The sequence below is a fragment of the Ctenopharyngodon idella genome, chromosome 9, assembly GCF_019924925.1.
Source record: "Ctenopharyngodon idella isolate HZGC_01 chromosome 9, HZGC01, whole genome shotgun sequence".
Lineage (NCBI taxonomy): Eukaryota > Metazoa > Chordata > Actinopteri > Cypriniformes > Xenocyprididae > Ctenopharyngodon > Ctenopharyngodon idella.
This window is the reverse complement of record NC_067228.1, coordinates 9246923-9319011: the sequence shown is the minus strand read 5'-3', so window position 1 is coordinate 9319011 and position 72089 is coordinate 9246923. Positions and strand designations below refer to the sequence as shown.

The 72089-nt window shown below is 37.0% G+C and overlaps 1 protein-coding gene across 1 annotated transcript; it reads right to left on the bottom strand.

Moving 5' to 3' along the window:
- Nucleotides 1-28706: 28706 nt before the first annotated feature.
- Nucleotides 28707-64137, bottom strand: LOC127519137 (telomerase protein component 1-like). Its single transcript, XM_051906632.1, is given in 58 exon segments — nt 28707-29931; nt 30064-30168; nt 31490-31572; nt 32160-32469; nt 32558-32657; nt 32792-32923; nt 33352-33473; nt 33559-33689; nt 34018-34153; nt 36064-36149; nt 36274-36403; nt 37263-37367; nt 37463-37570; nt 37657-37814; nt 38117-38347; nt 39777-39918; nt 40458-40514; nt 40633-40845; nt 40927-41082; nt 41163-41262; nt 41365-41489; nt 41601-41721; nt 42177-42384; nt 42543-42572; nt 42668-42782; nt 42882-42970; nt 44215-44348; nt 44430-44589; nt 44950-45082; nt 46129-46221; nt 46327-46506; nt 47350-47491; nt 47577-47761; nt 47886-48071; nt 49435-49552; nt 49635-49748; nt 49915-49985; nt 49987-50037; nt 50820-51111; nt 51299-51445; nt 52453-52530; nt 52658-52779; nt 52880-52960; nt 53356-53508; nt 53631-53850; nt 54623-54725; nt 54728-54814; nt 55965-56043; nt 56127-56236; nt 56330-56487; nt 56611-56732; nt 56837-56908; nt 57244-57381; nt 57570-57734; nt 57820-57969; nt 58346-58528; nt 59927-60463; nt 63999-64137. Coding segments are annotated over 57 exon segments (7968 nt in total). The 5' UTR covers nt 60455-60463; nt 63999-64137; the 3' UTR covers nt 28707-29811.
- Nucleotides 64138-72089: the final 7952 nt, after the last annotated feature.

Sequence of the window (72089 nt, the reverse complement as noted above, 5' to 3'; positions counted from 1 at the left end):
TACACATTGTCACACAATGCTGATGTTGTTAACATTAACAATTTGAGAACAAAGTATAACAATAATAATAATTTGCACAGTTTGACGTGATCCAAGCTAAGCGATCGTTAGATTTGCTCACCATTGGCAGTGCAATTTATGCTTTTTTTCTCAGTTGGTGAGAACACCAACTGAGAACAAAAGTAGCAGATTTGTTACCGGTGAAAATTCTTATTTTGGTCATACTTCCAAGATGTAGAATCTGTGATTCTGAAGTACAGTATCCACACCGATGTGGTGAATGACAGCAAACATTAGATTCATCCGCGCTGAGGAGTCGTGCCAAAGCACAACCCACGTAAAGATTATAATTCCGCAAATAACTGCAATTGCAGGTTTCAAACAGAGATGGCGACAAAGAGGCAAAACTTACAGACGGGCACCTTTAAAACATTTTGCAGATGCTGCAAGGAGTTCACAGACTTTCAAGCAGCACTGTATATGTATATATTATATAATATATATGTATATATATATATATATATATATATATATATATAGGAGTAGGTAACTTATATGTAAGTTATGTGAAATATTGAAGCTGGAATCAAAATGTTTATGTTCAACATACAAATTAAGTTTATTGCATTTTAAGCCTGCACATGACTAATGTCAGCTGTATGCCCATATATTAACTCTGTGATGAAGTTTAGACTCATGGTTAATGGATCTGTCTCCTCATTATTTACTTCCTGCAGACACCTCTGCAGTGCCAAAAGCAGCCAATGGGAGCACAGAGACTCATTCGTATTTGTAAGAACCTAAAACAGTAAAACAAAATTTGCCACATTTGTCCTTCAACAAAAGCTAATGGGACTCGTAGAAGCAACCATGAGGAAACCAGTGAGTGATGCCTTTTTAAGAAGTGAACATTGGGCTGGCCAAAGAATAAGACGGATGGAGTTTACACATTTCCTGGCATTGCAAGAAAAGAGCTTATTCATATTTCACTGTCAGAGTGGGAGAGATTAGTTTGGAGAGAGAATATTTTTCTACAGCTTCCATTTGAGAGCATATATGGGGTAACAATCACAAACATCTGGGCAGATCCAAGTACCTAGTAATTAAATGCAGTTGAATAGCACACTTGCATTGTAGATGGTCAATTGTGGAAAATGGTATTTTTGGAAACATTATGATTAATGTTGCGACATTGAAGGCATATTAATGTCTGAAATCTATCGTTCTACAGACGACAGGCTTACCTTTTCATCCATAACATTCTGTCAAGAGAAAAGGCAATGTTTTGTTCATTTATTTTTAAAATGGTAATAATGCTGCCATTTTGGTTTCGTAGTTCTATTTGCTCTTAAAGGGGATCTTTTTTCTTTACAAGACATGTCTAGGCCTTTATGTGCACTTCAGTTAGATTTGTATGTTAAGACAATAGTTTAAATATACATACATACATACACACACATATATATATATATATATATATATATATATATATATGTATATATATATATATATATATATATATATATATATATATATATATATATATATATATATATTTCACAGACTAGAATTACAGGCAATAAAGCTAATTCTGTTATATAATTATAAATAATTATATTATATAATATTTTATTAGACATTACACTGCTGAAAAATGCCATATTTTCTGGAATATAAGTTGTATTTTTTTATCATCCAAAACATGCCGAAACGTACATTCCAAAGCAACTTATATAATGCAATTAACATCAAGCACGCACACATTTTTATTTGTGCCAAATGAAAGATGTATGCAGGTCCAAGTTTATCTATAGTTTGTTTTATACTTTTTTCATTTCCATTTTGTTCTGAATACCTGAAACCTAAAATACATGTCTATAGTGTTTATAATGTTTGTAAACTTTTTAGATGCGACTTATCTGTGCAATTTTGACCTGTTGCAAATGTTTTTCCTTAGCATTGCACATCCAGTTGTGTCAAAACAAGTTTAACACACATACAAAAAAAAAAAAAAAAAAAGCACCCAAATTGAGATATTTTGCCCTTTTGCACTAAATGATCAAGACCACTCAATGTTTTATCTGCTACAGTACTGCCGATCAAGACAGCGGCTCCCTAACTGTGGCATTGTGCACTCCATTGAAACAAGCACACTCCTGGGAGTACACAAGAAAAGTGGAGCAACATGTACTGTAGATGACAACATACAACGCTGGTCAAGTTAGGCCTCAAACATCTAGAAGCAGCTCACAGCAACACTATGATCATCTCATACAGATCCAAGCAAGGTCCCTAAATACAAGTCAGAGTAAATAAGCACAGGGCATTAGTAGTGCAGTTTTTTCTCCAGCGATTACCCAAGAAAACAGTCTGTGAGTGAGGCTGGTCTGCAATAATTCCTCATTCCAGGGTACAAACAAACTATCAACAGTAATGTTTATTTACAAGCTTCACTGAATCACTAAAGCTTTGTAAAATCCTTTGTGGTTAATTATAACTGAGCTATGTTTTTCAGAGTGAAGCCATGTTATCTTCTCCTTTAAAATCAGTTTATTGTTTATATGAGGACATGCAGTAATATACAGGATCCATGACATTTAATGCATCCGTAATGAATGCAATTTCAATAACACCAAGGAAAGAAAAATCCCAGCAGATACACTATATTGCCAAAAGTATTGGGACACCCCTCCAAATGATTGAATTCAGGTGTTCTAATCACTTCCATGGCCACATGGCATGCAGACTGCTTCTACAAACATTTGTGAAAGAATGGGTCGCTCTCAGGAGCTCAGTGAATTTAAGCATGGTACCGTGATAGGTTGCCACCTGTGCAATAAATCCATTTGTGAAATTTCCTCACTACTAAATATTCCACGGTCAACTGTTAGTGGTATCATAACAAAGTGGAAGCAATTGGGAACAACAGCAACTCAGCTAGAAGTGGTAGGCCACGTAAAATCACAGAGCGGGATCAGCGCAGTGCGCAGAAGTCGCCAACTTTCTGCAGAGTCAATAGCTACAGACCTCCAAACTTTGTGTGGCCTTCAGATTAGCTCAAGAACAGTGCGTAGAGAGCTTCATGGAATGGGTTTCCATGGCCGAGCAGCTGCATCCAAGCCTTACATCACCAAGTGCGATGCAAAGCGTCGGATGCAGTGCTGTAAAGTGTTGGGTGTTATGGTGTGGGGTTGTTTTTCAGGGTTTAGTTCCAGTGAAAGGAACTCTTAATGCTTCAGCATACCAAGACATTTTGGACAATTTCAAGCTCCCAACTTTGTGGGAACAGTTTGGGGATGGCCCCTTCCTGCTCCAAAATGACTGCGCACCAGTGCACAAAGCAAGGTCCATAAAGACAAGAATGAGCGAGTTTGGTGTGGAGGAACTTGACTGGCCTGCACAACCCGATAGAACACCTTTGGGATGAATCAGAGAGGAGACTGCGAGCCAGGCCTTCTCGCCAACGTCACTGCCTGACCTCACAAATGCGCTTCTAGAAGAATGGTCAAAAATTCCCATAAACACACTCCTAAACCTTGTGGAAAGCCTTCCCAGAAGAGTTGAGGCTGTTATAGCTGCAAAGGGTGGGCCAACTCCATATTAAACCCTACGGATTAAGAATGGGATGTCATTAAAGTTCATGTGCACGTAAAAGCAGGCGTCCCAAAACTTTTGGCAATATAGTGTATTTCTTAGCCGTTTCTCCTAGACAGCAATGAAATAAAATGGATTACATCAAATAGAGATTTTTTCTTAAATCTCCCGCTTCTTATATTTTCTAACTAAAGCAACCACTGAGAGTTTCATAAGAGATCTCAACGTCTCAAACTGTGTTCAGATTGTTCAAGACACCGACATCTCTAATCACAAGTCAGAGATCTCAAATACTTGATGAACAAATTATCTGATCTATGCTATCCACATTCATTTTCTATCTTCTTACTCTACATAACATACACACTAGCTCTATCTTTTTAAACATTTCCTTTCATTTTCCCTTTTGGAAAAAGAGCGAAATGTTTGTCACAGATCTTCTAGGTGAAACATCTGAGATGAAGTTGATACTCAAATTAAACCTAAATGAGAACTGCATAAAACCTCATAAGCCATAAAAGAGCAACCTCTGAGCAGAAAAACATTACTTTAGGGGACTCAATAGGCTATTGATAAAGATTCTATCATCAAGCATTGTCCTTCATGGTGGACTGTATTAGTTGAAAATGACTCCCTGTCCCAACTAAAGGCCGCTATCCCACGCAGGTGCGTCTGCATAAAGAACATGCCCATCAAGCATTCTTCACAGGGTGCTACCAAGGGATGTTAAATATTCATTGATTGCTATAAAGGCTTTGAACAAAGATATGCCTCACTTTGAAAGGTAATATAGGCAAAAATGAAAACAAATAATAAAGCTAAAAATTCAGGCTCTTCTCTTCTATTTCAGATTGCATTTTCATTCTCCCCAGCGTTACGGAGATGAAACAGGGGTCCCTGAGCTATTCGTTAGTGCAGTCGCACAGAACATGCTCCCTAATAATGAGCAGGCAGCGGCAGCATCAGTGTACTGGCAAAGGTTAATTAAAATGCAAGAGAATAAAATCAGAGCTGGCTGTCTCCCACGAGGCAGAGCGATAGAGGACAAAGATGGATCCTGTTGCACCCAACAAAACTTTGTCACACATTATCTAGAGACAGTTTTGATGACCAAAACAATGACCATGGTTTAGGGAAGGGGTTTTCAAACTGGGGTCCGGGGGGCACAAGGGAGAGGGTCAGTGGAAAAGTTTAGAGAAAAGCAGTGTAATAATAAATAAATAAATAAAAAAAAGTAAACTAATTAACTAAATAAATCTATCTGATTAAAATAATAAGTTGATAAAAATATTAGGCTACATTAATAATATAATACATAAATAATACAAAAATAATAATTTTTGATTTAAGTAAATAACTTAAATAAATACATTTGACTAAAATAAATACTAAAACATAAACATAAAAATAAATACATTTTGATTTTAAATAATACATAACAGTACAGTATTGTAATGTAATGTAATCGACACATTCATAATATACTTTTCCCCACAGTATTAATTTGGTCTTTGTACTTGAAAATATATAACCGGCTTTTAAATTTAGGGGGGGGGGGGGGGGTGGAATACTCATATTTGGAGGACCATGGTATCTAAAAGATTGAAAACCCCTGGTTTAGGGAGTACCGTCTTCCTCACTGCTCAGGGATGGTCTGAGGGCAGCACATTTGCAATTAATATATTGCTTTTATTCGACAGTTCAAAAAATAAGAAGTTAATATGGAGTAACTTACATATTAGTCGCAACATTTCCTGTTACTTCGTCTGTTTTTTGCTCCGCCAACGACAATAGTTCCAACAAAGCTGAAGCAGTCCAGTCCGAGCAACTGAATGAATCAGTGTTTTGAACAAATCGGTTGAATGAATGATTAAATGACTCACTTATAAAAAAGGCAGTTACTCATTTCATTCCTAAATGAATCAGTGTTTGGAGGAATCGACTGAATGAATGAATCCATAATTCACTCATAGAGATGTTTACTTGTTGCCACCTACTGGTGTAACTATGTAGCGTGCAGACTGACTAATGTATCATCTGACAATCAGACAATTAAGTAACAACAAAACAACAAACGGTGCTAATATACACACATGATGTGGTGTAATACTACCAAAAATTATAATTATAACCTTTATCTCCATACCAAAATCCCAGATGGCCAGACAGTGATTCATCTTTTATAAATCGTTAAAATATTAATGTCTGTGGCGTTGTGAGCACGGAGACTGTTATGTAGACTTTAAGTATTTTAAATGTTTTTTAAAATGGTAAATGTTTAATATGAATAAATAGCACTCATAAACGGCCATCGAGATGGCATTCTCAAGTGAAACGAGCCGAGGCTTGGACCCAGAAATGGTGTTCATTATGTCACAACTTAACAAGCAGATATCACACCAATGACAGACTGGAGGAGACAGGAAGCTTACGTAGTCCTCCATATCCTGAGATAGAAAAGAAAAGAGATGCTTTTGATAATAATGGATATAGATATATTATAGTTATGCCTAGGCACAAAGAATCTTAAAGGAACACTCCACTTTTTTTGAAAATAATCTCATTTTTCAACTCCCCTAGAGTTAAACAGTTGAGTTTTACCGTTTTCGAATCCATTCAGCCGATCTCTGGGTCTGGCGGTACCACTTTTAGCATAGCTTAGCATAGATCATTGAATCTGATTAGACCGTTAGCATCTCGCTCAAAAATGACCAATGAGTTTCGATATTTCTCCTATTTAAAACTTGACTCTTCTGTAGTTACGAAAACGGTAAAACTCAACTGTTTAACTCTAGGGGAGTTGGAAAATGAGCTTATTTTCAAAAAAAGTGGAGTGTTCCTTTAATTCTCAGAAAGCTCATGGAGGTTACCACAGATTCTAATTTAATTTCATTTTATTTGGGGCAGTTAGTTTTCAGTTAACAATAAGAATACAGTATTTTTTTTTTATATTTAACATTTCATCCATGTTTCCATTCATTCTCCAGAATTCTGCATGTTTTTTTACCTAAAAATCAGCACAGAAAATGTGAGAAAACAATTCTGTCTGGGCCTGTGTTGCATCACCTTTACCTTCATCATCAACATTGGAGGTTGGCAACATCTGAAATGAAGACGCTCTATTATTGTCTAAAACAATACAGTAGATACTCACTGGCATGAACAAGACTAATATCAGACATGTTTCCTGCCAGACACACAGCGGTGTCAGTGAAAGGCCCATCAGTTGATATAAGCAGATATGTGTGATAACCCTTGGGTCTGTACGGTGACTGATGACAGGACACAGCAGAGCATAAATATGCAACTAAATGTCAGGGTGGTGAAGCAGCCATAAATCTGTGAGGGGGAAAGTCTGGTATAACCTCACAGAAGAGCTGAATAATATTTCCACAGTGTTATAGCAGAGGCTGTCCAATACATTATGCAGTCAACGCAAGCGGTCCCTGAACCATTTAATCACTAGGAATAAGCAGACTATTGTTAAGTGCACACAATGATAGGTCTCGGTCTATATATAGTCTGGGAATACATCTTTGATCATGCTTGGAGTGTCTCGCTGTCATAGTCCATACATACATAGACACGACATGACCAAATGTATGTGGATGCCAGACCAGAGTATGTAAGCAGTCTAAAGTGGAAGCGGAGTTGCTTAGGCTTCTGTTGGACCTATTTTTCGGCAGAAAACAACAACAAAAACAGCTGGGTAATTTTTGCCTGAAATGTAATTATTATTCTGTCATGACTACTCTCTGAGTGTTTGGCATGGTGTAACGATTAGTCCAGACTGAAGGCGAGCTTGATGAACCCAATTGCAGTTTATTGAAGTAAAGTGAGCAAACAAACAAAGCAACCATTAGTCTTGAACATAAACAGACTTGACTTGAACAGACTTGACTTGAACAGACTTGACTTGAACAGACTTGACTTGAACAGACTCACCGACAGCAGGGTTACAATAACAATACACGACAAAGTAACATGGGGAAGACAATGGCTTTAAATACAAGAACGAAGAGAACACATGACTATGGCAACCAATGAGCAAGTGACACAAGGAACATGAGAACCAATGACAGAACAGAACTGAAAACCACATGACCATAAACACCCAATCAGAACATGACACATAGACTAAGGGAGAACATGAGGAGCAAGGGAAGCATGACACAAACAAGCAACATGAATCAAACTACAAAATAAAAGACATGAAATCATAAACATGAACACAAAACTAAAACATACGTGACACATGGTAATGGATATGACAATGTTGATATGTTTGGTCTTGGCGTAATCTGCTACGCTGCTGCTGCTGTTATTGCTGCTGCTGCAGAGCAAGTACAGGACTTGCTACCGCCAATATATACTAGACACACTGCTGTGAGGCAAGTAAGACATGCTGCTGCTGTACAAAATAGCATACATGAATTACCTGTAGCTGATCTATATAGGTGGAGCTGGGGGAGGTGGAGGGTTTCTGAAAGTAGGCTGCAACTGCTACAGCAAATGCTGACCAAGCGTTTGAAGGTTGAGCATGTGAGCTCATTGGCTACCAATGAATCAGTGTTTTGAACAAATCGGTTGAATGAATGATTCAATGACTCGCTTATAAAAAAGGCGGTCACTCATTTCATTCCTAAATGAATCAGTGTTTGGAGCAATCGACTGAATGAATGAGTCCATAATTCACTCATAGAGATGGTTACTTATTGCCACCTACTGGTGTAACTACTGTATGTAACGTGCAGAGTCACTGAAACTACGAATGCATCAACTGACAATCGGACAATTTAAGTAACACAAACAGTGAAAAAATTAAATAACTAAATAATTAAATAATTTAAAAAAAACAAACAAAAAAAAAAACCAATAACAACACGGGCTATATAATCAAGACCAAATCCTTTCTTGGTTGGAGGTTGTTTTTTAGATCTCTTGATGCATAGATTCGTTCTTAAAACTTTCACTAATAAGACTATATAAAGTAACATGTACAATAGTAGACTTGCTACCGCCAATATTTACTTAACACGCTGCTGTGAGCAAGTAAGACATGCTGCTGCTGTACAAAATAGCATACATAAATTACCAGTAGCAAATCTATACAGGTGGAGCTGGGGAAGGTGGAGGGTTTCTGAAAGAGGGCTACAACTGCTACAAGAAATGCTGACCAAGCATTTGAAGGTTGAGCATGTGAACTTATTGGCTACTGAAACAGCAGGAACCAATCAGCTGCACCCTAAAGAGAATGATGGGATTGCAAGCAGATTTAGTTAAGGACCTAACAGCCTTGTGCCATCTAGAGTTTCATGACAGAACTTTGTATATAAGTTACTTGATATTACCTTCCTGCTTATTACTTGACATTACCGCAGAGCAGCGCTTCCATGTTCTACGTCAGAACGCCGACTCATTATTGGCTGGCTTCTGAGTCAGCGTCACATGCATGTGTTGTGCTTCTCATGTGTATAGCGTCAGCCAATACTGAGCCGGCGTTTGGACGTAAACACCTAAGCCTGCACTGCGTTCAATACATCAACTGCGTAGGAGACTGACATGGGAGAGAAGAAATTGTTAAATAAAGTCGTTATTTTTGTTTTGTTTTTGCGCACAAAAATAATTCTCGTCCCTTCATAAAATTAAGGTTGATCCACTGTAGTCACGTGAACTGTTTTAATGTTGACAGTGGTGGTTAAATTGCTGTCTATGGAGAAGTCAGAGAGCTCTCGGATTTCATCAAAAATATCTTAATTTTTGTTCCGAAGATGAATGAAAGTCTTATGGGTTTGAAACGACATGAGGGTGAGTAATTAATGACAGAATTTTCATTTTTTGGGAAACTAACCCTTTAACTATGACAGATCTAAAAATACATTTTATATTTTTTTATGGACCCCACTTTGAAAACTCCTGGTTTATACAATAATTACATAAAATCAATATCACACTTGCAAACGTACTGTTAAACTACCTGAATTAAAGCTGATATTCAGTTCAACACATTAAAATGAAATATTCAGTCACATAAGTGTGGTGTTTAGGTGTCCACATACTTTTGGCAATGTGTTGTACTCACACTACCCATATTAGGGGTCTCCAGAATTTGAAATCTAAGTTTAGATGTTGCGGTCTAATGCTCCTGTGCCCCCTGTGAAAATAGGGTTTCTTGTCACATAGCTCATATAAATTCAATATCATTTATATGAGCTTGTGTTTATGGTTCCTCAGAGACTTTCTCATTTCAAAGGCCTGCCTGAACAGTTTGATAGCTGTTTATATGGAGCTGGGTGAGAGGAGGGGCGGGAAGAAGAACCGAGAGAGAGAGGTGAATCCGTCCAACAGTGGCAGTGGTCACAGAGTGACACGGTGACAGACAGCAGAGAAAAGAGAGGAAGATTGCAATCCTTTAAAGGGCTGAGGAAATGAGAGCGTAACTTTGCTCTGTCAATCACCCAGGTTGGCCTGTAATAAGCAGTGCACAGGTTTCTCCTCCAAACCAGCAACACGCCATCTCTTTGCTCTGGCCAGGCAGCTACTATGACCTGAATTTCAATTTACTCCCAGTCTCCTGAGGCACAGCAGCACAGAGTCTACTCACATCTGAATTTATAGTGGGTGCTTTCAATAATATAGACATTAATGGAGGGAATCTTTTGCAATTTCGAAAGAAAATTATGAAGAAAATGTAAGCCAAATTAGAAATGTTCTGTTGGTGCTTCTGAAAAGCTGTCTAGTCATGGCAGAAGTTGGGTGAGATTTATGATCAGGTGGAATTGGTCTGGTTGGCACCTCCTCAGGGAATTTGGCTGCTACCTATATGGTGGAGATCTACCAAGCTGTCACAATTCACAACCCCTGCACAATATTTTCCAAGAACTTAGCCACTAAATTTATGGATGACAGCATCCAAAGGGCCAGTGCTACAGTATTCAGGCCCAAAATGCAAATTAATAGAGTTTACGTTTTATTTTATGTGAGGTTCTTTTAGCAGTGAAGGATAATGGAAAAATCCAAAAATAAACCCCATTTAGCATTTTCCTTCAGGTCAGTCTTATGTTCATAATAAAAAATCTGTTTGAATGCCCGCTGCGATCTGACAGTGCTACCCCGCTAAAAATTTTACGTTCCCAGAACATTCTCAGAACGTCCCCTCTGGTGTTAAGGACGTTGCCTAGTAATGTTCCCAGTACGTTCAGAGACGGTCACGATGTGGAGTTCTTTTAAGGGTTGGGGGACGTTATTTGGTGGACCTTCAGGGAACATTCAGGACGTTCTGGGAATGTTTAGGGGACTATTACTATAGGACGTTCTGTTAACTTCCCAAATGTCCTCTTTGTAATGTTCTCGCGCGACCATAAAATAACCAAAATAGAACGTCCCCCTAAACTCATATCAGGAACGTTATTAAATGACCATAAAATAACCAAAATGGAACTAAAGTCATATAAAGAACCTTGAACTGCAGCACTTTCATTACCAAAAGAGGACGTTTTAGGAACGTCTCAAATGTTCTGTAAAGGTTCGGAATTTTCGTCACCTTTAGAGAACTTTCAGGGAACGTTGCGTAAGGTCCCGAGAACGTCGCCTTCTACATGGGTAGTCAAAGCATTTGTCATTTGCGTCTTGTTCCGTGTTCACAACAAGTTTCAACATAAAAGTCTTTGCGACTGAGTGACTCGCTCATAAAGACAATCTTTGCCGCCATCTAATGGCGTAATAAATGTAACTTCTGTTGCTGTTTACAGTCAGGGACTATTTTTTCCAGCGGAAGGAAGGCTTTTAATGAATTTACTTCATTCATTCAGTTGCATTGATACATATTTTTTGGCTTTAATATTTGTATTGTGTGGTAATTGCTAAGGGGGTCAACCACGGCTTCTTGGGTCTTATCGCTTCATTAAGTGTGTGTAAAGACAATAAAATATATATTACATTACAGATACTGAAGTCCCCTGAGGACATTTTCTCTACAATCGATAAATGATACATTTGTATGAAACTAGAACGCGAGTTCGCGGTGTGATACGAGAGACATGAAAGTAGGCCTAGTGCCGGTAGAAAACATCAGACCATTGGATGGAGTAATTGATCATTCAGAATCAAATATTTTAGACAGCCGTGTTCGATAAACGCCGCATGGAGGCTAAAGTTCACAGTAATGCATGTTCAATATAGACAAACATCAGTAGTCTACATTAATAGACATACACATTTGTGTTTGCAGTGCAAGCAGAGTGCAAATTAGAATCAACTATGTGTAGGAAGATTGCGGACAGAATCAATAATATCATTCTAATAAATTATAGAATTAGGGCAAGCTTATTGATTCTCTGTGTTTAATGCTCATTGCTTCGTTATGGTTTATTTGTAGGCTAGGTGATTTCTACTTCTCCAAGAGCACCCAAAAGCATCGTAATTATTTCAGGATGATATCTGCGACGTATCTTTTGAATCTGATATGATTCTGTCTGCCTGGGTTGCTTAATCTCTCCAGATCGGGCCGGTAATTACACGACATCATGCAAATAACTAATAATGACGGCTGACATGATGAGAAGGCTTACAACGACATTCAGAGTGGGGAGATGAAATAGGTGATCTTGAAATATACATTTGCGTTTGATTTAAACAGTTTGTTTTAAACGTCTGAATGCTATGATCTCACAGAAAGATTAAAAAATAGAGCTGTCAGCTCGTGATGGTGCAGGTGGAAACCTGATCTCTGGGGCCCGCTGCCTGTTCAATGAATAAACCTGTCATTTAGGGCAGTATATCTCTTTCTGGAAAGATAAATGTGGAGGTGCAACATCTTTTAGCAGGGTAATCTCATTAGCATTTGTAGCCTATGTATTTATGCAGTATGTGAACCGTACAAACGTTCAAACAGCATGTAAAACATGAAACATTTTACATACATGTACAGCTAGAGGAAAATCTTTAAATCTTTTCTTTTCCTCTGACAACTATAGTTGGAAACAGAAATTCTAAATCAAATTCAATACAGACTGCAAAAATAGGGGAGGTTGGGGTGGGGGGCGGGGGGTGGGGTGTTATTTGTATTTTAAATTTGTTTTTCCGAAAAATATCTAAAAATCTTTAAAACACTATTCACTATAAAAGCAACACTGTAAGATGAGACTTGTTTTCATAAATTGTATCTAACTTACTGCGCTCATAAAATCTGCCAAATCATATTAAAGATACATTTTATGAAGTCTTAGTCATGTTTTTTTTTTTAACTTGTTAAAACTATTTTAGATGTTCTAGCTGGAAAATTAAAAGCTTTTTTTTTGGCTGTGCAAACAATCCTATATCGGCATTCTTATTTTTCAGTAAGTTGTCAAAATGTATTTAAACCTAAATACATATAGTGAAATGTGGCCGAACATACAAGGGAAACACACTGGCTATGTTATGTATCTCATATTAAAATGTAGACATGCTATAGACACCAACAGATAGCCCAGATAGCAACTTTGTGCTGGCCTAAATCCGGCCCACATCTGCCACGTGTGGTATGATGATCTAGACCACAGGTGGCGTGGAATGATGGCATTTGGGCGGACCCCTCCTGTTTGCCAGATCTGAGCCACAAGCAGGCCATACACTGTAAAAGAAAAATCAGGAAGTTTCTTTAACTTAACTTTTTTGAGTTATCTTTTTACATTGACTCAGTTAAGTTGTATTTACTTTTAAGTGTTTTCAACTTGACAAATTTAGTCATTTTAACTTATAAAGTTTAGTTGGAATAACTTTAACCTGTATTTAACCTGTATATATATATATATATATATATATATACTTTTTTTTTTTAAATTGTAAAAAAATGTCAATTGTAAATAATTATTTTATTTCAAATGTATCAGCCATGTTTCGTTGATATATTTTTCATTCAAATTCATTTCTATTGCAAATAATAATAGAAAAAAAAAAAAAAAGGGCCAGAAGTCAGATGCTTGCTGCTTATTGAAAGTATATGCATCATAAAGTGGTTTGTTTCATTGATCATATCTGAAACCTCATCACTGATTGTTAGGCCGATTTCAAAACACTGCGTCAGGAAGCTTCGGAGTGTTATGAATCAGCGTATCAAATCATGATTTGGATTGTGTGTCAAACCGCCAAACTGCTGAAATCACGTGACTTTGGTGCTCCAAACCGCTGATTCGACACGCTGATTCATAATGCTCCGGATCTTCAGGAAGCAGTGTTTTGAAATCAGCCATCACTATATAAGCTGTTATTTATTTATTTTTTTTGGTGCACCTTTCTTGTCGCTTTATAATATTAATATTGAACCACTGTACTCACATGAACTGATTTAAATATGTTTTTAGTACATTAATGGATCTTGAGAGAGGAAACGTCATTGCTGGTTATGGAGGCCTCACTGAGCCATCGGATTTAATCAAAAATATCTTAATTTGTGTTCCGAAGATTAACGAAGGTCTTACGGGTGTGGAACGACATGAGGGTGAGTAATAAATGACGTTATTTTCATTTTTGGGTGAACTAACCCTTTAATAATAGCCTGCATAGAATGTCACCATTGTTGAGATTTATATTTCTACATAAGATGGTCTATGGTTAGACAGCTGTTTAAGAAGCACTGCAGTGATCAACCTGAAGTTCTCACCTGCACACTCACTGAAGCTAAGCAGGGTTGAGCCTGATCTGTACCTGGTTGGGAAACCTTTTGGGAGATTGGGTAGCTGTGAGAAGAGGTGTTAGAGAGGCCAGCGGGTCTGATCAATCTGTGGTCTGTGTGGGTCCTAATGCCCCAATACAGTCGCAATAAGCTGTACTGAATAAAGGGTTAAACCCCAGAAAATAAGGGGTGTAACCCTGGGGCAAAAATAATCCCTACATTACACCACATACCATGCAGGTAGTTAGTTAGTTTCACATCACAAATGATTTAGTACTTTATTTAGTTCTTACAATTTACATGGAAGCACTCTATTTTTTTTTCATTACTATTTTTAATGTTTTTGAAAGAAGTCTCATATGTTCATCAAGCCTGCATTTATTTGATCAAAAATACAGAAAAACAGTAATATTGTGAAATATTATTACAATTTAAAATAATGGTTTTTTATTTTAATATACATTAAAATATGATTTATTTCTGTGATGCAAAGCTGAATTTTAATCAGCCATTACTCCAGTCTTCGGTGTCACATGATCCTTCAGAAATCATTCTAATATGCTGATTTATTATCAGTGTTGGAAACCGTTGTGCTGCTTAATATTTTTTGGAACCTCTGTTACTTTTTTCAGGATTCATAAGAAGGTTAAAAAGAATAGAATTTATTCAAAATAGAAATCTTTTCTAAGATAAGCCTTTACTATCACTTGTAATCAGTTTAACATATCCTTACTGAAAGAAATTATTAATTTCGCTTTTAAAAAAGAAAACCGACCGTCATTGAAATCTTGTAAAGGAATAAGACTGACCACCATTGAGATCTCGCAAAGGAACAAAACCAACCGTCGTTGAAATCTCGTAATGAAACAAAACAGTCATTGAGATCTCATAAAGGAAACGAAAATGACAGCTATTGAGATCTCCTAAAGGAAGAAAACCGACCATCATTGAAATCTTGTTATGAAACAAAACCAAATGTCTTTGAAATCTTGTAAAAGAACAAAGAAACAAAACCAACCTTCACTGAAATCTCGTAACTGAACAAAACAGACCGTCATTGAAATCTCGTCACAAAACAAAACCAACTGTTATTTAAATCTCATACAGGAAAAAAAACTGACCGTCATTGAGATCTCATAACCGAACAAAACAGACGTCATTGAAATCTCGTAACCGAATAGAACCAACCGTCATTGAAATCTTGTAACAAAACAAAACCGACTGTCTTTGAAATCTCATAAAAGAACAAAAGGAACAAAACCGACCGTCTTTGAAATCTAATAACAGAGCAAAACCGACCATTACTGAAATCTCGTACCGAAACAAAACTGAAAATCGTTGATATCTTGTAACTGAACAAAACTGACCATAATTGAAGTCTCGTAATTAAACAAAACTGTCAACCATTGAGATCTTGTAAAGGAACAAAACTGATTGTCATTAAGATGTAGTAAGGACCAAAATCAACCATCATTAAAATTTGTTAAAGAAACTAAACTGACCACCTTTGAAATCTCGTAAAGGAACAAAAGAACAAAACCTGCCATCACTGAGATCTCATAAAGAAATAAAACCAACCATGAATTCTTGTAACGAAACAAAACCGACCATCATTGAAATCTCATAAAGGAACAAAACTGACTGTCACTGAGATCTCGTAACAGAACAAAACTGACTGTCTTTGAAATCACGTAATCGAACAAATCTGACCGTCACTAAAATCTCATAAAGGAACATAACCGACTGTCATTGTAAATTAACAAAACCGACCGTCATTGAAATCTCGTAATAAATACGACCGTCACAAAAATCTCGTAAAGGAACAAAACCGACCGTCATTGAGATGTTGTAAAGGAACAAAACCGACTGTCATTGATATCTCGCAAAAAAACAAAACCGACCGTCATTGAAATCTCATAATAAAACAAAACTGACAGTCACTGGGATCTTGTAAAGGTACGTAGCTGACTGCTATTGAAATCTCATAACAAAATGAAACAGATTGAGATCTCACAACCGAACAAAACAGACCATCACTGAAATGATATAATTGAGCAAAACTAATCAGAAGAAAACAAACATAATCATTCTAAGATGATACACAAAGAGAACAAGAATCAGCACATAAATCTCAACAAAGGTAACAATCAAAAATGTCATGCCGCAATGCATGCTGGGAACAATAGTACAAAACTCCCAGCATGCATCACAGCATAAATAAATTATGCAGCTGAATTGTCCTATTATTTTCTTTAATTCTAACTATTTGCTTTTAGTTTTTGTTCTGTCTTTTAGTAGCTTTTCGTGATGTGCAGTTGATCTGATTGTCTGAATATTTTGTTGTCACCATTGTTGAGATTCATACGTTGATTGCTTATATCTGTGATTGTCATTGTAGCTTATTGTTTTTATCCTCATGGAATACATTGTGATCTCGTGCACAACACAACTTTTATATTCAAATGACATTAGTAATTCATGTTATTCTGCAGTGATTATAAAATCATCTGATCTCATTTCAGCTTTATTTCCTACTGCAAACATGCTTGACAAACACACTGTCACAGCAGCCAAACAAGACAAACATATTATAAGAGTTAAGAGCCCAACTAATGGAAATACCAATCACCATTACGGTGACTTCAAATGAAACAAACATAAGCGTTAAACTTCTGTTAATTCTCAATAAGAACTTCTTTAGATGAATGACATTCTGTTCAATCTGGTTAATAATATGTGAAGCTGGTTTATTTCTTTGCTCTTGGCTGACATGTGGCATTGTTATGACCTGCTTGTGGCTCAGATCTGGCAAACAGGAGCAGTCCGTCATCATTCCACGCCACATGTGGCAGATGTAGGCCGGATCTGGGCCGGCACAAAGTTGCTATCTGGGCGGCCTTCTAATGACATCACAATCACACTGGTTTGGTTGAGACAAACAGGTTTGTTGGTTTCATCTCTTAACAAGGCCACATATTAAGGTCTAGATCAGGCCTGGGCAAACTCGGTTCTGGAGGGCCACTGCTCTGCAGAGTTTAGCTCCAACCCCAGGCAGGTGAGTTTTATCAGGGTTGGAGCTAAACTCTGCAGAGCAGTCACCCTCCAGGACCGAGTTTGCCCATCCCTGGTCTAGGTAGATTAGATGGTAAGCAAACAATCAATTCTCGTAATCCAGGGGTGCCCAACCCTGTTCCTGGAGATTTACCTACCTGCAAAGTTTAGCTCCAAACCTGATAAAACACAACTGAACCAGCTAATTAAGATCTTCAGGAGCACTTGATAATTACAGACAGGTGTGTTAAGCAGGGCTGGAGCTGAACTCTGCAGGAAGGTAGATCTCTAGGAACAGGGTTGGGCACCCCTGTCGTAATAAATGTGTTTAATGCAGGAGAAACGGGCAGGAATAAAGATCTAAGCAACTTTGGCAAGTGCCAAATTGTAATGGTAAGGTGACTGGGTCAGAGTATCTCTGAAATGGCAAGGTTTGTGGGTTTCCAGACCAGGTACACCCCTGACAATGGTGTTCGCTGGTGGAAGTGGACTCTTTCAGCAGGATAATGTACCTAGCCACACTGCACACATTGTTCATAAATGGTTTGAGGAACATGATGAAGAAATCAAGGTGTTGCTCTAGCCTCCATAGTCCCCAGATCTCAATCCAATTGATCATCTGTGGGATGTGATGGACCAACAAGTTCAATCCACAGCGGCTCCACCTCGCAATCTACAGGACTTGAAGGATCTGCTGTTAATGTCTTGGTGCCAGATACTGAACCACAGGACACCTTCAGGGGTCTTATAGAGTCTATGCCTCAGTGGGTCTGTGCTGTTTTGGCAGCATGTGAAGGACCAAAAGCACATTAGGCAGGTGGTCATAATGTTTTGGCTCATCTGTGTATGTGCTCTTTGAAGAAGCACTGAAGGAAATGGCTGTCATTGCAGATTTTTATTAGTGGAAATGGGACTTCATTGACTATTTATTTACTTTGATGAGTCTGGAGAGAATTTAAAAAGGTTTTAAATGAGAAAAATCTTTAATTATTTAAATAAAGTCTTCCCTCTGAAGCCCTGTGAGCCTGGAGGTGTTTTACTTACTGTGCTCATTTGATATGACCTGCCTGTTTACACAAGCATATGGTCTACCTGTATTTTTGCTGTTGTGTCTCTTCAGTCCCTGTTTGCTTACAGGTTTATTAACCCTACAGGCCTTTTTGACTATTTTTATTGTGTTATATAATCCATCAATTGGACATCATTTCACTCGCTTCTGAATGACAGAAGTTCAGTTCAAACACATAAATATAGCTATAATCTATACACAGCACTGTGGTAGATGGATTCTTATTTTGATGTTTCTATTTATTGATTTTATTTGTCGTCACATGTATTTTGCATTAGTGGTTAACACATACTCTTTACATGGAGTAGGTACAAAAAAATTACTTCTCAAAAGAAAAACTCAGATCTCACAGGAGTTTTGTGAAGTTCCTGTATGCAAAAGATTCAAGAAAGTATAACCACAATACCAGTGCCATCCATATTACTGTTTGAATCGAATCAAGGCCATTGAACATGCTGAAGTTATGGCTCAAGTTTTACATGACATGCTCAAAAACTTTTAAAAGAGGATGTGAGATGAAAGAGCTGAGATGAGATGGAAAGGCAAGGAAAAGATAGTGGATGTACATTATAATAGTACTATTTGTGCTCTGGTAAAATATATTGTGTTCAATAGTGTGGGTCCTGGTCTGAGCTCATATAATATACAGTATCTGATATAATACATTTCTTGTGTCATTCTAAAGACTGAAGCATAGCTGTTACACAGCTGTAACACAATCAATTATCATTATTATGAGGATTGGCATAATTGGGTGTTTCTTTAAATATAGGCATTTTGTAAACTTTGGATTTTAGAAGAAAAAAAACCCTCTTAAAACACACTTTTTGCTCTCACTATAGTTTATTTTGTCCACTAACAATACAACAGTGTATAAAAATGAGTCACAAGATTTCTGTAGTTTTTGTAATTTATCATATCTTATGATCATATCTTATGTTTTGTAATTTCATCATATCTTAAATTATGTATTGTTCAAGACAGTCTCATGGGAATTCGTAACTACTTTATGTTTTGGCGAACTGGTAGCAATGTATTTGTACGTTTTTGTACAATCTACTCACTCGTCATTGATGGTTAGTTCAGGTGCCTACTTTTCTTTTTGTACAAATCAAATTGTACGAATTCATACCATTTTGCCAAAATGTAAAATAGTGGTTTTCTAACGAGAACTAGTTGTATTTGTTTTATAACATTATGTGGTGGAAATGACATTTTAAACATTTTTGCAATAAAACAGTCTTGCTAGGGCTAATTTTAAAGCTAGCATGTTATGTATCATAAATACAAATTATTACATAATATACATTTTTTAAATAATTTGACAAAATTGAACCTTCACCGGAATTGGGCAGTCGTGGCCTAATGGGTCAGACTGGTAACCCGAAGGTTGTGGGTTTGAAATGGCTGGGGTGCCCTTGATCAAGGCACCTAACCCCCAGTCGCTCCCCGGGCGCCACAGCAAAAATGGCTGCCACACACACTGTGTGTCCACAGTGTGTGTTTGCAGTGTGTGTATGTTCACTACCCAGTACTCCTAATGTGTGTGCAATAACTTGGATCGGTCAAATGCAGAGGACAAATCAACCTGGGACACGAATCTACCTGTAGTTGAACTCACTTATTATGAAGGCACGTATGAAATATTTAGAGCCGCTGGGTGGATTCACTATTTTTATTTATTCTGAGATTTAATGGTATTGAAGGCTTTCATGTTTTGTTCTTTATATCAAACTTAAAAAGAGACAAGCTAGACAGCACAGCACAATCTGAAATTTCCCTTTGTTAGTTAGAAATTTGCGTTGACTACGGTAGTTTCGTTTGTGATGCTATGAGAGTTCTTCACCATGCAACTTTGATGGATTGTTTTGAGAAAGTTGCCCAGAATGGCCTGAGGCTCAATTTAATTCTCCTTTCTCAAAAGCATGGCAGTAACTTTTCACATTTCAAGTTTGTGAATTATTGATACGTCCTTTCAGACCTCTCCATCAATCCTCCTGTTAGCTGTAAGTGATTACCCCGAACCAACCAGTAACCAACTTCAAAAGCTGCCTCAGAAAGTTGCACGACTGGGAATTCAGTCGAGAGCTTTAATGTGAGACTAATATGTCAAATAAGAAATGTAACCCCATAGCTCAGAGGTACTGAAAGTATCACTGTTATGAGATTAGTTTCTTGCTGGTTTTGTATTAAAGAACACTGATAACTCATGCACTGAGCATAATATATAATCAGATGTCTGTCATAATTTAAAAACTAATTAGCGACAAAAGCAGAAACTGTAATTTAAAATCACTGATGTAAAAATGATTGAATTGCAGTTCTGATAAGTGCACATCAGGGCAAATAAAAGTGATATTGTGCTCTTGGGGATTCAACTTAGATTCTGGCCACATCCTGATTTCATTTTTCTCCTGCCCTCCTCTTTTTTCTTATAACTGTCCTGTCCATGGAAGGCAAAAACTCATGAATAAAAAAATAATAAAAAGTTGCTGTCCTGTAGTTGATAAGCACTTTGCTTTATTAAGTAATCCATATAAGTTAATTTCCATTATACCCTCCTGCTACTCTTCTAAAGATATTTGGTGAGTTGGATTTTTTTCTGCAGAAAATAAACCACTAATTAAAGTTTAAAACAAGAGATCTGTGTTCAAATATGCATTTTATTTCATTCTTTAAAGCAGAGGTGTCCGCAGGGGTCCTTTCTTTCATCTCTAATGAATTCTGTCTAGTACCTTAAGCACTATAAAAAACAGTTTTAATAACTCTCTCACTATTAGTAGTAGGTTTATAATCTTGTGCAAAATTAGACCCGTAGGCTAATGCCAAGGTAAAGATTTGACACAAGACAGTGGCTCTCAACTGCTTTTGCTTCACTTTACATTATACATCGAGTGACAACCCAGCACAGTACCAAAATGGTACGTATATTGTACAAAATATTAATAATATTAACCAACCCAGGCTCATTGGAAATGTGTGCCTCTGGCTTCATCTCTGGAAAAAAAACAAAAACAAAAAAAAACATACATATACATACAATTTTGTGAAAGAGTGAAAGTGACATGTGAAGGTAACCCAACTTAGTGCACACACATTAGGAGTGAACACACACACCCAGAGCAGTGGGCAGCCATTTTTGCTGTGGCGTGGGGGATATTTACTGCAGTTTCCAGCTGAAATGACCACTAGAAGCAGTAAAACACCAACAACTTTTATTCCTTTCACAGAGGCAGATTATCGATTAATAAAGACTTATTTCATGCAGTTCCTTGCACAATACTCTATTATGATCTCAAAACACTTATCATAGTACATGATTTGTAAACTTATACATTTTGATGTTTATATCACATTACCAGCTTCATAGCTCCATAGCTCCATATGTATGGCTTTTCTGACATAAACTTGCTCAGTAGCTCACCTGGTACACTTGTTATGTGAAGCGCAAGGGTACGAGTCCCATGAAACAAGTCAGGATTCAAGAGCTCAAAAAAGAAGCAAGCTAAAATGACATGGTCACTTCAGCAAATGTAATTTTATCAAAGAGCATTGAAGGTGCAATAGGACATTTTCATCATAACATCCCACCCTCCCTTCAGAGCGCTCTCCAAAGCCACACCTCCTCCAAAACACATGAAGGCACACACACACACACACACACACACACACACACACACAGCTGCTCTCGGCAAAGCATCAGAAGAGACGGAGTTAAACTACCTCATGTTTCAAAGCACATATTACAATAATAATGAACGTAAACAACTTAGAGAGCTTGTACCTAACTGCTGCAGATTCATTTCAGTGTTGACACTGTTGAAACGGAAACGCACAATTCTAAGTCTGAGGACGTGAACAGCTCTGGTTAGAACGTCATGGGTTGCCATCTCTTAATTGTGGTACTTATGGCGTGAACACAGCATAAGCTCGTTTTTTTGATTCGGTAGGAACTGTAAAAGGTGGCTGCTGTTTGTTTGCGGTGCTCCGTGACTGACATCTGTCTACATATATTAATATAAAACCAAAAATAATAAAACACATAATAGGGTCAGTGACATGACGGGTCATTTTTTTATCCAAAGGCCTTAATAATAATAAAAAACAAAGATATGACATCCAAAGTATGTAAGGTAGTATAACTTGATCTCTTTTATTGAATCGAAAAGGTTTTAATTATATTTCGCCACAAATAAAGATATTTTAAAGATTTTGAAGTATCAAAAGGTCATTTGGTTTAACCATCCAAAGGCCAATACAGCTATTTCATTTGTGATTAAAAGATCTTTAAATGTAATAAATGTATATATTTTTTATTCTGGCATGATTTTCTAACATCATATATCAACACAGTGCAAAATGGTATTAAAATTATGTGTAGAAGTCGTTGCTTTGTTATGAGAAAGAATGTCCGGAAAAATTAATTTCACTGATGTCATTCGGAGTAACCAATGTAAAGGGATCATTTTGGATCAAGTCATGCGGTCAATATCATGTGACAGGATGTGACATCATTCATACACTTGCAAAGGACCACATGGTCATAAAGCAAAGTAACTAACTCTCTCTTAACTATTTGAAAAATTAATGTTTTCACTTGCTCATATGCATGTCCCGAAACATCAGGTCATTCGGTACAACCGCTATAAAACATGGAAAATGTTGTAATATTTTACAAACTTGTACTAAATATAAAATGTTTGATTGTCCTTTTGCTAGCTAGCTAGATATCAGCCTGTTAGCATTGTTTGAAAATATTGTCATTTGGTATAACCAAAAGTGTCATTTGGTAAAACTGAAATTTTGGTTAAACCGAATAACTTTTTTGGTGACACATTTTTTCCATCTTGTAAAAAAATGACAAAAGCAGTGTTAATTGATTATAAAAAACACATAATCTCATTGTTAATACTTAATAAAACTTCAAAATTAATTATATATCCATCTCTTCAATGACACTTTTAAAAACCTTATTTGTCAATGACCCAATATTAATAATTACTAATACTACCACAAATTACACAGGCCCAAAAAACTGCAAAAATATTATCATGACTGAAGAGGAAAACTGACAACTGTGTTTAACAGTAATTTAACCGTTTAAAAATTTGTTTTTAAAATACATTTCAATTGTTTCTATGCAGCCAATAACCCACCACATAAAACACATTGTGCTTGGCACAAACAATGTTTACTCTCATTGCAAATTCATATTTAATGTAGTCTAAGTCATATTTTATTTTACCTTGCATAGTTCTGTTCATAGTTTTGAGAATGAGAGGATGTCACGCAACCTGCTCACGTTGGCATCTGTGTAATTTGCCTAGCTTCTATGCAAGAAGAATTTCCAAATACCGTAAAGTTTGATGAGATGCATGGCCTTGGGCATTAAAAACAAAAGATTTGGAAGGCATTTATTCTCCCTTTTAAAAATAAACCTCGTAATTAAATGGATAAGCCTATTTATTTTGCTAGCCTAACTATGTGCATGTAAATAGTTTTATAGATTTATTAAGCAGATCATTTGAAACCCTAAAGAAAGAAATGCCTCAATCCTTTAAGCTAAAACCACTTATACCATTAGTTCTGAACTAACCATGTAAAAGCACTTCAGAAACGCTGCTGTAAGGTTAGTCTCAGAAAAATATTATCACACATGGCCGTGTTTTTCCTTGTAGAAACCCATTCCCTGAGGTACCAGCATTCTGTACACACCTCTCAAAACATGAAAAATATGAACAAATCAATAGATTAATTATCTATCAATCATCCAGCTGTCAAATTCATGTTAGGCGCTGTCAGTATTTTTCACCCTGATCAGCCGGTAGTCTTCACACATGAGAACACACACGTGTGTTCAGTGAAAATGCGGATGCAGGGCTTGTGGGATCATAACAGCGTAAATCTCCAGAAACCTTTCAGCCATTCGTTTCCATCAGGCCTGGCGGAGTGTGTCTACACTCCAGTCATGAGCGTGAGCAATGGTTTGCCTTTCCCTGAAGCAAATGCCATTATAACTTCACAGCATGTTTTGAACAGACTTAACTCTATGGAGTGGTGGAATAGAGTTACATTAAGGGCAGTTTTTCAATCAAATGAAAATCTCAGGAAAATAATAAATAAAGACACTCTTATATAAAAATAAAAAAAAAAAATAATAAAAAAGACCAAGATTGTGAAACTTTTCCAATATGCATCCTTTAATAAAAGTCATATATTGAGGTCAGCTTAATAATTTATCCAACAGCTATTTGTTCTCTGCCTTTATAGGAAGAAATAAAAGTGTTTTCTGATCTTAACATAAAAGCACATAAGATCTATAGAATTAAAACTGAAATTAGCATGCAGTGAATTTATTTCAAAGTCATTATCTAGACAAAGTATGCTGCTTGTTTCTTAATTTAAATTACTGTTTTCAGATTACCAAAAGGTATTATTTTTTTCTGCATTTTACTGAAAAATCTTTATATTCCGCATCTCGCCCAGTGTTATGAAAATGTATGACAATAATGAAAGTATGTTATACATTTTACGATTATAATATACAATAGATTCCATCATAAACAACTGTTTGTCCACTTTGCCTAATAGTTTACAATGGCTTTATTTTAGTAATTTATTTTTCCTTTACAGGTAAGGGACAATTACATTTCCTGTGCTTATAAATATTTATAATTATTTATACTAAGGGGGGGCTGTTGAATGCTCGAATCTGATTGGTTCGCCAACGTTCTAATGTGTGCAATTATTTTCAGGGAAACGCACGGCTAAAGTAGTTCTAGGCAGGTCTTGACCGCATTGCAGTTACATATCACTTCGCCAAATGTTTTCAGTTATTTCAAAAGGAACTTACAGCCTACAACCGCAAAAGAAACAAAACCCACACCAACACCGACCAAGCAAATAAATATAGTAAACATTTGGATCAAAACGACAAATTATTGTCATGTTTTTTTTTTTTTTTTTTACTGTGGCCTGAGGGCGCACTCTTTTGTGCTCTCTCTCTCTTTCAAACGTACATACCTAGTACTGACACACTCGCACAGAAACGTTTCGTTAGCGCTGCTAAGACGAATTAATCAGTAAAATAGTTTAGCAATTTAAACGATTGATGACATTTCTCACCAGCGAGGTAATAATTGTGCGGTTCTTGTGGTAGATAAACTTGTAGTTTCGATATTGGTAGAGACACTGCTGCCGCGAGAGATGCACACTTGCACAGACTCAGGTAGGCTAATTCACATATGCTTATTCTCTCTCTCTCTCTCTCTCTGCGTTAATAACTGAATCAACTGTATTATTCTGCTATCAAGGCTCAATCCTCCGTTACTAGCTCTGAAATGACGTTTTGGAATTAGCAATGGAGGCTTGGGATGAAATGCGTAAGAAATTATTCCCACACACAAGAGTGTTTTAAGGACAAAAACCTGACAAACGTCTTGAAATACAACATCGGAACAGTGTCTTGAGGTGTGGTAACCGTAGTATAAGCGGAATAATTGACTCCGGGCCATTAAATTCTTAGAAAAGAATGCACACTTTGCGTCGTGGCCGCATTACCACCTCGGGTGTGCATTATTTTCTAAGAATTTAACGGCCCGTTGTCAATTATTCCTTCCATATTTTTTATATCTTAGCAACTGATTACTTGATTACTTTTTGCAATGCTACTTTAAATTGTTGCTGTACTCTTCTAATGACGCTGCAATTGCTGTCAATGAGTGAAACATATATATCCTCTAAAGACATTATTACCCCTGAAATGTAGGGCATTTAAGCACACTACTCAATTCCCTACGCGTCAACAAGGGTTTTGCAGCGTCGAGGTCCACAGTATGTCTCTGCATCAGAGTAAACTCCAGGGAGATTCATATCCTTTCTTCTCAGAAGGCAGCGTCAGAATCAATCAGGGAGAAGGTGGCGCTGCACACTGGGAATGCAGATTGCCAGAGGGTACTCACATAAAACTACTCTTAGAAAACTTTGGGCTAGGGAAAGGATACACCCTGAGGATGTTTAAAAGTTATCAGCTACTGAGTTGCATAATAATGCTGCAAGTATGGGGAAAACTAGAATTGATAATCTCAACACGACCATCTTTGGCCTTACTGTTGACACGTCTCTCCCAGCACATTGACCTGTGTGTTCTTCGACCTTCGATGTACCTGTACTAACAACTGTGAAAACAATTTACTGGGGTGTTTTTAAACGACTATCATTTAAATTTTCCCGATTCACAGTTTTTCACCACTTTTTATTCAAAATGTCAAACTTGAGGTCTTGTTGCTTTATGGGGTAGCAAAGTGTGCTTGAAACATTAAGTTCTCCTGCAGAATCCTATTACCACTGAACGCCAAAGTGATTCTATTGACTGAAAGAACTTTTAATTGTTACTCTATGCGGTGCCTGATTTTTAAATCTTACAAAATTGCTTCATGTTTCATTTATATTTTAAGTCTATTAAATTGCATGTCACTTACAATATTATGTTACCAAAGTAAATGGTCAAACAACTATTTCTTAAAATGGTCAAACATTTCTCATTCGGTATACATTTCTCATTCTGACTTTTGCTTTAAGGCTAGTCAGTTAGCCTACAAGGTTGCTGATAAAATGTTTTACTTTCATTATATGTGCTTTACTGGCATGACAAATAATGGTACATTTGAACTGATAAAGTATCTGCAGCTTTAGCTACATTGAAATAAATTACATAATAAATACAAATATATTTATATTTTAATCATAAAATACAATATAAAAACTACTTAAGTTGAGGAAAATATCAAAAGACAAAACATAATGAGTAATTTTTTTTTTTAAAAAGGTAGTATTTAATATGATTTTTATTATATTTTTTCCTTTTTGGAGCTTCACAGACACTATGAATTAATTAAAAACGTATTTTGTGTCACACTGAAAAACAACAACCAACATACGGTTTTGTAAACTCATGAGGGTGAGTAAATGATGACAATTTTCATCTTTGGGTGAACTGTCCCTTAAAAAGATAAAAAAAAAAAGTTAGTGGAGTTAAATTTACCATTAATAAATATGCTCATCCAGCATACCTGCCATTTCATCTTCTCACTCAAGTGCACATTATTACTCTGACTGGACACTAACAAACATGTCACACAAGAGAGATAGTGTAGCTGAATTATTCAGAGACAACACATACTTGTTCTTCTACATAACAACATGTGAGAGGAAAAAGAAAGATTGAGTGCTTGGATAAGAGCCAGCTCCGGTACCTACATTCCTCTGCTCGAGTTATCAGTGAACAATAGAGTGGTTTCCAGAAAATGGAGATTTTCTGGGGGAATATATATATATATATACAATATATATCCCCACACAGACACATATATACGTAAATACACACACTTACAAAACCCAGGCATGGCAACAAGATAGTTTAGCACAACTAATAAGACAAAAGAAATATGATGTGATGTTGGTTCAAGAAACCCATAGTGATGTTAAAGGGTTAGTTCACTCAAAAATGAAAATAATGTAATTTATTATTCACCCTCATGTCGTTCCACATCCAAGACCTTCGTTCTTCTTTGGAACACAAATTAAGATATTTTTGATAAAATCCGATGGCTCAGTGAGGCCTCTATTGCCAGAAAATTAATTTACCCTTTCAGATGCCCAGAAAGCTACTGTTCATGTGACTACAGTGGTTCAACCTTAATATTATAAAGTGACGAGAATACTTTTTGTGCAACAAAAAAACAAAATAATGACTTTTCAACAATAGTGATGGGCGATTTCAAAACACTGCTTCGAAGCTTTACGAATCTTTTGTTTCGAATCAGTGGTTCGGGGCACCAAAGTCACGTTATTTCCGAACCACTGATTCGAAACAAAAGATTCGTAAAACTTCGACGCAGTGTTTTGAAATCGCCCATCACTAGATATACTTCACAATATTACTGTTTTTGATAAATATTACATTACAGCATCTTTGATCAAATTAATGCGGCTTTAGTGAGCTTAAGAGACTTCTTTCAAAAACATTTTTAAAGAATCTGAACCCCAACCTGTTGAACGATAGTGTAAATATACATGAGATTATTAATAATCTAATGTATAAGTCTATGTTTTAGCTCCTAAAGTGGCTTTCTCTCAGCCTCTCTGTTGACCTCTTTTGGAGCACAAAACTTTGGACCCTTTCATAATGTTTTGCACACCCTGATTTACAAACACGTCTTCCTCGGCACTAGAAACGCCTATGATGCAAATACAGGTGAATTAATTCATATAGTGTTAATATCTCTCTGTATGGATCTAATTAACCTTTGTTTGATACAGGAATCTTCACAGCACCTGTGAGGGGAGTGTATGTATTCAGGGGTTTCTCAAAGGAAATCCACAGAAAGCTGTTACCGCAGGCCTGTTTAAAAATGACCGGCATATGATTTCCACACATGGGCACCAACACAGTGGTTTTATCAGTTCTTCAAATGGAGTCTCTCCGCTGCTAGAAGAATGGGATAAAGTAAAGGTAAATCTCCATCCTGGCCAATGGATTTTTGACAATGGAGAACACCATCACAGCACATTCAGTGTACATCTGCTTTTCCCCATGTGATCTTACAGACAGTTTATTCACCCCAAAAAAGCTTTTCATACAAGTACAATCCTTTTACTGAAAATCAATTTACTGAAAACAACTAAATATAAAATGAAGTGGTTGTCATTTTCATATAATAAAAACAAAGCAAATATTCTTCATATCATGGCTTAGTTTAAAGGTGCAGTGTGTAAATTTTAGCAGCATCTAGTGGTGAGGTTGCGAAATGCAACAAGCGGCTCAGTTCACCGCTTAACCCTCCCTTTCAAAGCACATAGAGAAGCTACGGTGGCCGACACAGGACAAAGATGTCGTCATCTGAGGCAGCAGAGAGTACGTGAGCCAGTCAAGCAATGAGGTTTCTTCTTACTTCTAACAAAGAACGGTCTCTGCTTCTAATTAACCAGATGACTACTACTACTATTGCTTCTTTGTGCGTATTCAACGTAGTGACGATGCAAGCTGCCTCTAAAAACACCAATGAAGAAGAACAACAACAACAACATAGTGACAAAACACGCTCTGCAGAGCAGTTTGTCCTTTTAGGGCTACTATAGAAACATGTTGCGCAAAATGGCGATGAAAGGGGACCCGCGGTGTATGTAGATAGAAATGGCTCATTCTAAGCTAATAAAAACATAACGGTTCATTATTAAGGTCTTTATACACCACTGAAAGCATAGTTATGTATATTATATTGCATTTCTGTCAATAGATCCTCCTAAGTATTACACACTGCACCTTTAAGGCAATAGTAGCATTAGTGCAAAACGTAAAGGGTTAGGATGCAAGTAAATAAAAATGTGCAGAATGCAACATTACAACTGATTAAAGATTACGAATGTATGGACTATGAGGAAATCAACCTCTCCAGGACAGGAAGTACAGCTGACCCTGCATATCTCCGCAAATGAGTTCCTTGGGGTTATGAGGGTTCACCTCCAGCACCTTGACAGGGCCTCCACACACAAACATGCCAACCTGTGAAATACAGAAAATGAGTTGGAAACGGAAAGCAAATGGAACACTTGTATATATGGCGGAAGAGTGGAGGTGATTGCAAATCCACCCCTTCAATATACTGTGCTTAAAAGAAAGAAATAATAAAAATACCTGTTTCTTAGTGTGTCTGTCCCACAGTTTGATGGTTCTGTCGTAAGATGCTGAGATGATGAGGCTCTCGGTTAGCCGCAGTACACTCACTTTGTCTGTGTGTGCCTAGAGACCAGTCAACAGCCCCCCAATTTATCAGCAACCCATGACTTCATGACATATGATCATTATATCTACCATAGGGGTGCAACATTACAGGGTACACGTCTTTCGGTTCGGTACACGTGTACCGACGAATACAGAGTTGTAGCCCATTAACCACTTTTAACCACCATTAACTACCAATAATCGCAATAAGCTCTGTGTTTTGTTACTTGATCCCTCAAATTCTGTCCATTTTATCACAAAATCCAAACAATAAATGCTGTTTTGTCGCTCTTTGATGTGGCGTGACAGATCGCCTTATAGGCGCCTCATTTCAAGCGTCTGCATGGAGCACGAGTGAACACGATCATCTCTTCCTCTTTAATACTAGTTACAGAATAAACAAGAACAAACATCTGAAGGTATGTTGAAAGATACAGTACAACTTACTGAAAGGTATCTCGTGTAATCGCTCAGTGTTTCAACCGCGGAAAGACATCAGTGAAACAGCTTGTAAACAATATGTCCCGTATTTACCTCAGAAATGCTATTCAGTGTCCACAGCTTGTTAGTTCGCTAGAGAAATTAACTCTTTCGCTACATATATGCACTATATTAGCCTATAAATTAATTATATTTTACTTAACCTGTCTTGACTATTTAATGTATATGCTTAATGTATGTTTAAATAAATCTATCATGAAAACAAGTTATGACGGCCACTGTGTAAATGAATATATTTTAACATCGAATTGGAGTAGAAACAGATTTAGAAGGCAATGTTTGCATACAATTTTTATGTGAGTGTTGATTATTATCTAAAAATAAATAGCAAAGTAATTTAATAATTTGGGCTCTGTTGTTAATTGTAACCTTTAATATTATAGTAGGCCTAATGAGCAAGAAAGGGCTCCCTGTATATAGTTTACATCAGTGTTTCCCAAACCTGTCCTGGAGGACCCCCAGCCCTGCATATTTTGTATGTCTCCCTCATCTATCACACCTGATTCAACACGAGTGCTCATTAGTAGACACAGCAAGACCTGAAATAGGTGTGTCAGAAATAGGGAGACATACAAAATGTGCAGGGCTGGGGGTCCTCCAGGACAGGTTTGGGAACCACTGGTTTACATCATTAGCAGAGACAGAAGAAAATTTTAATTATAATTGAATTTATTTAAAAGACAGAGACACAATTTGTTCAGTAAACCACTGTTTAATAAAAAAAAGATTGTACCAAATCTGTACCAAACCGTGACTTCAATACCAAGGTACGTACCAAACCGTCATTTTTGTGTACCGTTACACCCCTAATCTACCAGGAAAGCTAAAGGATACTTGCCGTTTTTTTTTCAGTCCAGGTGGACAGATTAGGAGGCTGGTTGAACCATATGTTCCCATTATAATCACCACACACAAAAAAGTCTGCAGAGAAAAAAAACAAACAAAAAAACATGATTTGAAAACAACCAAATCAAGTCATGAACAGTTCACATAATGACCACTAAAAATCAATGGGTTGTTGTTTAGTTTTTTCTTTATTTGTTAAAATACATTCTCTGAACCCAGTTTATTGTTCATTAACTACTATCTGTATGCCATTGTATGCCATTCATGGGTTTATGTTCCCCAAAATTGTCAACATTGAGCCTCCCAGGCACTATCAAAACTATGAGAGCAGTCCGCTCAGATCTGTCAGTCTCTGTCTAGCTCAACCTATAGCGAGAGTTTGGGGCATGGCTACTGTAGCAGGCAGAGGCGGAGCACCATGGACGCTTCAATACAACATCATGCACCCGTTTGCAAAGACGAATGTACCAGTTTATAATGTTTACTTTGACGTGTCCAGTGTAAACAGCCTCAAACAGTTGAAAATATATTTAAAAGTAATTCATTCTCACAATAAAAGTGAGAAATGGACTTGAACAGATAGCTCTCTTCACGTTTTACTGACCTTCTGACAAATTGATTCATTTATGCTATATATTAAAGTGTAAGAAGAAAAGGTGTACCGTTTTGCATTGCTGCAGCTGTGATCCAGGACCTAATTGGCGCCGCCTTCCGGCTTGAAATTCGCAGCTTTTCACTTTGTTCCTTTCTGGATTTCTCTAGCTGATGTTGTGGCTCCTCCTCCTGCTTCTGCTCCTCCCCCTGCTGCTGTGGCTCCTCCTCCCCCTGTTGTTGTGGCTCCTCCCCCTGCTGCTGCAGCTCCTCCTCCTGCATATTCTCCCACATCTCCTCTGCTGTCAAATCCTCAGGCCTGTCACCCACCACATCGTCACAAAAGGTTAAGAGGTAAGGCTGATTTGGATTCACAGTCAACTGAAAGACAGACCGTTTCAGATCATTTAGTTTTCAGACAGTTTTTACAATGTCAGTATCACATGATGATGATAGATGATGAACTTACAAGGAAGCAAATGTACAGTGTACTCTTTTTCCGCCCCAACACCCAAAAGCTCTTGATATCATTTGCCATCACGCCAATAGGACGTACCTTGTCTATCCAGCTACAACAAAACACACATACTATACATTCACTTTTTATTACCCAATGAAGTAATGTTAACATTATCACAGAAAAAGGCTTAGAAGAGTGCAGGACATCTTTTATATGGGTAAAAATTATGTGGAATACGAATACATTTGTTCGCTTAACGGGGTAGTAGAGAACACATGGATGACTTCTCCATTCGGACATGCTCCATACAGACTGCCACAGTGAATCAAAAAGCTCACGGGAGTCTCCACTTTGTATGAAGACATCTTATTGAGCCTGGAACAAAATAAATATTAATGTTTTGTGAAATGTAAACGGATTATAACAGTATTAAAAATGGATATTCATTCTGAGATTTAACAATATAAATTGTAATAAATATATTAGCTTTTAAAGACTACCTTTTAGTGATCTAATCCAAAGTCACATACACAATATTATTATGAAATAAATATTATTGTGTCTGTAATCACGCTGCTGAATTCAAGAGCAAAATGCATTTTCAAGACTGACATGAAGATTAATTTATAATAAATATATATCATACAATGCAAAACATCTTCAGTGGTTTTATGTTGACAAAACTTTTGTCAAATGTTTAATTCTCCCCTCACCACCCCCTTGTAAAATGGCACATTTCTCTAAAAAGGCAACACGTTTGCAAAACTGAAATATGAAAAGTGAAGAGGATTAAAAGTCAATACCCCACAATGCACTTCTTGGTGTCCCTCTCGAGTTTCCAGACAATTACAGAGCAGTCGCTGTAACCCACCGCTAGCTGATCATCTGGCATACCAGTGACTGCACATAAGCCACCATCACTGACCTTAGTGCAACACACACAGAGCCGTTCATTCAGACATTTCCAACTGATTAACAAATAATAAACTCAGTTCCCAACCCATGATTACCTTCTTCCAGTAAACCACTGAATTCTGATGCCATATCTCCAATCTGCCTGTGTCATAACCACACACCATGAGCTCATCAGTATCAAGGAAGCACACAGCTCGGACACCGCCTTTCTGGCAAGGAGGAGCTTCTGTGGATGATTGTATATAATTATTAATTCCAATCAAATATATATTTGGATGTGCAGCTGTAGTTTCATAAGAAATTGCAATGTCGTCATCTCATTTTACGTCAGTTTAGATTCTGCTTTTGTTCTCTAACAAAATGTTCTGAGGATTTACAGCGGATTTTCTGTGGGTCTCCCTCGGTAGAAATCGTGTTCCGGTTGTTGAGGTTTAGAGAAATGGAAACGCGGGGGCACCGCGATGCGACCGCAAAGGGTCGCCCCCCCCCCATGCACGCCACTGATTTGTGTGACAGTTTAGTTCAGTGAAATGGGAATGACCATTTTGCCATACCCACTGCCGTTGTGACATTCCATGACCTGAGGGAACGATCCACAGAGACAGTGAGAAACTCCGGCAGTTCGGCTTCTTTGCACACTAAAGCCTGGATTTCTGCACTGTGACCATGCAGAGTATTATGATGATGTACCTATGAGAACATAATTTGTGAGAATAAATTAGCAATGCACTGATATTAAAAATCGGGCTGATGCAAATAATATGAGAGTTATTTTCATTTTATGGCCAACAACAACAATATTAAAATTTTCCTGGGTCAAAAATGGTCTTCAGGGGTGACAGACATGGTCATCCACACAAACAGTAAAAAGTGCCCTACCCACGTGATCTGCGAGCCCAATATTGACAAAGTACCCGTCACTTACACTAATTCTTTCTTGTAAATCTGTGATTTCATAGATTTGTAAGAGAAGATGCTTCTTTGCTAGACCTGAAAATTATTTTGGTATGTATAATAATAATAATAATAATTAATAATCAGTATTAAAAAGTAGCATTAAAAAGTTACATTAACTAATAATATAATTTTCTACCATATACAATTGAAGGCAACTAGCTAACAACAACTTGCTTTGTTCTGGTTTCACCTCAATCCAATCTGAACTAACTGATTTTATAGGTAGGCCTAATTTACTACACATTGTCATTTAAATAACCTGAAAATACTGTGGATTATTAAGGCTAATTTTACTAACCACTCTTGCTAAATGGGGTAAGCACACTTATTTTCTCATTTCAGAGTTGTTCGAGTAAATGATTCGTTATAGACCGTGTGGGCAGATCAGTTGTTTTCATGATACATTAAAATAAATCTGTTCAAATGAGTCATTAGGTCGCGAATCGGACATTAGCGGACGTTGACGTGTTGCGTGCGAATCGCGACTGTTACTAGGACATCGCAAAAGATTTGTCAACACAGAAAACACCATCACTGGAAAGGATTTTCTTTTTGTTTACTGAAAGTGTGGTTTATGTCAGCTGCATGTGCGGGACGCCTGTCGAGAGAAGATGAGGTGACGTTCTTTTAAACACTATTCACACCCAGCGTTTATTCAGGAAAAACATTCTTCGAATGCGCCTCGTGAAACATGGATTCGGTCTTCCGAACTTTTAGCATCGTGTGAGTTGATTTAGATTATTATGTGCACGAGGTACAGAGAGAACAAAGACAGTGCTTTCTTTGAAGACAGAGAGAGTTCGCGTGCACGAGGGAGGAGCTCTCTGCTCGTTCTCTCGAGTATGAGGTCTCTGTGGAACAAAAGTGGGCGTTTCTGTATTTGTGGGTGTTTTCAAACTGGTGGGTGTTTATATATCATGCAATGAAAATGATTCTCTTCACCCAACCCCACCCCTAAACCCTACCCACACTCTGATGTGGGCAAATCAGGTAACGCTCTCAAAAATGCCCCTCTGTTTATGGCCTCGCCCATCAATCATTAATGTCCTGCAGAGACCTGTACTTGGCTTCTCTCCGTCAGTTAACATGCACCTTTATCACAAGTGCAGCAATCATCTGCGTCACTCATAAACAACTCACAATAACTGATCAAGGCTTTGGCGGAACAAAAATTCATTTTGGCAGTCGCCAAAAAATTTTCAATGTAGGAAAAACCCTGCATTTTATCAAAATAAAGTTAAAAAAATAAAACACTAAACTAAAACCAGTTGTTTTAAATACAAGAAGTGAATTTAGGCAAAACAACATTATGAAGGTACATTATGAAAATGGCTATTTATTTTAAGATTTGCTAAAGAATACATTTAGCAGGTATTCAAACTGCTAGCGTTTTTTAAAGATTCAATTTGAGCATTTTTAATGGCTGCAACGATAATCTAAATGTACGTAAAAATAGGGGAAATTATTTTATAATTAAATATCCAGTATCAACTGATCAACAATATGGTATCTATCAATGTATTATGCATCTCTAGAATTAATCTCTGGGAATTATTTAAATAATGTGTTTTGCAATTCATTTTATTTAAATAAAATATAATTAAATTATTATTGAAAAAGATACAAAAGTGAGAGTTGGTTACCTGCAGTGGATGCCAGAGTTTAACAGTTCCATCTTCTGATGCTGAAGCTACCAATAAGTCTTCTGGTTTTAAATTGTCTCCCAGATCTGTATGTAAAAAAATGGTTTTGCTAAGAAACGTTTTTTTTTTCTGTGTAAGCAAGATACACTATTTAGAAATCAAGCTGCTGTTTGTGTATATATTTGTGTAGTAGTCACTGGTACCTAGTACCTGGCTGAGAGACAACAGTGCAGTGATGGAGACGGGACTTGTGGGCCTGGATCCTGGTGACTTGTACACCTGATTCCCACTTCCAAACCATCAGCAGTCCATCTGTAGAGCCTAACATAACAAGATCCTCCTACAGACATTAAAAAGTGCATAAATATCAACAGGTTCCCATTTTTGTACATCTTTCTAACATGTGGTTCACTTTGACTTTGCTTTAAAGGGTTAATTCACCCAAAAATGAAAATTCTGTCAATTTATTACTCACCCTCGTGTCGTTCCACATCCGTAAGACCTTCGTTCATCTTTGGAACACAAATTAAGATCTTTTTGATGAAGTCTGAGAGGTTTCTGTCCCTCCATAGAGATCCAACGCAACTACCACTCCAAGGTCCAGAAAGGTAGGAAAAAGTCATCATTGAAGTACTCCATGTGACTCCAGTGGTTTAACCTCAGTTTTATGAAGTGACACGAGTGCTTTGTTTGCACAAAGAAACATAATTTACCACTTTACTTACAAAAATATTGATCTACAACGCATGTTCAAGGGGGCATTTAGACGCACATGCGCAAGTGTTCACAAGAGCATCACGACGCATACATGTTTGTGTTCATGAATGAGCTGACATTATTGTGTGAACACGCTTTGGATAATATTATTTTGTAAATAAAGTGGTAAATTATGTTTTTTTTTTTTTTTTTTTTGCACAAACAAAGCACTCATGTCACTTCATAAAATTGAGTTTAAGCCACTGGAGTCACATGGAGTACTTTAATGAGGTTTTTTCCTACCTTTCTGAACCTTGGAGTGGTAGTTGCGTTGGATCTCTATGGAGGGATAGAAAACCTCTCGGACTTCATCAAAAATATCTTCATTTGTGTTCTGAAGATGAACGAAGGTCTTATGGATGTGGAATGACATGAGGGTGAGTAATAAATAACAGAATTTTCATTTTTGGGTGAACTAACCTTTTAAGGTGCAACTACCTTACCCAACAGCACAATGTGCTCAAAGATGAACTAGACAGGATCTCTCTGAGCAAACTTCCTGTCTGGATATCCCACATCCGCAGCTTACAGTCACTGGAGCAGCTAAGCTGAGGTGTGAGAAAGGTTTTTCTTTTGGTTACAGACACATAGAGTCAGATGTTATTGAAATGAACTAACTGCACTATACAAATGGATTTCTTACCACAGCAGATGATGTCCAGGCACATCCCGTGATCCAGTCTCCATGGCAATGGGAAAAAGACTGGGAAAGAACTGGAGGGGAGGAGTTTACGTTCCATACCATCAAAGCCTATTGGAAGAGATTATGATAAAAATTGAGTAAGAAAGATATTGTGCGTTTTCTTTCCAGTGATAGACGTGGAGTGGACCAAATACCTGATCTTTCCCTCCTGACAGAAGCTCTTTCCCAGTAGGACTGAAGGCAAGGCATGTGACCCCTCCATTGTGACCTCTCAGAATACACATCACCTTTGGGACGATCCAGGGCTTAGAAGTCAATTCACTCTTCAACCACAGAGCAATAGTGAAGTCATCTGAAACAAACAATATTAATTCATCAATAAAATAAAATGAAATAAAAAATAAAATAAAAAATTAAACCAGTTGTTTAAAAAAATAGTCTGATTAATCCATTACAACATATAATGTACAGTATGAAAATGGATATTCATTGAGATCAGCTAAAGATTACATTTTACAGTGTTATTAAATTATTAGTGCTTTTAGATGATGACAAAGATAAATGCAAGTGCAAAAATAGGTTGAAAGAGTATGCAAATATTAAATATCCAATATGGACCAAAATCAATCGATAAAATGTTTTGTGTACACTGACCAGATGCAGATGCCACACAAGTGGAGTTTTGAGCCAGAGCAAGAATAGCTCCCTTCTGCATGCCAAAAGATCCTACTGACACAAGGCTTTCCAGATTTTCTCCTTGCTTTTCCCAGACTCTGAGCCAGTGGTCCATGCCCCCAGACAGCAGCAGCTCTGTCCCTCCTTCCTCCATCCACACGAGGCAGAGCATGGATACCTGCAGCTCCTCACTGGCCCAGACCTTCTCTCCTACAGCACAAAGCATTTTGGGATGGGTTCTACATCTGGTTACTCTCAGTACTCTCCATTATTATTAAAGGGGCAGTAGGCGATTTCTGCGAAACGCTGTTGATATTTGAAATCGCCACATCAAACACACTCCCCTATCACAAATACGCTATGCAACACAGGAACCGCCCCCCTCCCCATGAGTGGATACGCCCCTTGCTGCTGATTGGCTACAAGTGTGTTTTGGTGCTCGGTCCGATTCACTTTCAACAGTGTTTCTCAGAAATCACTTACTGCACCTTTAAGTGGATTGTTTTTCGCACTTTATTCCGTTCATGTTTTTCTCAAGATTGAGAAGCAGTTGTGAATGTGAGCTCAGAGTAGACATGTGCCGATATTCGGTAATACGATATATCACGATAATGAATATGCACGATATTGTTATCATAGGCACTTAAAAATACAGTGAATAATTATTTATTATGAATTATTCACATTTTTATAATAGGCTACATTTTAAGAATACTTTCCCAGCGTGCACGAAAAGCACATGGCGGAACGAGTGAAGGAGACGCACTGAATGAAAGTGCACGTTCACTCTCTGACAGCAGAGGGCGCTGATAGAACAGCAGAAATGCAGCGGTTACCCCGGAAACAAATCAACTGAGCTACTGAACTGTATCTGAAATGCTTCAAACAGCCATTTAGTTTTTTTGTATTCACAATGTTGTTCATCACAGCACCAAATACTTAATACTTAAAGACTTAAAAGGCTATTTATTTTCAAACTTAAAAATGTTTATATTTTAATCTGGACTACAACATGCCCTAATGATTGAAAATGTTGTGATTATTTGTTATTGTTCAGTAACACTTAGTGACATAAGGCTTCATTAGTTAACATGTTAATTCATTATTACCAAACTGACAATGAAAAATACTCAAAGCATTTATTAATCCTAGTTAATGTTAATTTCTTAGTTTAAGTTTAATAACATTACTAGAAAGTTGTAATTATTATTTGACCTGAGCTAAAACTAACAATGATCAGCTATATTTTTAAACTAACATTGACAACAACAAAAAATACCTTCTGTAACAAAACATTCTTAATCTTGGTAATGCATTAACTAATGTTAAATAATGAGACCTTATTGTAAAGTGTTACCTGTTGTTCTTTCTGATTATTTTGCACTTTAATCTGTTTGAAACATTTTACTTTATTTTTTTTGTGTATTGCATTATTGTATTTAAATGTTCTTTTTGTTTTTAAACCTGTTATATGACAACACTATTTTTGCATCTTATTTCAATATTGTGATAATACCGTATACCGTGATAAAAGCTTAAGCAATTATTGCAGTATGAAAATTTGATACCGTCACATGCCTAGCTCAGAGTATTTCTGGATGAGCACATTTGTAAATGCTGGATGGAAATGTTTATTTACCTGACTTCATATTGAACATTTTGATACCATCTCCATGGTAACCCACAGCAACGTACCTACTGGCCACAGCCACACACAGAGCATTAGCTTCATCGTCATTTCTACATCTGGTGCGCTTTAGTTGCTGCTGCAATACTGGTACCTGCAAATAATAATTCATTAATATCATGTCTGGTTCAGCATACAAAAATCAGAGCTGCTTTGGCTGTGCATGAGAATCAATTTAATGTGACAGTTTTTGCAGTGTAAAGATTGCTATAGTTGGTTTATTAGATGTGAGATACATTATTGAGATATTATAAGTAGAAAATATAATATTATCCAATTACATGACATGATTAATTTGATCACATTTATCGCTATTTGCCAAAAAAAAAAAAAAAAAAAAAAAGAAAGAGAGGAAAAAGCGTGATTTAACATTTGAATTATCTTCATTTAGGCCCCTAAATTAAAATATTAAATTCACACTAAACTAAAAAGTTAAATTAACAGGCCTAAATATCATTTAAACATATTCAGGTACACAAGTTTACAAAAAACAGCAGATAGCACACCTTGGGGCAGGTTTGGAGTCTGTACATCAAGCAGTTCAGGCTGAATTCATTGTTGAATTTAATACTTATTATACTGCTTATACTACTTATTATAAGTAGCAATTCTAATTTAAGAACATGAAAGTACCTTTTCCTCTCCCAGTACAGCAACACATCGCCCAAGACCACCAGACCACACATTAACCTAAAGAGAGAAAAAAAAAAAAAAAAAAAAGACTCAATACCGAGTGTTTTAGGATGCCTGTTAGAGTGCAACAAAATCTAACAAATGAAAATTAAGATTGTAAGAGCATATTCCTCACCACACTGTCATGTCCAGCACTCAGCAAAAGGTTTCCTCCCTGCAGGAAGTTTAGTGACTGCGTGGAGCCACGGTGAGCATGATAACTGCCCACACAAGCAGCTGCTGCCACTGACCAGAGCCGTACTTCTCCTGAAAGACAGCCTGAGCACAATATGGAGGAGCAGGGAGAGAAAGACAGACTCCGCACTGAACTCTGATGACCTAACAGAGTCTGAAAAAGTGAAAGAGTCGAGGAGGAAATTAAGTTTTAGAGTAACAGGCATGGTAACATATCTTTGGAGTCGTTCCTCACCGTAACATTTTTCTGTTCAAGCCAGTTCCACAAGCGAACAGCTCCATCCCAGCAGCCCACTGCTAACAGTTGGCCCGCAAGGTCAAAGTTCACACAGTTCAGAGGGGAGGGATTAATAAGAGAGGCCACCTCTGTGCTCTTCTGCACTGACCACACCTGAGCATGGCCACATAGATATCAGAATAGTACATCACCATAGTAGTTCAGATTTAAGATAATTTCTTTCTTGGTTTTACCTTCAAGTTTAAATCTAATGAGACAGTAGCAAAGAGTTTTCTGTCTGGACTGACATCACATCCTGTGATCTTGTTGGAGTGGGCATTCATGTGGGCAGTTCTTAAAGTGACAGAAAATTTTGCACAGGTTAGTACCTTCGGTTCATTTTTTTTTTTTTTTGCCAAGTAAATTGTACATTTGAGCCAGAAAAACATAAAATACCTGCAACCACTCGCAACATCCCACACCTCCACCTGCCCATCAAACGAGGTTGTTGCCAGAAGCTCCTCCCCAAGGAAGATACATCCAGAGATGCCATCAGCACTGCTCATTAATGACTTCACTTCCTGTTTGAAAAAAGTAATGGAAAAAAAAGCCAATTGTGATGTCCACTGAATTATCCTAAAAATGCCAATAATCATAGTAGATGAATGTTTGTTTACGTTTAGAACTGTTACCTGTCCAGTCTCTATATGCAGAAAGTGAAGTGTTCCCTCATCGGTTCCCAATGCTACAAGTTTTCCATCAGGACTCAACACCACACAACTTGGCTCAGAGCGGAAGGTGGAAATCAGTTCACTGAGCAGAAAAAAACAATATTAAAATGCATAGAAAAAATCTAGATAAACAACCTTTGCATATAGTGGTGTCCAGGAAGTCTGTATGGTTTCTGCACGTTTTATGAAGGTAAATTTAAGACTTTTTAAAGACCTTTTTAAGACCAAGTAAAGAAAAATTAAGGAATAAACTGAAGGGAACAAAATATGTCAATATGTTCTTTAAATGTAAATGTCTGAAAAGCACAATGAGTTATATTAGCAACACTTTAGAGTTTAAAAACTCCAACAGATATGCAGTCATTTTTAAGGCCTTAATTTGTGTAAAGGCAAATTAAGACTTTAAGACCTTTTTAAGACACGCAGAAACCCAACTGTGTTTTTATAGGTCAGCCAGCATTAATCTGGACTTATAACTGAATGGTTAAACTCAGAATATGAGAATAATATGCTATTAATCAGACACAACATTAGTACCTGACTTCTTTTTTTGCTGCATCTATGAAGTTTAGCCATTTTACAGCATGCACCCCTCCATTTCTTGTCATGCTTTCAGCCCACAAATGTGCAGAGCTGTCACATGGTTCATTAAGAGCTGTTTGTACAAAGAGAGCAGGCCACTGGGAGAGGAGAAAGCTGTGTCGCTTCAGAAAACTGAGACAGTCTTCAAAATCCTTCAGGTTATCTGGAAAAAAAAAAACACATGAATTTGGTATAGATTTACTGCAAAAACTATAATTTGAAGTTTCAGTACACATTAAGACTATGAATCTATTCTGAGTCCTTTTTAATGTCAGTCTAGTTGAGTTTTCATATACATACCATAATATAAAAGTAAAATACCTGTTGATTTTTTGGTTCCATATTTTTTGGCTAAATGGATAAAATGAAAAACAATCAATATGAGAACCTGTGAACTAAGCAGGAAAAAAGAAAAATGTAGTACTACAAAACATCAGACGCTTTACCAAATAAAATGTAGGTCTCCAGAAGTTGGTGAAGAAGTCCATGCCTCACATTAGCATAGAGGAAGTAGTAATTCGATAGCAGGAAACACAAAGTCTCCAACTGATTACTGCCCATCTGATCGGAGTGAGAGAATAGACATCTCTTATGAGTTTAGTAACCTCACATTGGCCACTGAAGCTGAAAGGTCAAAGAAGAGAGTAGGGGGACACTGACCAGGTGAGCAGGGAGATGAGACAGAATATCAGCGTCAGAGTGAAGAAATGTGTCCTTCCCCTGAGGATTTGACCGCACCCAAAGGTGAGCTGGGAAAAAAGTTATAAAGAAAAACATATATAATATAGCTGCGAGCAGCAATTATCGGGGTTCAAGCGCTTTAATGCCTTTAAGCACATTAATAATAAAAAAATGTTTTTAAAAAAAGTAAAATGTTTTAATTAGCAAGCCTGTAACCATCTCAATCATAGATGGAAATGACCATTTACAGCCAATACAGGCAATTTACTATAGGAAATATATGGTTTATAAAGCTTTTTAACAGTTACCGAGGTCGAGCCAAAAACCTAGGACTAGTTCACCAAAGCTGGTTTTTGAAATAATCTCCAATATTTAACGAGCGATTCGATGGATAACGACGGTCCTAGAAGCAAAGTTGCTCAGAATGAGGAGTTCTACCATGTGGTATGAATGTTGTGGGCGTGTACGAAAAATCACGGCATACACATTTCTTTACACACGTAAAAAATGCTAAGGCGTCCCCCGGTGGCCAATTTCTCACAGGGTCATGAGTCAAACTGGCCTAGTGAGTTTCATTCCGATCGACCTCCATTAACCTTGTCTGATAGCTGCTCAAAATTCATTGGCCGATGGCGGACATGTTTTTTGAGATACATCAATAATCACCTGGATATCCTGGGACAAAGACAAGGCATGCCAATTTTTAAGTCAATCGGACTAAGGGTGAAGTAGTTAAAGCCATTTTCCTGTTTTTATCTTGTTATAGCACCACCAAGCAGTCAGTCACCACATCATTTTTCATGCAACCACAGAATGAGGTCTTACATGGGTGTGCTGAGTTTGGTGAAAATATCTCATTCTGTTCACGAGTTATAGGCATTTTAGTAAAAGTAGCTCCACCCACTTTGAACATTTTGGCAGCCCTTAAGGACCATGAATCAAAATTTCAACTTTTTTTTTTATTATTATTGACAATAAGACTCCAGAGAATCTTGCTGCACTGGTTTGGTTCCGATCAGGTCAAAAGCCTAGGACTAGTTCGCAAAAGTAGGTTTTTCAAAAAATCAAAATACCCGAAAATTTCGCAATCAAATCTGAGGCATGCATTTTGTCCGTCTTGAGCCAAGGAATCCAACGATATAAGATATTTGAGCCTATGCCTAACGGTTTAGGAGTTCTGAGTGATTTCATACTTTTCACAACTGTAGCGCCCCCCGTCAGGCTGATTGGGGAATGAAAAAAATCGTACTGCTCCCAAACTGTAGTGTATAAAACATAAAATGCACCACAATTTGCATACATCTTGTTTTACCTGCAATTATCATATGACTTCTGGTTCTACTCTCCTCAGTAGACAGGTACAGATGTTCAAAAGCTGACCTCACCTCCGGATGGGTCAAAGTCAGGAGGTCATCTGACCCCTGACCGTGAGACTGTCCAATTAGACTGGCGGTCCAATAAGAATAAATAATTAATTGTCAAAAATAGAAGTTATTTCTTAGGTCCATATATTTCACTGTGCTGTACCTGTGCAAAGTTCGTGCCAGCTGAGAGAATATTGCCATAGGAACACGGCTCTGTGGATGCTTCGCGATATGGAGAATCTCCTGCCATGACAACAGCCCACCTCTGGAGTTTAAATCATTGCACATGTTCAATATAGTGTAAAGATCACTCTCATGCAGCCCTGTCAAAGAAACAGATTAGAGATGAAAAATACTTATTTTAAATATATATAAAATAAAAATAAAAAATGTTATTTAACTCATTCAGTTATTTAAATTGTTAAATAAAAAAGAAACATCATACAATTGAACTTCTAACAACATTACAATAAAAACTCTATGGCCTGGTTTCACAGACAGGGCTTAGATTAAGCCAGGATTAGGCCTTAGTTCAATTAGGGCACATATTTTAAGATATGTCAGTGCAAGTTGCTTTCAGTTAAAACAGCTCAAACATGCATTTTAGTCTGAGACTAAAGGATTATATTAAAAAGTCTACTGACTTATCAAACTAAGTCAGCGATAAATACAAGGTCTTGTACCGGTGGAGCTGACAGCAAGGGTAGCTAATGCCCATCCCAGTCCTGCTCTGCAATATTCAGTCTCCAGCCTCCGCAAACTGTGCTGCACCAGTTCACCAAGGGACTGAGGAAGAAACTGGAGGCTGTCCTTCATCTAAATGACAAATTTCATCATCAGCATCATGTTCAACTTTACATTTCTTAAAGGGATAGTTCACCCAAAACTGAAATTTATCCCATCATTTACTCACCTTCTTTCAGATAAACACAATCGGAGTTATATTAAAAAATATCCTGGCTCTTCCAAGCATTATTAATAGTAGTGAATGGCGCTCGAGATTTTGAAGTCCAAAAAAAAGTGCATCAATTCATCATAAAAGTAATCCATTCAGCTCCAGGGGGTTAATAAAGACCTTCTGAAGCGAAGCAATGGGTTTTTATAAGAAAAATATCCTTATTTAAAAAACTATAATAATCAGCTTCCAGCAAACATCTGTATGCAAGTCGACTTACGGGGGAAGTGTAACCTCTGACCCAATACATGACTTATTGACGAATGCCGAAGCGCAGAGGATAGAGCAAAACAAAACTCTGGTCACGAATTAGAAGTCTAAAACAAACATTTTTTAAATAGAAATGTCTGAGGATTGCGATATAGGAGTAGAGGAGCTTTAGTTTGTTGCCCAGCCCTGTTTGTTTTAACCGCGAGAGGTGTCTACTTTCACCCAAGCTTACGCTACTCCTACATCCTGAGTCTTACGTTGGGTCAGAGGTCACACTTCTGCCGTATGTCAACTTGTGTATGGATGTTTGCTGGAAGCTGGTTATTATAGATTATAAAGCTTTATATACGGATATTATTTTTACAAAAACCCATCGCGTCACTTCAGAAGGCCTTTATTAACCCCCTGGAGCCATATGAATCACTTTTTATGATGGATGGACGCACTTTTTTGGGCTTCAAAATCTGGAGCCCCATTCATTACCATTATAAAGCTTTGAAGAGCCAGGATATTTTTTAATATAACTCCAATTGTGTTAATCTAAAAGAAGATACAGAATACACCTCGTCATGTACACCTCGGATGTCTTGAGGGTGAGTAAATCATGGGATAATTTAAATTTTTTGGTGGACTATCCCTTTAAGGTAAGTAACATTATGTGGATCACTATAAAAGAAATGATTTAACAATTATTTACCTTCTCAAATGAGGCATAATTCCTGAGCTCCTCACAGGCCAAATGGAGGTAGAGTGGACTCACAGAGCCTTTCTTCATCAGCAGTGTCTGAAGCTACAGGGGAACACAACAATGAATTCACTAGCTATGCAAAAACAGGTCTCAATTTTCCCTTATAGTACTCCAACAGTACTATAAGAAAGCAAAAGGGAAGTTCACCTGGTTATTGAAAGCGGAATCACTCAGTTTCTTTCCAAACCCAAGAAGCTGCTTCTGCACAATCTCCTTCTTGTCAGGTAAAGATAATTGCCCCAGTGGAAATGACACGACACCTTTCCTTTTGCTAATAGTGTTTTGTAGGGATGAATCTGAAGTAACGCTCAAGACCAAACAGACACCCTGAGAGAACAGCGAACACAGTAACAGGTTAATGAGAAGGCTCCATAATTTTTAACAACACTCACTTAAAGGGTTAGTTCGCCCAAAAATGAAAATTATGTCATCATTTACTCATGTCGTTCCAAACCCGTAAGACTTTCCTTTATCTTTGAAACACAAATTAAGATATTTTTCATGAAATCTGACAGATTTCTCTCCCTCCACTGAAAGTCTATTCATTCTATTTGAAGGTTTATTGGCACAGGTTTCCATTACAGATTTGCACTGACTTTTACGTATGCCACGTGAGCTGTAAATGCGAAAAAAACTGTTTCCATAGCAGTTTTGCGAAATATTCCTTTTTCGAAAAACCACCTCATGCGAGCGTAAAAACTTTTTTGCGATATATGAGAGTTTTTGCAAAATTGATGTGTTTCCATTGGCAATTTCAATTTGCGCAATTTCAAGGGTAATGAAACGCAGCTATTGACTGCACATCAAGCAACCATGCTTGAATTTCCATATACCATATTTGAGTGCTCAATGTATATTCGCTGATCAATGTTTATATGTCAATAAAAGCCTAAATTAGATGTGTTCATCATATAAAGCAATCGTGTTTCTTTTGAAGACTTGGATTAAACTGCTTGATTCATATGGATTTCTTCTTTAATGATCTCTTTATTAATGTTTTAAAGTATCAGAGTTTTGGGTGAACAGAGTTTCAGTGGAGGGACAGAAATCTCTCAGATTTCATTAAAAATATCTTCACTTGTGTTTTGAAGATAAACAAAAGTCTTATAGGTTTGGAACGACATTTTTGGGGGAACTACCCCTTTATGTGTGCAGGTTTCTCTCTCACACCTTAGGGATGTGCTGTGGTATCCATTCTGACACCCTCTGACCTCGACCGTCATGGATACGGTCCGCCCCATCAACAAGCAAGGCCAGTGGCTTCTCTTTGTTCAGGTCCTTCAAGTTCAAGTGGAACTCAGACAACAAGTCTCTGTAATGCAACAAGAGAATAATTATGAAATGAGTTTGCTTGTGTTTGCATATGACAACGAATGTTACATCAGATCTTTCCTTACTTATAAGATGTGTTTGGAGGCAACTCCACATCATCTTTTCTTTTCCTCAGCCACTGAACAAGACAGCGAAGAAGCTGCTCAACACTGCAAGCTGACTGGCTAGCATCTGTGGAGTAGGATATGACATCACAAAGAGGGGCATTCTTGTTTTTGACAGAGGTTTTGAGTGCCTGGGCCAGAGCAGCCTTAATAAAACAGAAGACACAGAGAGATATTCAGATGAACTTCAGTGTACTGCTAGTAATTCATCATACATTGGGCATGAGTACATGAAGATATAGATGGCTATTTGTGCAAATGTACAGTTACCATGAACACAGTTTTGCCCTCTCCAGGCTTTCCCTCAACCATTAGAATTCCTTCTTTTTGCTGACATTCTTGAACTTTTTCTGTTGCCATAGAAATAAGCTTTGCCCTGCCGTGACACTGCCGCTGTTGGGAATCCTGATGGACTTCCTGTTCTTTAATCTCTGAGGTCAAATTTTCATCTGTCTCCTACAAAAAAGAAAAGAGAAGAAAAAAAAAAAAATCCTGAAAATCACTTCACTAATTCATAAATGTTAAAAAAAAAAAAAAAAAAAAAAAAAAAAATCACTGGGATGTATGGGGGCCCATATGCAGTGCCGGTCCTCCGTATACGCAAAGTACGCAAGAAAAAAAAAGAAGAAGAAAAAAAAAAAAAAAAAAAAAAAAAAAAAAGCGTATTGAGCTGTGAAAGTGACACTGTTCCCCAGGTGGCTTTCTGTGCTCGCAAATTCGAGATGGAGCAAAACATGGACAAGTATAGGCTACTTTGGGCTTCGGGCATGCACTTAAACAGAAAAAAACACACAAAAATATCTTGTCTTGGCGAATGTCTTGGCGAGTGCTGCTGTCACGGTCTTTAATGTCATTCAAAACAACAACAACAACAACAACAACAAAACAAGAGAATCATTCACTGAATAACTTTAGTAACTTTATTAAGAATCGATGTATATTTAATTCATATGGTGAAAACTATGCAGCGTTTTTTTTTTTTTTTTTTTTTTTTTTTACATTTAATTACTTTATTCAATTTCTGTATAGTAGGCTATTATTATTAGTAGGCTAAATTATTTCATTTGTATCTTTTTTCAAATGTATTTGTCCTATTGTTTGTAATTTTAATTTTTATGGTATAACTGACTGTTTCAACTCACTGTTGTGAACTGCTATGAAAGAATAGATTAAGGGGTTGGGGACTATTTTGGGGTTTTTATGACTGACAGGGGCCCCATCACAAAGGTTTACTTAGGGCCCCCAGAAGTCTAGGACCCGCACTGCCCATGTGTCAAGAAAAAAAAAAAAAAAAAAATCAAATAAATGATTAAATGTGTAAACATGAGGTTAAAATATGAAGAGAAACAATTTGATAATCCAAAAATAATCTAATAAAACTCTGATAAATAATCAAATAGAAAATATGATTTACCAAATTGATATTAAAGAAATAATGATATGTGATTATGAAGTGATTGGTAATTGCATATTTGCACTTTCTATTATCTACTATAATAAAATTATTCATTAGCAAATAATGTAGATAATCCCAATAAATAGATTGCAGAATACCCTAATCCCAATATTTAAGTAGAATATATTAAAGATAGGTGAGTACTGAATTAAAATGAATATTACACTTTCATTTTAAGTCTAATCTAAGATTACATTTTTTTTTAAATGATGAAATTGCAGACTCAAATCTATTTATCCAGATCATCCTTATTCATTGTTCAACAGATTTATCTTTCAATTGATGTATCAGTTCTGTGAGTGGCCCCCAAAAGGTGCAACATATGAAAACAGTTCTTTTCATATCTTTTAATCAGACTCTGACCTCCACAAACAGCTGCTGTACGACTTCCCAGATATCCTCCAGCGCTGCCCTCCCGAAGTCCTCCAGCCCTTTCACATAGGGCTTTCCATCCACCACCCCACCCCATTCACAGGGATAACTAAGAGAATATGAAGCAGGGCACAAAGAAAATACAATGCCATTCCTCACTGTGCATGGCAAAACAAATGTACAGAACTCACTTTTCTGTCACTTTAAACTTGTTGTTCTGGATCCATGTTTTCAGGCTGTTCATTTTAGCTTCAGCTTCTTTGGATTCTGCCACAAAGTCTGTCCTCCATGCCACTGGCACTGAACTAAACATACAAACACACAAAATGTAGATGATGTGACATACTGTATCATCAGCTTGTGTTGTCCACTATTCAATTTCATTAGGGTCTACATCACAACTGACAGAACAGCCTGCTGTCTGCCAAGTATAGAATTTGATCAGCTGACAAATGATAAATGAATGCATACCTGGTGAGATGGGGCGATCTGAAGTAGAAGAACATGCGACTTTGGGCAGAGTCTGGATACAGCGCTTGAAAACTGTCGAATCTCCATTTCAGTAATGGATAACCCATCAGGCGCAGAGTTCAACTGGCAGAGTGAAGCAAGAAAGCAATTCATGAAACTTCAGGACAAGGAGCTCAAGCCAGTATACAATGTTGAGTTATATTGCTTTGGCTACATATTAGTAATTTAAGGAAGAACCGATACGATATTAAAATTCTGGTTGATTCCAATAATGTTAAAGGTGATAACGTTATGGCTGATAACCGATAAATGGCAATATTAAAATTCTATGCTTTGTCTAAATTAATTAAATTCTATACTATTTTGTCAAAATAAAAGTTAAACATAAAAAACTAAAAACTAAAAGCATTTTTAAAGCTACAAGTGGATCTCGGCATCACAGCATTATAATGTACAGTAACAAATTAATATTCATTTAGAGATTTGCTAAACATTACATTTAACACTGTTAGTAAATTATTTTGTTTTTGAAGATTTACTTTAAGTGAGCATTAGATGATGGCAAAGGTAATCTAAATGTAAAAATTAGGTGAAATTACCATATTTAAACATCCAATATCAATCAATACTGATCAATTAAAAAGACATTTCATCCAATAACCAATATAGCACTAATGCTATATAAAGCTCTTAAAGCTCTTGCCTGGTCATAACCCTTCTTTTTCCAGTGATATTCCTCTGTGATTTTTTTCTCTTTTGTAATGTCTCTCAGCCATCTCTCTTTCTATAGTCTCTTTAAATCTCCTCTTGCTCACTCTCTCTCCTCCCCCATCATGAGTGGACACGCCCCCTACTTCCCCCTACGCCGCTACTGCATCTATCAAATAAATAAATTAAATTATTACCCAGCTGTATTGAGGAAGTTCAGGTAGGGTGGGGCAAGGCGGCACAAGGCCATATCTCGCCCCTAGAATTCCCAGCAGCAGCTGGCTGCGGCAGACCTCCGATAGACAGAGCTCCACAGCACGGTTAGACTCCTCCTCCGTAACGCCCCAGCGCAGCTCCACTTCATGCAGGTAGAGATAGTGTGCCGCTGCCCGCCTTCTGAGCTCTGGAAACACACTACGCACAAGGACATCCCTCTCCGCATGCATGTCCCTGAACGTAGAAGAGATGAACACTCGCACACCTTTCCATCTATGAAGAGTGAAAGAAAGAAAAGAGAACTAACAAGGACAAATTTTGTTTAGCAATTTATTTCCAATGTACTTATATCTAGTCTGGTCTACATTGGAATATACACCCAACACCCAACTTAGACTTAAAGTGAATGATGTACATTTTGTTTAATACAAGTAATTTATGGATATTTGTATGGTCATACCTGAACTTTGGTGTTGCTAGCAGTGGGATGGCATCTGCAGCTCTCTCTGGTTCAGTTTTGTGCCCCTGTGGTGGAGGGATGTTATAGACTCTGTCCATGTGCTCCACGTGCTGCAGCATCCTTGAGGAGCCTCTCTCAGAGACAAACCTACGGTCAAAGAACAGATCTGAATGAACATCTGAAACAACTCTAGACATTATCTCTCATAATAGATTCAAGAGTAGATTGTAAAGATGTAGAATGTTTAATGCATAAAGTAAAATACATTCTTGTTTAGAAAACAAACACACAAAAAAGAGAAAGTTTATCAGTTTTTGCAACTAAAGGTTAAAATAATCATACATTCTTATGGAACAAAAAGCATATAATATTGCAATATTCAAAAGTTCAAAAGTTTGGGGTCAATAAAGAAATTAACACTTATTTAGCAAGGATAAGATAATAAGATAAACTGATCAAAAGTGACAGTGAAGTCATTTCTAATGTTACAAAAGATTTAAATTTCAAATAAATGTTGTTCTCTTGAACTTTCTATTCATCAAAGAATCCTGAAAAAAAAAAAAAAAAAAAAAAAAAAAAAAAAACTCTACTCACAAAAAAAAAATGTAAGCAGCACAATTGTTTTCAACAGGAAGAAGAAGACAACAAATGCAAAGAAAAAGTAGAAGAAGAAAAAGATTAAGACAAAGACAAAGATGAAGACAAAAAAGACAAAGAAGTCAAAGAAGACAAATAAGAAGAAAAGACGAAGGCGACGACGAAGAAGAAAAGACGAAGACGATGAAAAAGAAGAAGAAGAAGAAGAACTAAAAGCAAAAGAGGAGGAAAAGAAGTAGTAGCAAATCTTGAGCAGGAAAACAGCATATTAGAATGATATCTGAAGGATCATGTGACACTGAAGACAGGAGTAATGATGCAGAAAATGAATACATTAAAAAAAAATAATACATTTTTAAAAAAACAACAACAACAAAAAAATCTTACCAACCCCAAACTTTTGAACAGTAGTGTATATGGTGAATATTTGGTAGACACTACACTAGCTCTTAATAACAATTACATATTTGTGTTTCTTTCAAAAGAAAATCATCTTAATCTTTTCACAAGAGAGAATATATATTAAGTACAACACAGGAATCAGCTAAAGATCTTACTTCAGGATCTGCTCACTAAACCCCCAGAGTTGTACAGTGTTGGATTCCAGCCTGTATTTCATTTCAATATATGGACACCTGTTAAAAGCAAACAATACATGATTTACTATGGCAAAATTTGCGCCATTTTTGTTCCAAACAGCAGATGCTTTAAGGAAATTTTAATTTTGGAAATTGGAGATAGAATAAGTTTCACAGAACGTACCTTTTTCCGAGCAGCACCTCTATCACAACAGCATCAGGGTAGGTATCTTGCCGATAGTTATCGATATCCACCATCAAATCCCTGTTGGTGTAGCAATTTTCAATCACAACTATACGATCCAGCTGTGGGGAGAGAGGTTTTAACAGACATGCCACTTATTTTAACCAATGTGGACAATTTTTAATGCACCCTGGTATAACCATAAATTCAACAGGCTCACACCTTTATCTTCTCTTCAGTCATCCTAGTAAACAATGTAGAGAACATTATGAATTCAGATTCTCTGTCGCAGTCTTTTATATCCTAAGAGAGAGAGGGACAGAGAGACAGAAAGGATAAAACACCAAAAAGGTGTGACACCATCCATTAAATGTTAATGTTATTATACAATATTGGATATTTAATTGTACAATTAGTGTTTTAAAATAAAACACTAATAATTTAATAACAGTAATCTTTAGCAAATCTCAAACTGAATATCCATTTTTTCATACTGTACATTATAATGTTGTGATGCCTAACTTCACTTGTAGGATTTAATTGATTTTATTTTTAGTGTTTTATTTTTAGAAATAAAATGCATGCATATTTTAATTGTTTTTCTTTTATTTTAGTGTTTTATTTTTATTTATATTTTATTTTTAGAAGAAGCCTGTTTCATCCTAAAGGTATATACACAATAAAAGTGAAATTCTTACATTCACTTGCTTCATTGCTTGTCTCACTTTATCCAGAAGGACGTCAGACTTGAACTTGAACTCCTGGAAGTCATGCTTTCTATGCAGTACGACTTGGGAATCTTCACTGCAGTAGCTAATCATCATGCATAAAAGCAGTGCACTTTCCTGTACCTACAGAAGCAAAAGAAAAATACTTCACAATTTGTTTAATTTTGACTAGAAGGCTAAACAATTGTCATCATTTATACAACATGTAACACAAAAATATAAATCCACAGATGTTCATATCTGACCGAAGCTGGGAGTTTACTATTGTCAATGTCATCAGTGCTTTCAGGTGGCAAGCAGACATCCTCAGCGCCACTCCAGTTGCGATCCTCTGAAAAAGTAGCATTACAGATCACAAGAGTGCGTCCAGGGAGAGGGGGGATGTTGTACTTGCAGGAGATCTGCACAGCTTTCTCCAAAGCACAGCAGTACTTCTTCAGAAGCTCCTGAGTGTACAGTCTCTGACTAACAAATTACATTACAAAAAAAACGTCAGTTCAGGAGTAAAACAAACTAAAATAATGTATTATATTATACCAAATATACACTGTCCGGCCAAAAAAAAAAAGTCGCTGTTTGGATTTAAATAGGCAAATGCTTAAGAGTTAATGATTGGATCATAATTGCACTGATTATTATGTTTCTAGCATGTTATATGTTTGGCAACAGTTCTTCTAACCCTAATTGATGGAGTGTGTAGCTTTTCATTTCTTAACCATGTAGGAAGACACATCATGGCCATATTCCAGGATGGCAATGTCAAGATTCATCAAGCTCAAATTGTGAAAGAATGGTTGGGAGGGAGCATTAAAAATCATTTTCACACATGAATTGGCACCTCTGAGTCCAAACATTAAATTCAAAGTCTTTGGGATGTGCTGGAGGAGACTTCAAAGAGTGCTGGACTCTTGCATTGTCAATACAAGATCTTCACCAAAAAAATGATGCACCTCTTGATGGAAACAACATTTGTCATTCTGGAATATGGCCATGAAAAGCTACACACTTCATCAATTAGGGTTAAAAGAACTGTTGCCAAACATATAACATGCTAGAAACATAATAATCACTGTAATAATGATCCAATCATAGACTCTTAAGTCTGTTATTTGTAACATCACTTAAGATGTTATTTGTCTATTTAAATCCAAACAGCGAGTTTTTTTTATTTATTTATTTATTTATTTTGGCTGGGCAGTGTATTACGTAATGGTTTTCTTTAATAATAAGTACACACTTTGCTTTTCTCAGGAGATTGCGTTTAATGTTGAATTTGCGGTATATGAAGGGCACTCGCATTGTAACTCTCAGTCTCTTGCGCACTGTTGTGTCCCAATTGTGTCGTTGAATCGTTTGGTCTTTGGCAATTTCTTCAGAATGTCTCGCAGAATCTCCTTGGAGCTTGGCACCTCGACCGCAGGCCCACCAGCTGAAAGTGAAGAACATGTCACTCAAACTTCGTCAAGAACACGTCTATAAAAGACATTTACATTATTGGACTGTGATTCTTGATGAAATTGTATTTGAAAACCAATTAGACTAAATGTTTTGTAGATTTAAATACTCTAAAAATCCCTAAAACACCATAAATAATTCTTTAATATGACTGAATTAACTGTACACTACTGTTCAAAAGTGTGGGGTCTGTAAGGTTTTAGAAATAAAAGATCTGCCTTTATTTGATCAAAAACACTGGTTTCTGTTCTAAAAGATTTTAAAATGTAATTTATTACTTTGATAAATGATTTCTCATCCATCAAAAAACAGTCTAACATGCCTATTTGGTGCTCAAGAAACATTTCCTATGAATGCTGAAAACGGTTTTTACAAAAATACTAAGCAGTGTGACATTTTTTTCAGGATGTTTTGATGAATACAAAGATTAAAAGAACAGCATCAATTTGAAAGAGATGTTTTGTTACATTATAACTGTCTGAACGGTCCTCTTTGATCAATTTCATATATCCTTGTTAAATAAAAGTAATAATTTTAACAATTTTGCCAAATAGGACACGTTTCTGGATCAGTATATTTTTCCTGATAAACAAAAATAGTCCTAAATCTAATTTTTAATGACCTCTAAAATAAGTGGGAAATTATAACATGATAATGTTTTTGAAGCACCAACATCCACTGCACTGCAAAAAATGCTTTTCTTACTTAGATTTTTTGTCTTGTTTCCAGTCCAAATATCTAAAAATTCTTAAATCAAGAAGCATTTTCTAGACAAGTAAAAATTATTGTCTTATTTTCAGAAAAAAACAAGTCAAAATTAAGTGAGTTTTTGCTTAAAACAAGCAAAATAATCTGCCAATGGGGTAAGCAAAATAATCTTGTTTTCGGTTTTTAAAAAAGATTATTTTGCTTACCCCATTGGCAGATTATTTTGCTTGTTTTAAGCAAAAACTCACTTAATTTTGAAAATTTTTTACTTATCTAGAAAATGCTTATTGATTAAAGAATTTTTAGATATTTGGACTAGAAACAAGACAAAAACTCTTAAGTAAGAAAAGCATTTTTTTTGCAGTGTGAAAACCTAACCCTAAAATCAGTAACGCAATCACTCTACACAACCTTACCAAATTTACTGAGCTCCAAAATGACTTTTTAAGCAGACAGGAAACGGAAGGGAAACTGCCTGCTCTGGATTACAGCATTCTGTAAGATTAATTAAAACCCATAAATGACGATCATCCTATGCACGTTCCAGTAAGCGAAAATCTGAATGAAGAAATGCTTACCTTCGAGGTCAGTCTGTTGAGGATCACAGAATGATGTTTCTCACTGATGCCCACAGAAATCATGTTCCTCAGGTTCCTCAGCACTGCCATGAAAGGAAGAGACTTCCCATCTGCAATCACAAAAAACATATACTTAAGTATGTGTAGATGTTCAAGAATTAAGTACATTTTGGACCCAGAGCATCTTGGACCCTCATTCACACCGATGAGCTTCTCCCAAGTGGCAGCTTTGTTTCCTTCCTGACTTAGTCTGCACTCCCATGTGTCGGGTTGCTTAAGTTTCATCCGTTTTCCAGCTCTCTCGCTCTCCCAGACCCCACTAAGACCACTGCGAGAGAAGGCCTTCGGATCACTCGGGTATCTGCATGCAAAAACAGGTAACAAACCAAGTCACTCAGGCTGAAAGTTAGACTGGACAGAGCAATCAGTTCACCAACATTAAACAGATCTGGCTAAAATATATATGCCAGTTTGTAGGACTAACTTCTTTCCCAGAATGGCCATGACATGTTCTGCAGATTCTTTGATGTGAAGACGCTTTATCATCTTCTTGAGGTTGAATTCAGACTGTTTTTTATCCTTTGTATCACGATTCTGGCTCTCCAACTATATAATAACATACAGAACGGTATCAGAAGACATGCATGTGCAATAATAATTTTGTAATGCTGTTACATCAAACACATGAAACTAAACATGGCAAAGCTCACATATATTTGGAGAATTGAGTCGTCCACTCTGAGGTGGTCAGCCCACTTTTTCCACTGCGCAGCAGAGATTTTCTGAAAGAAGAGGGTAGAAAATAGAAGCATTTTAAAAGTCATGTGGAAAGAAAAAATTTATTCAATTATTGTATGTTGGTAGGATGTGTGCTTTTCAAAAGATGGAAGATACAAAAGTATCCAAAAGTTCAAAAGTATTAGACAACATTGAAAATATAGGATTCAGAATATCTTTAAAAAAATTAAACCTGGAAATAAACATAAATTAAAGATTTAAAAGTATAGAATAAAACATTAAATAGAACAAAATTAAAAGCAAAACAAATATTTTTCAAATAACCATTTTCAGTGAACCTCACTGTTTGATCTACAATATTAAATATTAAGTGTTTTACCTCTCCTTTCTTTTGTTGCTTGTTGTGTTTGCAGCGATGTTTCTGTGTATTGTATTTGGCCAGCTGATATTCAGTGAACTGCTTAAATTTATCCACTAGAGCTTTTTTCAGGCAGGAGGGTAAAGATTTACTGAAACACTGAACAAAAACATTTTTAAAGCATGAAAAAAAAACAAGAAAGCTCAACAAACAAAAACAACAATTAAAATAATACAGAGGAAGCAAATTAAAATCCTTATTTTGTACATCTACCATGCTAATACCATAATATTCTTTGAAGTACCATGTAAATATCATGGTAAGATATTCACAATAATAACACTTACCATGCTATAGATTCTTGTCACCTCCAGCCAGTCAGATGGCAGCTGCACAGCAGCACAAAAGTACCTTCTCAAGTGTGGCTTTGAAGCAGGCAGATGGGCCGCCAGTGCTAGCAAGAAGTTGGCTGTGATACGAATGTTTAGTTGTTGCCTAGTATAGACTGCAACCTAAAACCAATGCAAATATGCAAAACCACACAAGTTAACAACATAACCACCTGACAACATAACCCACGCATGCGAAAACACCAACCTTGAGGAGAAACTCTGGGTCTTCTGTGGTAATCTCAGCAGCCAGGTTCTTAATAATGCCCCACACACTTGTCGTCTTATCCCAGTCCTTCTGGCCCAGGGTACAAGTCTTATTAACCAGGGAGCAGCACACCATATTCAGCAGGTTGTTCTGAAGGAAAAACAAAAAGAAATGTTGTTTGATTTCACATTCACCACTCTGTCAATCAATTATGTGGCATAAAAATGATTACAAAAAAGTTTGTTCAGTAAGATTTTTCTGAAGGATCATGTGATCACAAATAGCTGCTGAAAATTCAGCTTGGCCATCACAGGAATAAATTACATTTTAAAATATATTATAAATAAGTTTTATAATATATAATATGTTAATCGCATTCATATTAAAGCAGAAAACAGAAATAGGAAAAAAAATAAATGCAGCCTTGGTGAGCATAAGAGATAAATTAAACTAAAAAAATAAATAAGTAGGGCTAGCAAATTATTAATCATTATTTAAACACCAAAACTGTGACCATTCGGCTCACCTTCCGGTCCATCAGTTCCACAAGTTTCTCATCCTCGCTTGCTTCAAGCACCCCAAACTCCTCCTGAGGAGCTAAGGTCTGCTCCCCCTCTCCATCTAAATACATATCCAAAACAGGTATCTCAGAGGACAGCATCTGGTCTTCCTCTTCCAAGCTTTCCTTGTAAGGCATCCTGATGGCATCCTGTTAAGAGACAGTATAATTATTAACTGGATTTGTATTTCCCAAAGAAAATACCAGTCCTTGCAAGGTATCTGTACATTTATGTATGCAGAAGCAAAGTTTTAAATGAAATGCTATGTTAGAGTTGTCTTAATCGTATTGTGCTTAATGTTTTTCAATGTGGGTAAAGGTGTGGCTAATAGTGGCTAAGTTGAATTAGTAACAATGATTGCGTTATTTTAATTAATAAATATGAATAAAAATTTGTGGAGAAGAATAATTAAAGGGGACCTATTATGCCCTTTTTTCAAGATAATGTAATTTAAGACTCAGGTGTCCCCAGACATTGTCTGTGAAGTTTCAGCACAAAATACCTCACAGTTAATTTATTATACCATGTTGTAACTACCCATTTTTTAATGCATGCAAAAATATTTTGTTTTCATGCATGTGTCTTTAAATGCAAATGAGCCACTGCTCCCCGCCCACTTTCCGGGAAAGCGCTTCCTACAACAGCTCCTGCCTGCGTCAGATACTCTGCCAAATACAAACAAAACATCTGCATGGTTTTGATTATCATCTGTATCATGATTATGCTCATGGACATTGCAGTTCACGGACATCTGCATGCGTTTTAAAGCTATATCAGTTTAAACTTCTAATTTATTGTTTTCTGAGTGCACACATCTAAAGCACGCACACAGAAAGCTGGCTGTCAGACGGTATGTCTCGTGAGTATTAATCTTTCATGTCATCTTTCATGTCTTATTGTGTTTAAACTGTCAAATACACAAGGTTATGTCAAAAACACACAAAGACCACAAACACAGTCGGTTGTGTCTGTGAACGTAAACAGCAGGGACAGAAATTGCATATTAGATCTGTGGCGCATACCCTTCAAAAATAAAACTAATCCACCGTGTCTTCAGTGGCTCAGATGTCGGGAGTAAATGAAGACTGTTATGTTCACTTTTACAACCAACAACAAAACACCTCAATCGCTTACAAGACATTCTTGTCGCTACAGCTGCTCCAGCATCGAGACAATGGCAGACAGTGTACAACTCGCTCAGGGTGGAAACTATGCTAATATGGCAGAGTCTGTCAGCAGTTGTGGGCGGGGCCTGTACAATGTGATGTCACATTGCTCAGAAAATGAAAAAGTCTTGTTTTACGAGACTGTTGAGGTTTTATGGGGATTAAAAAAAAAAAAAAAAAGGAGTGGATGGATTTTTTTATCATTATAGGGTGGTTGTGTTACACAAACTGCTGACACACATTTATGTTCAAACACCATGTAAAAGTGAATTTTGCATAATAGGTCCCCTTTAAAGAATTAAAAAAACAAATCTGAAAAAATGATGCTACATTAATTCACATACAATTTTACAAAGCAATATAGAGGAAATCACTCTATACCTGTCTGGGCTCCTCACTATATCCCAGCAAGCCTTCAGGTGAGAAAAGCATGTCTTCCACTTCTCTCTTTTCATTTTTGCCTGCTTTATTCTCCTTTGAAGGTGACAGATAGGGGCAGAGTGGTGGGTTGGCACTGGCAGTGGAATTTTTGGAGCAAGAGAGTAAAGGATTATGGGAATAGCTGGAGGTTAGAGAGAATGAGACTGGAAGGTGGAGTGGAGGCTCCATTAGAAGGGTATTCTTGGTGCTCAGCAGAGAGGAATGAGAGGAGATTGAGCTCATCGCTGTGGACGACAGAAGAGATGACGTGGCCTTGGTGGAGGACAGGCTGGTTGGCTGGAGTGCTGGACATGATGAGCAGGTGGAGGTCTGCTTGGCCCAGGATGGAGATGTGTACTGATGGTGAGACAGCGCTGAGGGCGCTTGAGCCAGAAACCGGTTTTCCAGCCTTGGACTGCTATAGTTTTGCTGTGGTTGGGCATCCGTATTCACCTTCAGATCAGACTGAAGAGGAGCCGGAGCCTTCATGTCTGCTTGCTTGAAGAAAGGAGAAACATAGAAAGTGTGTTTTTGTCCAAAAAAATTGCAAATGCTAAGAGTACAATGCTAATCACTAATTCTTGAGACATGGTCAAAGTAAATCTTAATTTTCTTAATCCTAAAAGTCCTCTTTCCATATTTTATCTTTTTAGAGTTCAACAAGCTCTGGTGAGTATTACGTTTCTGTAGATAATCTTTTGTGCTAACTGTCACAGCTATATGTAGGGCTGGGTATCGAATTAGATGTCCCATTTCAATTCCAATTCACAAGGCCTCAATTCGATTCAATTTCAATTCTCGATTCGATTCTCAATTTTGATTCTCAATTTGATTCTGGATTCAATGAATTCTGGCCCCACCACAAAAATGTAATACATGAATAAAATAGTTATTGTTTTTGACCCATGTATCCTTATATTGTAATAAATAAGGTTATGACACCCAATATTTTAGATACCAGTGAAATTTAACAATTCTCGATTCCATTTGAGACCACAGCTAAAACCACTAATATAAATTTCAAAGATTATTAGAGACAAGTAAACAGTCATTAATAAAAAAAGCACAAATAATTAAACGACAAGCAATAGCACAAATAATCATTGCTTTTAAATTTTTCATGAAGCCTAGGTCCAACAGTAGTTTTTAGGTACAGAAATTGAATAAAGTAATTAAATGTAATATAATACTGCATATAATCTTCACTGTACAAATTAAATAAAGGTTAATCCTTATGAAAGTATTAAACGTTATTCAGTGAAGAGTAGGGAGTGATTTTCTCTTTGTCTTTTGTTGTTTGATTAACATTAAAACACAGACAGCTGCAGAAAATTCAATATTAGGTTGCTGTCACTTTAAGAGTAATGCACGGGTACAATAATGATACACATGCCTTCTTTCTCTACTGCTTACCATAACTGTGTTTACCTAGATACTTGCAAAGGCGGGCATTTTGAGATAAATGTGTGAATTTGTCCATTTAGGCGCAAAGAGAGGTTAAAGAGGATTAATTTTATTATTTGCATATTGTGAGCGCTTCGGGTCTGTGCTGCACACACAAAACTTCTCACACAGCACGCGAGAGTTCTCTTTCACTTGAATGCTTACATTGGCAAAGCTTGAAAACGCGTGCAAATGATATACTTAATCGACCACATTTTAAAAAACGATTAGTCAATTTTTTTGCCCAGCTCTAGCTATATGGATTATGGTGAGGGGTAAAATCCATCTGCCATGGAAAGATTTTACCACTATATGTCAACCCTGTCACAAACTGTAAAGAAATAGTCTGTGATTTTAGATTATTTGCCTCATTTTAATTAGGCTCTAATAGCTAGCAACACAAGAAAAACAAAATATCTACCGCATGGGTGATATTACAATAATATCTGTGTTGAGAGAATAACCATATTATTACCCATAATAATAATTATGGGTAATAATTACACCCTGTAATAATAATAATAATAATACTATGGTTATTCTGTCAACACTTGACACCATAAGCTGTCAAATTTTCTGTGATTTTCTGTCTGAAGGTGGTAACAGTTCATAATCACCAGCATTGACAAGCATGGGTGTGTCTTATGCAAACAACAAACGCAATGTAGACACAGCAGAAAAATCAAACAATAGCTTTTCACCCCCCTTTTCACCCTTTCACTGAGTTTATTTAATTCAAACTTTTTTTAAGTACTGGTGAGTAAATTTCCCTTTCCACTACATATGAAATAATGTGATGTACCCTTATTAAGTTGGGTTGAAAAAGTAAACTTACTGAATACTGATCTACTGTATAAACTTCTTTCAACACCGTCTTCTTCTTCTGAGCCAAAATCTGAACAGTATCTCCTCCTAGAGCTTTCAAGCTACAACCAACAAACTCGGCTCAGATCTTCAGACTGACTCGGGTTGCTATCTCTTTTCTAACTGATCCGACTTCTCTCATAGCAACCACGCAGAACACCCAAGCAACCGTATAGTAACCACCCATAACATTCTAGCAACTGCATAGCAACCACCCAGAACGCCATAGCAACCCCCAGAATGCCCTAGCAACTGCATAGCAACACCCTAGCAACCACCCAGAATACCTTAGCAACAGAGAACGTCAGCTGCGCGTACTTGCCCTCTTCTTTCCAAAACTTTGATGCGAAGTGACACACCCGGTCAAATTAATCTGCTTAAACGGTCAAATACATACAGAATTATGTCAAAATGCCTGTCTTGGCGAGTATTCAGTTAAACACAGTCAGTTTTGGAACATTAAATAGTTGAGAAAGAGAACGCATGTCATATATTGGGTCCAATATTCCTGCTGCTGTCTATCATGTTAATCAAAGAACAAAAGACAAAGAAAATCACTTTCAGCTCTTGACCGAATACATTTTCTAACTTTAATTGTAAGCATTAATATGTTTTTTTTTTTTTTTTTTTTTTTTTTTTTACAATGAAGACTATCCAGTGTTATTTTACATTTGATTACTTTAATTTCTGTAGTATTTCTTACCCGAATGAAAACCTACTTAACCTGAAAAACTTAAAAGTTTCATAGCTCTCTTTATTCTATTGCATTTATTTGTGCTGTTGTTTGCAATTAGTTTATTTGTTCTTGTTTTATTACTGAATTTGTACTTGTGTTTTTAAGAAAATACAACTTTGTGTTGAAGAAAAGTAGATTTTTGTTTGTATGCTGTCAATTATAGTTCTTAGAAAGAAAAGAGTAATCGGCAAAAATCGCTATCAGCAGGTCACAGGATAAATAAATAAATAAAAATAAAAAAATCGGCCAAGAAATTCCAATTTGTACATCTCTAACCTTAGCAACCACCCCGAATACCCTAGCAACAGCATAGCAACACCTTAGCAACCACTCAGTGCCCTAGCAACCACCCCAAGTACCCTAGCAACCTCATGGCAACACCCTATCAACCACCCCACGTACCTTAGCAACCACATAGCAAAACCCTAGCAACCACATAAAATGATACAGTATAACTATCTATCTATATATCTAGCTTTTAAAAACTACTTTTTCAAGCCAACCTAAAGTTTGTCTATGAACTTTACTCATCTAGTTCATGATGTTTTCAGGGTCTTTCAAACTGAACATGAAGGCTACGCTCCCTTCAGACTGGAATCTTTCTTAAGATTTCGGAATACGCTATAAAGTCCACTTCGCAGGGCACTTACTGTTGATTGGAGTGCGGGACAAAGTCCTCTATTTCAGCTGAAAATGAATGAAGAACAATGTGCTTTCTCAATGCGGTTCCTTGCCAAATACAATGCAAAATCATCACCACTCCCTCATTTCATTTAATGTTTCAACTGCAATCTAAAAATAAACTTCTTCATCACAGTGTGGCCCGTTAAATGTGCAGGATACGACAGACACACACGTTGAGCAGTGATTATAGACATGAAAGTTGCCGAGTAACACTGTTGTAAATAAACACACTATATTTGGTTTATTACGTTACGTGAGACACAGTCTGTCCAGTGGTGTGACTAAAAAATAAAGACAGCAACTCACCTTTAATGCTTTGTGACCATGTAGTGTAAAATGAAGTAAACCGGTGAGCTGCTGATTGTACTAGTAAAACTTGATAACTTCCTCACCTGTCATATATATGTCACTACCGTAATGAACCGAATATAGAAGCATTACAAAGGATGGGTGGAAGCGTCTCAGATTTAGGCTAAACCGTGTCCTAATCAGACGCGACGCGACGCCGCGACAAGCGATAAAAGGTATCTTTTCCATGTTTATCAGAGTTTTTGTCCTAACTAGCCGCGACGGCGACACGCGATGATTCTCTTAAAAACGGTTGCTATTTTTCTGCGACGTCGCGGCTTGAACAACAACACGCCAATAATGATAATCTCAGGTACTGTTTATGTGCTTTATTTAATGTTAAAAGCGTCTAATGTGAGTTTGAATATCATTTTGTGTGTCTTTAGCCGTACAATTTACCTCAGATCTTCAAAATAAATGAAAGGAAACGAACGTTCAAGCCCGCCCACAGTCATCTTTTACAGAAGAGAGTAAATAATGACAGAATTTCACATTCTAGAGTGAACTATTCTTTAAAGCTTATATTGAGCCAAATATCAAATAAAGTGTGAACTTTGCAGCAAATTTGTCACATTCCTCAAAAGCCTCAATTTACATTCAGCATTTACAATTTAATAAATTTAACATCTAAATCTAAATGCTAAACTAATATGCAAATATGTGATACCTCTGGTTTAAGTTTAGATTTATTTATTTATTTTTTATTACTTAAGCCGTGTCATAAGTTACAAGTCAATATTAAATAACATCAGAGTGTCTTCTATTTAAGTCCTTCAACAAATCAAAATGAACAACTATTCCAGACCTGGAGTACTATACCCAATTTAGTTTGACATTAATACTACAAAAATAAGTGCTAAGCTATTTTCCAGACTAGTGGTTTAAAGAGTTACACCAACTCTGTTTCCCTTGACATGGCAGTGGATCAAACACATCCTGTATAGCAGGTAACTACATGCTGAGTAATTTAGTTGTGAAAGGTGACAAGTTTATTTGCTGAAACAACTCTTGGACGCTTCTTTAAAAATGACAAGCGTGGGTTTGGGATATGTCAAAGCCTGCTGCAATGTTTTCTGACAAACACAACTCAGGAACTCTTCAAAAAGACTCCATCTGACACAGGAGATTTGATGCACACCCCACAACTGCTGGAGTTGCAGTACAATATCAGGGACCTCTCACTGGCTACAATGTAAAAACGGTATGAAGATTGCAGTACCTCCTGATTGAAGTACCCCTTGAGATTTTAAGTTCAGTAATTAAACAACCCATTGGTACGTTCACAGTAAAATATATGCAGTTCTCTCGCAAAAGCCCAGTTTGGGAAACCCCAAGGCAAAGCCACACTTGACCACTTGTACCATGAACAAAATCAATAAAAAAACACTTTACATTATTTCTTACCACCATCTTCACCTACACCTGCAGACCTGCCAATCAGAGAATGATAAGAAAGAAAATGAACCTGTGTTCTTGTCTTGAGTAAGACAAGATTTCTATTTAAACCAAGGTCCCAGGGTGACAGATCTGATGAAGAGGCCCAGAGTAATCAATGGGATGAATAGCGGTCATCATCATTAATAGTAAGCTGTCCAATAGCTGAAAAACACTGCCTTTGCACAAATGAAGCGATCAAGACATTGTCCGAATCCAGTCTTTGCATATCATCTTGTCTACTAAGAGTTTCCTTTATTTTCTTAAATTGCAAGTATATTTGACCAATTCTACACTCTTAAAAATAATTTTTTGGCATTGATGGTTCCATGAAGAACCTTTAAAGGGGTCATGACATGGACAAATATATATATGTGGAAAAACGATTATTTGCAACCCTTATTCTGACCCTCTTTCTTGCTCTGGGGGCATGCATATGCAAATGTATTTGCCTGTGTGACGTCACAAATCCCACAGTATCCATACAAGCTATTTTTGGAGCTTGATTAAATGAATGCTTTGTTTATAATGAGACGGATGTTTTAAGCTATGAAACTTGCAGGAAGTTTTAATGGTACAAAGATCTCTTATTTTTTATTATTATCTATATAAAATCATTTACAGACAAAGAATTATAGAATTGTTTACTAGCGGTTTGCAGTGTAGCTGCTGTCAGATCCAATACAGCTGACTGCTTCATCTGTCAGCAAAAGTTTCTTAGTGAACTCTCCATTGTGCTGTAACTCGTTTACAAAACAATCTGCAGTCAAATTCTCTGAACAAACATATAATACTCTGGCGCGATCCATGACGGCATTAAAAATAAACCATCCACTTGTTCATGATGCTGGTATCCTTCTGAAGTCTCTACAGAAATTAGCTGTTTAAACAGGACGCATCAAAGTGAACATTCCTTTACGCTTCCATTTACTCTTCCAATTGTCCTTTTGTCGGCAGACTCAAGCGTGGACTCAGAATACGTCAGACGGTGAACGGGCATCTGTATACTGTATCCAGTGTAGACAGCATCGGTAATTATAATGGGTTCTACTTGATTTTGACGAGAAGCTTGCATCCGGTGTAGGCATGTGTCAGCCGTTAAGCAACTGAACTCCAGTGGGCGGGGCCTATGGTGTGATGATGTATAGCTATTCGTCGATGTCTTGCTCTGGAAGCAGGCATACACTGTAAAAAAAAAAAAAAAAAAATCTCGTAAAAAATGATAAATGACTGGCAGCTACAGCTGCCAAACAAAAACCGTAAAATTAAAGTAAAATACACTATATTGCCAAAAGTATTGGGACACCCCTCCAAATCATTGAATTCAGGTGTTCCAATCACTTCCATGGCCACAGGTGTATAAAATCAAGCACCTAGGCATGCAGACTGCTTCTACAAACATTTGTGAAAGAACGGGTCACTCTCAGGAGCTCAGTGAATTCAAGCGTGGTACCGTGATAGGTTGCCACCTGTGCAATAAGTCCATTCGTGAAATTTCCTCACTGCTAAATATTCTACTGTCAACTTAAAGTGGTATTATAACAAAGTGGAAGCAATTGGGAACAACAGCAACTCAGCCACGAAGTGGTAGGCCACGTAAAATCACAGAGCGGGGTCAGCGCATGCTGAGGCGCACAGTGCGCAGAAGTCGCCAACTTTCTGAAGAGTCAATAGCTACTGACCTCCAAACTTCGTGTGGCCTTCAGATTAGCTCAAGAACAGTGTGTAGAGAGCTTCATGGAATGGGTTTCCATGGCCGAGCAGCTGCATCCAAGCCTTACATCACCAAGTGCAATGCAAAGCGTCGGATGCAGTGCTGTAAAGCACGCCACCACCGGACTCTAGAGCACTGGAGACGCGCTCTCTGGAATGACGAATCACGCTTCTCTGTCTTGCAATCTGATGGACGAGTCTGGGTTTGGCGGTTGCCAGGAGAACGGTACATGCCTGGCTGCATTGTGCCATGTGTAAAGTTTGGTGGAGGGGGGATTATGGTGTGGGGTTGTTTTTCAGGGGTTGGGCTTGACCCCTTAGTTCCAGTGAAAGGAACTCTTAATGCTTCAGCATACCAAGACATTTTGGACAATTTCATGCTCCCAACTTTGTGGAAACAGTTTGGGGATGGCCCCTTCCTGTTCCAACATGACTTGGAACAGTGCACAAAGCAAGGTCCATAAAGACATGGATGAGTGAGTTTGGTGTGGAGGAACTTGACTGGCCTGCACAGAGTCCTGACCTCAACCCGATAGAACACCTTTGGGATGAATTAGAGTGGAGACTGCGAGCCAGGCCTTCTCGCCAACATCACTGCCTGACCTCACAAATGCGCTTCTAGAAGAATGGTCAAAAATTCCCATAAACACACTCCTAAACCTTGTGGAAAGCCTTCCCAGAAGAGCTGAGGCTGTTATAGCTGCAAAGGGTGGGCCAACTCCATATTAAGCCCTATGGATTAAGAATGGGATGTCATTAAAGTTCATGTGCATGTAAAGGCAGGCGTCCCAAAACTTTCGGCAATATAGTGTATCTTAATTCAAATAAAGTGCAAAAACAATAATTTTACAGAATTTCGAAGTTTTAGTGAAAAACAATATTATTTTACGGATTTTTGCTTGTTTAAATTAAGATATTTTACTTTAATTTTACGGTTTTTGTTTGGCAGCTGTAGCTGCCAGTATTTGACCATTTTTATGAATTTTTTTTTTACAGTGTATGCAAATGTATTTGCCAGTGTGACGTCACAAATCCCACAATATCCAAACAAGCTGTTTTTGGAGCTTGATTAAACTAATGCTTTGTTTATAATGAGAAGGATGTTTTAAGTTATGAAACTTGCAGTAAATTTTAATCATACAAAGACCTCTCATATGTCAAAAGATCAAGGCAAATTTGATTTCTCATGTCATGACCCCTTTAATATCCATGGAACGTTTCCATTGCACAATAGGTTTTTTATAGTGGAAAAGGGGTCTTCAGATTATTAAAATGTTCTTCACACAAAGAAAAAAATGGTTCTTTTAAGAACCATTCACTGAAAAGTTTTGAAAAACCTAAAATGGTTCTTCAATGGCATCACTGCGAAAACTTACTTTTTGAACCTTTTATTTTGAGAGTCTAGAAATAAGCATTGTAGTCTTTAAAGTAACAAACAACTGTTCAGAGGTCATCAGACTTGATGCCTTATAATAAGTGTGGTCAATTATCCAGGAAAAAAAAAGTAGACTATTTTTTAAATGTTCACATTTAGGAGTACATTTGCACATTGTATAGGTGACCTTAAAGCTAACAGACATTGACTAAAAGCCAAAAAGCCAATTTTTCAATCTGTCTTTCAACACATCACATGTACATGACAATGTGTGTATCAAATGCACTTTTGACCATTTATGTAAGACCATTAGGGTGAGACAATTAGCAAAGTATAGGAGCTCAGGAGGTTTGAGAGAGGGCACAAAAATAGATGGCACAAACAGAAAGGGATTTCAGGGATGAGCTGATGAACAGATTTCCAAAATAACAGGATTTATGCTCTGCTGTCTAACCACAAAAAGCTTAAGGCATCTGATTTACTAGCCAGATCAGTTCAACAGTTAGCTCTAGCCAAGATTGTGTTTTAGGAGACAAGCCGGAGAGGATCAATTTATGGTCATATCGTGGGGTGGGTTTTAAGGGCCACAGTCCAGGGCCCTTTAGTAATGGGATCTCAATCTCTGCCTCTCAGGAAAAACAGCCCACTCTTACTCTATTACTGGGATAACGAGCAACTCTTTTCCATCTGAGTGCAGCTGAATGGTGGTTGTATGTCAGACCCATCCTGCCTGATGTAAAATTCCCCAGGATGATATTGATTTTGGAGAGTGTGAGGCAACATGCCTCGTCTGTCTGATGAAGAAACCTCTAGAACTGGACAACAGTGATTGCTGTTCGAGGTGACTCTACTGGCATGGGGGTGTTTCCATTTGTCAATGACAACGATTTTGCTGTTTTCTGACATTTCATACCATGTTCAATTCAGTTCCACTTATTTGTACAGAATAGTACCTACAGTACATACATATTGTTCCAAAGCAGCTTTTAAAAAAGTGCCTTACAAACCCCCCATAGTGCAGGGGTTTACAAACTTTTAGATGCCTATAATCCACTTGGGGACCATCTTCCTTAAATATAAAGGCAGCTATATGTTTTCTTGCATTATATTGTAAAGACGACAAAATTAAATACTTATTTCCAAAATTAAATAATTATCTTTGTATTAAATATTCATCACTGTACTACAGTAAGTTATACATTTTACTAAACTATATGCAGAAAATATAATAGTTATACCTGTTTATAATAAAAATGTTAACATCTACCAAATTGATCTGTAATATTATTTAAATTTGGTACATATTATTTTTCACCTGTTACAATAGTAAACTCATTAAAATAACACATTTGAAAATGAAAATTATGTATTACGTGTAAAGCGTAGTTCTGTTTTGGTTTAGTTTCATTGTGTTTTGGTTATCTTTTCCCTGTTCCCATGTGCCTGTTTTCCCTGTCATTGTAGGTTGACCTGCTAATGTGTGTCAGTTCGTTCCCTTAGGTACTGATTATCGCCACCTGTATCTAATTGAGATCTCGTTACCTCCTGTGTATTTATACCACTGGTTCTGTTCAGTTTTCTGTCGGTTCTCGTTAATGCATTGTTTGATTTGCCTTTATCCTGTGCTCTGCTAAATATTTTGTATAGTTCATCTTCGTGAATGCTGACCAGCAATCATGACATTATGTAACTACAAAATGTTAAATCAAATACAACATTTGAGAAAATCACTATTCTTTGTCTAGATTCCAGCACTGCACACTCTAAAGCTTCACTAAACCAACTTCATGAGATTTTTATAAAAGTAATAATATGCATTGAATGCCTCACAGATTTAAAATATTACACACACAAAAAATCACTATCTGATTCTTAAAGAGATAGTTCACCCAAAAATGGTTGTGAATGGGTGGCCACATTTTGGAGACCAGAAAAAGAAAAATGCATCCATCCATAAAAAATAAAAAAGAATCCATATGACTCCAGGGGTTAATAAAGGCCTTCTGAAGCGAAACTATGCGTTTTTGTAAAGACAAATATCCTTATTTAAAATTTTATAAAGTAAAATAACGAGCTTCCGGCACGACAGCCATACGCATTCGACGTACGTCCCAAAAGTGTTAACTTCCACGACATAGTACACAATGCCGTGACATTCTACACAATGACATGATGTACTATGCGTTACAGTGTAGGACATAGCGTAGTATGTCATGGCATAGTGTAGAATGTCATGGCATTGTGTACTATGTCACGGAAGTTAACGCTTTTTGGACGTATGTCGAATGCGTATGGCTGTCGCTTCGGAAGCTCGTTATTTTACTTTGTAAAGTTTTAAATAAGGATATTTGTCTTACAAAAACGCATCAGTTCGCTTCAGAAGGCCTTTATTAACCCCTGGAGTCGTATGGATTCATTTTTTTTTAATGGATGGATGCATTTTTTTTTGTCTTCAAAATGTGGCCACCCATTCACAATCATTATAAACCTTGGAGAACTAAGGATATTTTTAAATACATCTCTGTGTTCGTCTGAAAGAAGATAGTCACATACACGTACGATGGTTTGACGGTAGGTAAATCATGGGATAATTTCCATTTTTGGGTGAACTATCCCTTTAAAGTTAAACAAACCAAAAAGGCCAATGGCCAGGTACTGATATTAACTGTATTATTATGCCAAGTAGTAAAATTCTACCTAATCAAAAAGTTTAAGATAAACTCTTCTCAGTCTTTCCATGAAGCCAGGCCAAATTCACGCTGCTGGTAGGGCAATTGATTGTCACAGGAGTGAAATATCCCCACCGTGGAGAAATACAGAACTCAAGAACAAACCCCCCTGCAGTAAGGATAATTATATGGAGCTGTACGTGCATGAAATGTCATCATGCCTCTGAAAGAATGATGGCTATAATTACTCAACCCACAAACAAACAAAGCCCACAAGGAATTAAAATCCTCAAAGGAAGGCCAGTGTACAATGAAGATGGGAGATACGAAATAAAATCAAGCCATAAACCACAGAAGTGTTTTTAAAGGGATGTGCAAGAAGACCATGAGACCTATCCAATTTAACATCAAATGCTCCCACTACATGCGTCGAAAAATAGAGGTTTCAGTCAATTGAACTGTAATCAAATTAACTAGTGATTTGCAGATTAAATTATTAGAGTGAACTGCAATTATTTGCAATTATTGCATATTTGCTTTCAAAGTCATATGTCACTGAACATAACTCCATCACTGGCCTACAGTCCACATGTAATGGAGTCAACTGAAGAGGAGTTGTGTAGAGAACCCATGTGCAGCTTTATTAAAGATTATCCAGAACAAACAAGATAAAAATGATAACTTAAACTAGACTTGACAATAACCATAACATGACATGAACATGACCATAAACTAGTGATGGGCGCTTTCGAAACACTGCTTCGTGAAGCTTCGAAACTTTTACGAACCTTTTATTTCGAATCTTTTGGTTCGGAGCATGTTTCAAACTGCCAAAGTCACGTGATTTCAGTAAACGAG